At 40.8% G+C, this 72,089-nt stretch overlaps 1 pseudogene; it reads left to right on the top strand.

Moving 5' to 3' along the window:
* Positions 1-17,625: 17,625 nt before the first annotated feature.
* On the top strand, positions 17,626-50,939 carry LOC132101764 (NACHT, LRR and PYD domains-containing protein 3-like; annotated as a pseudogene).
* The last annotated feature ends 21,150 nt before the right edge of the window (positions 50,940-72,089 follow it).

The following is a 72,089-nucleotide window of genomic DNA, read 5'->3' as shown; positions in this document are numbered from 1 at the left end:
TGGGTAACTTTTCAGTGACATATACAGCTCAGTTGCTACATTTACACCTCAGATGATATTTATAAGCACATTTCGTACACAGTGGTAATTCAAAGTGCTTTACATAAAAATAAAACAAGCAATTTTAAAACTCTGAAAATGATTTAAAAGTTGACTTATTGTAATGATGAGACAGAGAGGTTCGGATCCATGTGCAGAACTTTAATGATGAGAATGGTCAGACAGGCAATGATCAGTAATGGCGTCAGGTATGTAGGGATAACCAGGAATCGATAACAGAAACAGGCAGATGTCGGGGGCAAGCAGCAGAGAATCAGAGTCGGTATAAACAATCCAAAGGTCAGGTACAGAAGGAAAACACAAGGAAAATGCTTGGAAATGTCAGACTGGCTAAACAAGATTTCGCAGAGAGTGGGAGTGAGTGTGCTGCTTTTATGTGTGTAAATGAGGTGCAGGTGTGACAAGGAAATTGGCTGATGAATGATGTGCAGGTGTGGCAGGGTGATTGTGATGCAGTGACTCATGGGGAATGTAGGGGGATGTGGTGCAACAGATGAGAGGTAATAATAATAATACATTTTATTTATATTGCACTTTACACATGAAGAACACATCTCAAAGTGCTACAGGTGCACAGATAAAATAACTGAACATAAAAACAGTCAAAAACAGAATTAAAACAGAATTATATTAAGAAAATGCAATACAAAATAAGTGAGTCTTTAAATTATTTTTAAAAACCTCAATAGATTGTGGCGTCCTTAGGTGGTTGGGGAGGGTATTCAACAGTCGAGGTGCAGCCACCTGGAAGGCCCTATCTCCCATAGTGCGGAGTTTGGACTTGGGGACCTGGAGTTGGTGGCTATCAGAGGAACGGAGATGTCGGGTTGGGTTATGCCTATTGATGAGGTCTTGGAGGTACACTGGTGCGCTACCGTAGACACACTGATAGGTCAGGAGACATATCTTGTACTCAATCCTGAACCTAACAGGAAGCCAGTGAAGTTTATGGAGGATGGGTGTGATGTGCTCAGATTTACGCACCCTCATCAGAACCCTGGCAGCACAGTTCTGAATGTACTGCAGGCTCCTGCCAGGGATCCCGATGAGGAGTGCATTGCAGTAGTCGAGCCTGGAGGAGACAAAGGCATGAACCAGCTTCTCTGAATCAGAAAAGGAGAGGGAGGGGCGGAGTTTGGAGATGTTCTGGAGATGAAAGAATGCAGGTCTTACAGATATGTTGGATGTGGGTGTTAAATGATAGGTGGGGGTCAAACCGAACCCCCAGGTTTGTTATAGAGGATGTGAGAGAAATGTCATGGCCAGCAAATGAGTAAATGGTCAGGGTGGAGGATCGGAGTTGGTGTGGGGTCCCAATGAGGAGACCTTCAGTTTTGGAGCTGTTTAGCTGAAGGAAGTTGTCAGTCATCCATGACTTTGTCTCCTCCAGGCAAGCAGTTAGAGTGGGGAGTGATGATGTAGGGGATATGGGGTCCAACCTGACATAGAGCTGAGTATTATCAGCATAGCAGTGGAAGGCAACTCCATGCTTGCTTATGATGTGGCCCAGGGGAAGCATATAAATGGAGAAAAGGGTGGGGCCGAGGACCGAACCCTGAGGCACTCCACATGTGACTGTGTGGGGCCTCGACCTGGCTCCCCCCAGGGCCACATACTCAACTCTATCAGTCAGGTAGGACTGAAACCACTGAAATGCTATGTGTGAAATGCCAATGAAGTGTTGCAGATGGTGGAGGAGGATGGCGTGGTCAACAGTGTCGAAGGCGGCTGAGAGGTCCAAGAGCAGGAGAAGGGATGGAGAGCCCTGGTCAGCGGCCACAAGCAGATCGTTTGTGACCCTGACCAGGGCTGTCTCTGTACTATGGGCGGAGCGGAAACCAGACTGGAATTTTTCATAGAGACTGTGTGAGTGAAGGTGATTGTGGATTTGGGTGGCAATTACTTTTTCAATGACTTTGGAGAGAAATGGGAGGTTAGAAATAGGCCGGTAATTTGATAAAACATCAGGATCGAGGGAGGGTTTCTTAAGCCGAGGGTTGATAAGTGCAGTTCTCAGAGAGATTGGAAAAGGGCCAGATTGCAGGGAAGAGTTTATAATGATGGTGATGAGAGGGCTTAGGAAAGTCATATTTTGACTTTTGAGGTGCTAGAGTCCGAGTGACATCTGGTGGTTGATGTGGAATGGTCCTGATTGGAGTGCCCTCTACTGAAGTTCATGGGCACTCCATCTAATCGTCACATAGCCCCGCCCCAAAGGAGCGGCTTCCAGACGCTCAAAACAATCTAGGAGCGTGGTGGAGCAGAGGCGGAACAGGGGGAGGGACGGAGGGCCAGGTCCATGAGGAAGTGCAGTGGTCGAGGACCGGGGCAGAGCAGGCAGAACTGGGCCTAACACTGAGATCAGGAGCCTCTCCTGGACCTGACATGGGAAACAAGGGCCCTTCCTGGGCCTGATAGGGGAAACAGGAACCCACCATGGGCTTAACTCGGGAACAGGAACCCGCCATGGGCCTAACTCGGGAACAGGAACCCGCCATGGGCCTAACTCGGGAACAGGGGTCCACCAAGGCAGAGCGGGTGGCGTGGGAGCCCACCAGAGCGGAGCAGGTGGAGCTGGAGCCCTACAGGGTGGGGCAGACGACCACCACAGCTGAGAAGAGAAGACAAAAGCCCTCCAGGGCGGAGCAGACGACCACCACAGCTGAGAAGAGGGGACAGAAGCCCACCAGGGCGGAGCAGAGGACCACCACAGTGGAGTTGATGGCACAGGAAAGCAAGTCTGGTCAGGTGGGACTGAAACAGGGAACATAAACAGGTTAATAGCGGCCTCCGTGGCCGTGATGGGATGGTAGCTGGCCTCCATGGCCGTGACAGGGAAGGCGGAGAGTTCATGGAGGACCTCCATAGCCATGACCGGAACAAATGATAGCTCATAGACGGCCTCCATGGCCGTGACAGAATAGGACAAGAACTCTGGAAGTGCGGCTGAGATGTGAATAGGCTCTGGTAGATCAGTGGCGATTTGACTGGATTCCTGAAGATTGACTGTGACTTGACTTAGTTCACGGAGGTTAATGGTGACTTGCCTTGGTTCCTGAAGATCAACTGTGACTTGCCTTGGTTCCTGAAGATCAACTGTGACTTGCCTTGGTTCCTGAAGATCTACTGTGACTTGACTTGGCTCAAGAAGATCATTGGGGAATTTACTGTGCTCTTGGGGATCGACTGTGACTCGACTCTGTCCTTGAAGATCACCAGTGACTCGACTCTGTCCTTGAAGATCACCAGTGACTCGACTCTGTCCTTGAAGATCACCAGTGACTAGCCTCGACTCTGAAAGGTCCACAGGAACTAGCCCTGACTCTGGAGGGTCAACGGCGACTAACCCTGACTCTTGAAGGTCGACGGCGACTAACCCTGACTCTGGAGGGTCCACAAGCACCTGACTCGACTCTGGAGGTTCCACCGGAACCTGACTCAACTCTGAAAATTCAACGGTCAGCTGATTCGACTCTGGAAAGTCCACAGGAACTAGCCCTGACTCTGGAGGGTCGACGGTGACTAACCCTGACTCTGGAGGGTCCACGAGCACCTGACTTGACTCTGGAGGGTCAACCAGAACCTGACTTGATTCTGGGGAATCAACTGGAACGTGACTTGACTTTGGAAGGTCAACACGAACTAGCTCTGACTCTGGAAGGTCAAAGGTGACTAACCCCGACTATGGAAGGTCGATGGTGACTAACCCTGACACTGGAAGATCGACGGTGACTAACCCTGATACTGGAGAGTCCATGAGCACCTGACTCGACTTTGGAGGGTCAACCGCAACCTGACTCAACTCCGGGAAATCAACAGGAACATGATCAACGGTGAGCTGACTAGACTCATGAAGTTTAACTGTGGTTTTACTTGACTCTTGTGTGTTAGTGGTGACTTGACCTGACTCTGGAAAGTCGACGGGGACCTGACCTGACTCTGGAAAGTCGACGGGGACCTGACTTGACTCTGGAAAGTCGACGGGGACCTGACTTGACTCTGGAAAGTCGACGGGGACCTGACTTGACTCTGGAAAGTCGACGGGGACCTGACTTGACTCTGGAAAGTCGACCGTAGCTGCCATCTTGCGCAACGGCGCTGGGCTGGTGGCCATCTTGTGCAGCGGCGCTGGGCTGGCGGCCATCTTGTGCAGAAGCTCAGGTACAGGAACCACCGAACGGATAGGAGCTGGATACCTTGGAGAAGTGACCTCCTCAAGTGTAAAGGGAGAGCCACAAAACTGCAATACAAAGTCAATAAACTGTCCCAGGGTCCAGCTAGTGTCTTCTTCTGGTAAACTTAAGCTTATCTTAGCGTCAAGACCACTCTAGAAACAGTCCTTTTAACAGATCCTCATCCCCAGGCAAAAGGTGACTATACTGAATGAATTCCTCCACAAAGAGCTCAATTGGTCGGCCATCTTGAAAAATGGAGCAAAGCACACCTACAGGGTTAAATGAACTTTTAGCTGGCTCCATACCTGGTCTGGGGTAAGTCTTCTGTAATGATGAGACAGAGACGTTCGGATCCATGTGCAGAACTTTAATGATGAGAATGGTCAGACAGGCAATGATCAGTAACGGCGTCAGGTATGTAGGGATAACCAGAATCGATAACAGAAACAGGCAGATGTCGGGGGCAAGCAGCAGAGAATCAGAGTCGGTATAAACAATCCGAAGGTCAGGTACAGAAGGAAAACACAAGGAAAATGCTTGGAAATGTCAGGCTGGCTAAACAAGACTTCGCAGAGAGTGGGAGTGAGTGTGCTGCTTTTATGTGTGTGTAAATGAGGTGCAGGTGTGACAAGAAAATTGGCTGATTAATGATGTGCAGGTGTGGCAGGGTGATTGTGATGCAGTGACTCATGGGGAATGTAGTTCGGGTGTGGTGCAACAGATGAGAGGTGCTAGAGTCCGAGTGACATCTGGTGGTTGATGTGGAATGGTCCTGATTGGAGTGCCCTCTAATGAAGTTCATGGGCACTCCATCTAATGATTGTGACACTTATTTAAAAGGAATTAAAAACAGTTAGAAATAGAAAATTATACAAAAAAAAAACAGTGAAAATGTAAAATACAGTGCAATCAGTTCGGACATCGCACAGTGCTCATTCAATAAATAGACCAATGGCCGGGTGTAACACAATCAAAACATTTATACGAGAGCAGATATTGGCAAAGTTATATTCAGAAACAAAAGCATACTTTCTATGCCTGTTCAACAATACAAAAACATTTTATCTATGGGAAACTATAGTTCTAAACATATACATATTTGTGAACAGAGTGCATCACAGTAAAGTTTTGTCTAATCATTCTTACTCTAAAATTAGGCTATTAACATTCTAACTCATTACTTTTATATCGTATTGCTTTCTATTTTATATAACATTTACAAAAAAATCCTGCCATTAGACATTAAGATGCAGTGAATAAAACTTCGTAATGTTTCACTTGATTATACATTTAGTTAGGAATTATAGTTTGGAAAAAGTCTAACTAGTAAAACGTGTACACGTTATGTGACAATTTATGCAAGTAATGCCTAGCTCCTTGCCAAAGCAGCAAGTTCAATTTGCTCCAGCAATGTTAAGGATGGCGTTAATATAGCCATATACAGACCCTGAGAATATTGTACTGTAATATAATAGGCATCCATTGGCAAACGTTATTTGTTTTCAGTTTCTTTCTGAATTCACGCTTTGCCCCACCCCATTCCCCAACCATTCAAATTTCCATAGGCGGGAATTATTTTATGCTGTAGTCCAAACCAGCCATTGTATTCTTAAAGGTATTTTTTTAAACTATATATCTCCCTTTGTAGTGGACTTTGAAGTTTGTAATTCTGTAGATCTTTTGTATGCCCTAAAATATACACTACACACCGACTATAATTCAAACTGTGAAAAGCATTAGAGTTGAGCCGGATACTCGGCTGAAACGAGTATCCGGTACGGATAAAGCACTTTTGCCGAGTACAAGTATTATACGAGTAATACTAGTCAATATCTGTGCTCGGATTAAGTAAAAATTCTCATTGGGTTGCTGACCGTGTCTGCGTGTTATTGTGTTGTTGTGTCACGCTCTGCTTACTCACACACAGAACACTGAGAAGAGAACAGTGCTCTCTCTCTCTCTGTCTCTCCCTCAGTCACTCAGGTTCACGGGTCTTTTCCGTTAACATTTTGGTGTTCTTCATCTTCAGGTTTGTTTTTTACTAGTACTTACTTATTAACCAGTAGAGTTTGATAACTCTAGGGGTTTGTTTAGACGTGGCGCTTGGTAGAATGCGACTCGCGCTGCGTCTCTGCCTGTCGGAGATTTTTTTTTCTTTTTTAAACGTCAGCTGGCTCTAACCAGTTTTTTGACTACACGCACAGAGTGACACTTATTTTTTGTTGTATTTCATAAAAAATAAATAAAGGTAGTTGCGGTATATAAAACTATATTACAAATTAATTAGCTACACACACGCACACACACACACACACACAGTCTCTTTCTCCCTCTCATCAGAGTTTTTTTTTTTTAAACTGTCTGCTGGCTCTAACCAGTTTCTTGACTTCATGCACTGTGACACTTTCTTGCTCTATTTCATAAAAAAATAAAGGTAGTAAAAAAATTCACACTGATTATAAAAAAATTAAAAGTTAAAAAAAGAAAGTTATGTTGAGATGAAAACTCTTGTTTATTACATTTAACTTCATAATTGCAACCGCATGTGTTTCATATTCATTGTTGCAAAACTTGTTCTGTATTTAGTTTGTTATCGTGATCAAAACCATTGCTCTGCAGCTCAATGCTGATGCTGCCATGTAAATAGTTTTCTAATCAGCAATAAATATAACAATTTCTGATCAACCCCTATCAATTGCATGCTTAAAATAACATACCGGTTAAAGCCCCGCCCATTTCAAGTCAACCAGACCTAGACTTTCGGGCTAGGCCCCGCCCAGTCCGAGTACGGATACAGATACAGATAATTCATATGGTTAACAGATACAGATAATGCTGAACTCGCTCATCCCTAAAAAGCATAATAGGACCCCTTTAATCCTGTGTCCTGTTTTCTGAGTTACTCCCAGAAAAGATTTCAGTAATTACAAAAAACAGTTTATGTCCATTACACCACTATATTAGACTTTCATTTAGAGCAAATAATCTACTGAACCTTTCATTTCCTTGTCGGTAAATCGGAAGCAGTTCAGACATGATGATCCTTGTCTCAATCAGGCTCCTGAACTTCTGCTTATGAACCTCCATCTGCCACAGCCTGATGTTGGAGTTATTACAGAGTTGTGTGAGAAAAACACAGACGTGGCAGATTTGGATGGGATTAAAACCATCAAGTAAGTCTGTGAAACACAAATTTATCTAACGACCCCCTGTAAAACTAGTCCTGTCTGAATAGGGCTTTAGAGTAGCAAATAATAAATTCTTGTTTCATTTTAAGGAAGCAGTTTTGTGTTTATAAAGCTAAATTAATGCCCAAAACTTGTTATCCTGCTATCTTGTGTCTGCATTTTACAAACTGCAAATCTATTGTTTTGCCAGTACTTATGAGTATTTATGCAAATTGTGTGTTTAGAGTTGGAAGCCGTGGAGAAGCAGATACACAATCTACTGGAGAAACAGTCCAAGCTACAAGAGTGGAGAACAGTGCTTGAGACACCCTGCACTGACACCCCTAAATCTGCTGTAGGGACTTTGTTCTGTGAGCCCTGCTTTATGTATTTCTTGAGAAGATAACACAGAGTGGGACAAGAACGTTTCCGGTTACTTGACTGTAACCTTGTTCCATGAGAAAGCGGAACGACATGCTGCACTGCTCAGCACATTGGGAAACGTCTTATTTGTGACCAGCTGTGAATAATGTGTGTAACACGTCGATAGAATTGACCCGGTGGTAATATAGCCTCGGTTGATGACGTCATCGGGGCGCGTCCGCAACACGGGGCTATAAATAGATAAGCCACAGTTGCATCAACAGGACATTTTGTCTGAAGAGCAGTCCTGGGACATATTCAGCACGGCAACGATGCTGCGCTGCTCAGCGCATTGGGAACGAGAATACCAACGCCGCCGTGCTTGAAAAATGTTGTGCAGGTGTGCTACCAAACGACAAGAAGGCCTCAGACATTAGCTTGTGTTGTTGACTCAAGGACATGAGAGCCAGGAGTAGCATGGAAATCCAAACTAGAAAATCTTATGAATGTGTGCGGTGAGGACCAACCTGCCGCATCACAAACCTGTTGTAAGGGGACACCCCTTGCTAAAGCACTAGAGGAGGCGACCCCCATTGTGGAGTGAGCACTAAAACCTATAGGCGAAGCTTGACCGCGCGCCTCATAAGCCAAAGCTATAGCATCCCTGACCCAGTGAGACATGGTCTGCGTGGTGGCAGCTGCTCCTCTGTTAAAACACAAAAACAGACGACCAGTTGCTCTGACTTAAACCACTGGCCAGTGCGGTGGGCGTAAGTCTGAAGAGCACGGACTGGACACAGTATATAAGATTTATCCTGCTCCGACTTCCGATTGCTGCATCCTGAAACACCGAAAGGGTTGGCAGAACAATCTCCTGAGGGCACTGAGAAGAGACGGGCACCGTGTAATGCTGTGCCGATGGCCCGTCCCCTTGTGTGCGACGACAGAGGAACTGACGAATGCCTCTTCAATGGCCGTCAAATTAAGCCACAGATGCCTCCCCGTGCTGACTAAAGCTGTTACATAGAACGGCTTAGTCGCACAGGGAGACAAATCTGTGGCTCGACAAAGGTCAGTGCGCCTAGAGCCACTAGCTCAGTGCCATGAAGCGGCGGACTGGCAGGGGACGACCGTACTAGCCGCTCTAAAGACCTCCGTAGAGGTAGCGAACCTCCTAGCACCGCTATGTTTCCGGGTGGTAACTGAGAGAAGCGCTTTGCCGGAAGACATCCCCATATATACTTTTTAGATTCTTCTGGAATGTGGTGATTCTGCAGGATATTGGGTCTCACAGAACAAAGTCCCTACAGCATATTTGTGGGTGTCATTGCGGGATGTCTCAAGCACTGTTCTCCGCTCCTGTAGCTGGGACTGCTTCTCCAGTAGATTGAGGATCTGCTTCTCCACGGCCTCCAACTCCAACCACAATAAATACTGGTAAAACAATAGATTTGTTGTTTGTAAAATGCACACCCAAGATAGCACAGGTATTTCTTCAAGAAGTCTGTTAAAGATCTCTTCATCTGGAAAGCATCTGCTGTTTGCAAACATTTGATAGACATTTATAAGATGCCAGTTTTACATACATTCTAAATCATATAAATATTTACATCTTCTACTGAAGCTTAGTAGGGTTGAGCTGGTCAGTACCTGGATGGGAGACCTCCTGGAAAACTAGGTTCTTGCTGGAAGAGGTGTTATTGAGGCCAGCAGGGGGTCTGTGTGGGTCCTAATGCCCCAGTGTAGTGTCGGGGTAACTATGCTGACAAAAAGCACCATCATATGGATGAGACGTTAGACCGATGTCCTGACTCTCTGTAGACATTAAAAACCCCATGATTTCTTTTGAAAAAGAGTAGGGGTATAACCTCAAATTTGGCCAGTATAATCCTGGCCAAATTTGCCTATTGCTCTCTGAGCATCATGGCCTCTTAACCCTCTACTGCACGCATTATTATGCAATCATGGAAAAAAATGTTACAGTGTTTTTTTATATATAAAATAGACTCAAATTAACATATTTATATATTTTTTATTTTTTTTTATTTTTCGTGGGGTACTTTTGGGTGCGTTGCCATATGGCAACATTGTGCGACAATGGAACAGCCTGATGTGTTTTCTCCCGAAATTACATGAAATTCATAGATGATTACAGACCTGTCTTTTAGAAATGAAATAGTTTTTATTATTTAAAATGTTTTAAAGAACTTTGTGTAAAAAATATGAAACTCATTTTCAAAGTATTATTTCAACATTTACAAAACATCTGCCGCAAACTCATAAGAACTGTTCAAGTGAAACTACTCAATGTGAAACGATTATTTCAACAATATTTACAAAACATCTGACGCAAACTCATAAGAACTGTTCAAGTGAAACTACTCAATGTGAAACGATTATTTCAACAATATTTACAAAACATCTGACGCAAACTCATAAGAACTGTTCAAGTGAAACTACTCAATGTGAAATGATTATTTCAACAATATTTACAAAACATCTGACGCAAACTCATAAGAACTGTTCAAGTGAAACTACTCAATGTGAAACACCTTAAAGCAGTTGTTCTCTCCATTAAGGCAGAGGTGCACCTTGCACTTAGAGCAAACCACTCTGACGATTCCCTTGCAGCCAGGACTCTTGCACCTTCCTTTTGGTGCACCCATCTCTGGCCAGTGATCAAAGCGGTCAAGACGGATGCTGCTTGGTGGAAGGGGGGCAGTGGGTCCTTTGTGCCGCTTCTCTTCTATACGGACCTCCAAACTCTGTGAGGGTCTACCTTTTCGTTTGGTGGTGCCCTTGTTGACCTTTGTAAGGCAGAGTGCCACATTGACCTTGAAGTCCAGTAAGCTCAATTGTGTCTTCTGTGAAATTCCCATGGCCTTTACGTGTGTGCGCGTGTGTGTGCGCGCGCGCGTGTGTGTGTGTGCACATGTGCATGGGGACTGCACAGCGACTTGTGTATGTGGTTATTTTTTGTTCACCATACAGATTTTGTAATTCCAAAAACCTCGAATTCTTGATCTACTTTACACCTTTAGCTCAACAGTGCAAAGGAAGACATGTAACCTGAATGCTCAACATACCGGAATAGATACATACCTGTCTCTTCGTCCTCTGAGTCTACTATGCCTAATTCTGCCTGCCTCTCATACTCCTCGTCACTGATCCCTAGCTCATCCTCACTTTCATGTGATGGTATAACCACTTGTACCCTGTACATTTCAGCCCTCCTCTCAGCCTTGCCATAGAACACTGACGGCTTCATTTTCTGAACAAAATAACCATTTATATATTATACTTTTATACTTTACTTTTACTTTTATAAATATATACAAATATATATAAATATATGAGTAGAATACAACCATCCAACTATATCAGTGCATCCATACATTGTCATTCATACAAAGCTACTCTGCATTAGCATGGGCAAAATATTGTTCCATTACCGCACAATGTTGCCATATGGCAACATACCTATTTTATTGAATAAAAAGGTAATAGTAGTATCAAAACAATGTGACAATGATTGAAAAAAGATTAGAACTTACCCCAGATGCTTGATGTAATTTTTAAATTCTGAAGAAGTATGACAAATTGAGGAAAATCTTCACATATTCACGAGCACTTTTTCAGCAACTGGAGTCATCAAAAGTGTGTGAAAAGAATGACAGTGCAAGGGTGTGTAGTGTCATGTGATGTCATCAAAGCATATCATTGGTTACCACCAGGTTCTACCATGAATTTAAGACCAATCAGAGCTCATGTTTATTTTCAAATTTCAAGAAATGTCCAAAAAAAGGGTATGTTGCCATATGGCAACACCGTGCAGTAGAGGGTTAAAAAAAACCATATCTGCTGATTGTCTCCTCTCCACCAGTAAGCTGGTGGGCATTCTGGTACAATATGGTTGCCGTCACATCATCCCTTCTATGTAATTCACTTTGAGTGCCCAAAAAAGCATTATATAAATGTAAGGAATTATTATTATTAATGTGCTAATTAGCAAGTATCTCTCTGAGAGCAGCTCGGAAGAGAGGGGCGGGGTCAATAGATCTCATTAACATTTAAATGAAAATGCTACAAAACGGCTTGCTCTTAAAATAGCTGTTTTTTGACAGGGTTAAAATATGTGTGTGTGTGTGTGTGTGGGGGGGGGGGGTACCTGGTCACTACCAGTGAGAATATTTAAACTGGAGGGGGGGGTCACTAACAGTGAAAATGTTTAAATGGAAACCACATTTTGAGAATCAGTGATAGTTAACACGTTTGTGAATATTTTTAATAAAGGAAAAACAAAGAAAGTGATACATGCGTCATACAGTGCTATTGTGGCTGTGTTGTGTTATGTGACAAGCATGATGCGTCTCCATGGAAACAGTAGTGCATCAAATCTTTCTCCGTTTTAAATTTTTTTTATGTCGATAAGGTGGTTGCACTTTGATAAAACTAATCTTGGTACTGATATTTTTGTAAGACTCTATAGAACAGTGGCAAGTGAAACTGAGTTTGGTCTTTTTGTATCACTATATCAATTCATTGAGCTGAATGAAGCGTTTTTATTTATAACGGATTTCTGAGGGAAATGCTTGAATCCTTGCACACTATGTTCATAATCCCATCTCCCCTCATTCAGAATGGTAAATAGCATAATATAATGTTCTACATGAATGCAAGTGATATTCATACAATCATGTTTGGTATCATTTAAGGTAATACAGATCCTAAGAGAGATAATTTATTCACCGTAGAGGCTACAACATTTCCCAGTGTCTTTCATACAAATTGCCATCTGTCCCCAAAAGGTGTAAACTCTACTTGATTAATGCAAATTCCAATTTTTTGTTTCTGTCTCTGTTTGAAGGATGTTTGCCTTGGTCTGAGTACTTAAAAATCTTGACATTTGTCAAGTATGGTAACCAATACTCGGAATTAGTGCTTTGCATTTAACCCATCCAAGTGCACACACACAGCAGTGAGAAGTGAACACACCAAACCAAAGATCAGGTTGTTCTGTAGTCAGATGAGCCGTAGTGTGGAGTGTGTTTGTACAGTCCATACCAGCTAACTGGTGGAGAGGAGACAGAGTGATGAAGTCAGGTATGCATCATTTACTCTTAGATTTATCGTTGAGATGTCTTTTATTGAAATTAACTATGTAATTGGCTAAATACATTTCTGATATGAGTGTTTGAGTATTTGAGTTGGTTTTCCCATATAATCTTTAGGAAATTATGTTTACACTTATTTGGCTTGCTGTCCACTGTTAAAGGTGGGGTATGTAAAACTTTAGAAAACTGAGTTGAGCCACTCCTGAACCACAGACAACGTCAGAGGCATCTTACCTGGGGCTAAGGAGAAGAAGAAGTTTTGTATTTTAATTGTAAACCAAGGTCCTAGAGTCTAGAGGAAGGGTGGAGAAGCTCAAAGCCCAAGTTGCTTGAAGTCCAATGTTAAGTTTCTACAGTCTGTGATGATTTGGGGTGCAATGTCATCTGCTGGTGTTGGTCCATTTTGTTTTTTGAAAACCAACTGCACCCGTTTACCAAGAAATATTGGAGCACTTCATGCTTCCTTCTGCTGACCAGCTTTTTGAAGATGCTGATTGCCCACACCTTCAAAAGCACCAAAGGTTGGTTAAATGACCATGGTATTGGTGTGCTTGACTGGCCAGCAAACTCACCAGACCATACATTTAATTTATATAATACACAAGTTTCACAATTTGACAACTTTTCCACGACACTTACCCCCATGTTGTTCCAAACCCGTAAAAGCTTTGTTCGTCTTTGGAACATAATTTAAGATATTTTGGATGAAAACCGGCAGGCTTGCGACTGTCAAGTCAAGTCACCTTTATTTTTTATAGCGCTTTAAACAAAATACATTGCGTCAAAGCAACTGAACAACATTCATTAGGAAAACAGTGTCAATAATGCAAAATGACAGTTAAAGGCAGTTCATCATTGAATTCAGTGATGTCATCTCTGTTCAGTTTAAATAGTGTCTGTGAATTCATTTGCAATCAAGTCAACGATATCGCTGTAAATGAAGTGACCCCAACTAAGCAAGCCAGAGGCCACGAAGAAATATAGAGATGAGTATCATCAGCATAACAGTGAAAGCTAACACCATGTTTCCTGATGATATCTCCCAAGGGTAACATGTAAAGCGTGAAGAGTAGCGGCCCTAGTAGTGTTGTCACGGTACCAAAATTTCAGTATTCGGTACCGATACCAGTGAAAATCCACGGTTCTCTGTACCAATTTCGGTACCAAAGCAAACCACAAAAATATGCTAATAAAAAAACACTTTTTATCACAAAAAAATAAGACCAATGTCATTCTTTATACCTATTTACAATTGTGTTTAAAGTTTTTCTACAAGTAATATAATAATTCAACTCAACCTTGCCAAGACTGAGTTGCTTGTGAACCCATCATTTCATCACAATTTTACAATCAAGTTAGGCACATCAACCATCAACCATAACTCCTTCAAAAACAGCCAGAAGCCTTGGAGTTATGATTGATGATCAGCTGACTTTCTAAGACCACATTGCTAAAACTGTCCAATCCTGCAGATTTGCTTTATTCAACATCAAGAAGATCAAGCCCTTTCTTTGGGAACATTCTGCACAACTCCTTGTTCAAGCTCTTGTTCTGTCCAGGCTGGACTATTGCAATGCTCTCTTGACAGGTCTTCCAGCCAATTCTATCAAACCTTTACAATTAATTCAGAACGTGGCAGCAAGATTAATTTTTAATTAGCCAAAAATAATACACGTCACACCTCTGTTTATCAATTTGCACTGGCTACCAATAGCTGCTCGCATCAAATTCAAGGCATTGATGTTTGCCTACAAAACTTGAAACTTTAAATTTGTTACTTCAGACTTATGTGCCCTCTAGAAGCTTGCGTTCTGCAAGTGAACATCGCTTGATTGTGCCATCCCAAAGAAGCACAATGTCACTTTTACGGACTTTTAAATTAAATGTTCCCTCCTGGTGGTTCCCTCCTTCCTATTCTATCTGTTTTCTTTTTATTTATTATATTATTTAAAAGCCTATGCTACGTGTACTGTTAACCTAACTGAATCTTGTATAGCACTTATATATCATTGCTCTTTTTGTTGTTTTTGATTGCTTCCACTGTCCTCATTAGTAAGTCGCTTTGCATAAAAGCGTCTGCTAAATGAATAAATGTAAATGTAATGTAAATGTAACTGTATTTAAAATGATAGAAAAGAGAGAGTCCATAGTTTTTGTTACATCATCAAGTTGTTGTGAGGTTTTGGATATGCTAAGGAGTTCAGATACATCAGGAAGGTAACTTACAAAGCAGTCTTTTGTGGTAGAAGTGATGTTTCTACCAAACTTGTAACAAGAAGTAGAATTTACAATTTTGGCTATATGAAGTTTGCACAAAACTAAATAATGGTCTGATATATTATCACTTGGCTGCATAATTTCAACACTATCAACATCAATTCCATGTGACAGTATTATATCTAGAGTATGATTTACACAATGACTAGGTCCTGAAAGTTCAGAATGTCTATAAATGCTGATCCCAATGCATCTTTTTCATTATCAACATGGATATTAAAATCTCCAACTATTAAAACTTTATCTGCAGCCAGAACTAACTCGGATGTTCCTAGCATCGTTTTGGGAGTCTTCTACAATACATGCATGCTAGGTCAAACAACCCTTTCTTTTTCTCAGAATATGCATTTAATATCACCTCATATTCCAATGATTCTCAAATGATTCATTTGAATCAGGTCTAAGATTCAGTCTCTCTAAACCCTTCCTATAGTTGAGCCTCATTGATTATAACAGATTTTTGAGATTGCGTCAAACGGAAATGAATGACAGCTTTATAATTATTATAGGGAGCACAGAGCGCGCTTTCATGGCCAGTTCATTCAGAATTTCAATACATTTTGTTTTTCATGATGCTGTTGGACCAGTGACAGGTGCACGCTGCAAACATCCACATATAAAAGACCACTTCATAAACCAGAGAAGGTGAACATGTTGATATCCATGTGGAAAAACAAACAAACATGCAAGTCCTGTCAGTGACAGCCAGTTTAGTTTCACTTTCTTTTTGTTTTCAAAAAGCTTGTTAACTTTGCTGTTTCCCCTGAGTTATGCTTTATGTATTATTATCATTTGCTGTTATTTATTTATTTGATTCCTCACTGTTGGCTAAACATTCTGTAATTATTACTCTGTTTATTTTGTTTTAGTCTTAAAAAGTGAAAAGTGTATAGATATAAACAAAACAGAAAATTATCTTTTCTTGTAAAACGTGACACCAAGATTGCAAATTCGAAGTGAAATTGTCCAAAGTCCGGCTTATAACACACTAAAAGTGGAATTCCCATTCACAAAATTAAAACAAATAATACTGATGAAAAAGAATGGGTTGAATGTTGAATTCTCATTGCCATATTACTAAATGATAAAAGTTCATCAGCATGCATTGATTAATGACATGCTGAAGCTAAAGAGAAAAAAAACCTGCATCCAAATGCTGTGCTCCTGCGACCAACTGAGAAAGTCAAAGAATGTGTCTACAGCCCTGTATAGCCTATAAACGCAGCATTATGCAGATGCCACTATCACAGGGCAAAAATGTCAAAATGTATAAGGTATGTGTAGCCTGCATATTGTAGCCTATTGTACGTGCATTGAGTGACCATGCATGGGTCCTCTCCAATAGGGTACCCATTTAGCACACAAAGTTATGACAAAATTATATCCCATTATATAAATTCATGATGATAGATTTCCCAAGATTCTGCCATGTCTATTTAAAAAATAATACTTGTATCAAGTCTTTAAATTGTTTCAAAGACAGCTAGTTCTAGTTCTCATCTGAACGTACGGGAGAAGCATCATTAATTTGGCCAAAGAAAACTTGTTAAAATCTACATTTGTCTATATGAATTTGTGCATTTTACAATATTAATTTGTGCATTTTACAAATGTTCATTATAAGTGCAAAATCATTAACAAAAATCTGAAAAGAAGTCAATATTTTATGTTTTCAGGCAGCATTTTTTGTGTACGGAATTAATTTCAATTTTAGTTTTCAGCATAGCATTTAAAAATACAATAACCATTCTTTTTTCATTTTTTCCATCATGGTTAAACAAAAAAAAAGGAATGGACGCAAAAGTACACAGACTCACCTTGAACCGTGGTATTTTGTTTTCCTTTAAACTTTTCCCTGGACTGAGTGTTGAATTTTCCCTGTTGAACTGGAACTGATCTAAATGAAATCTGGCCATTGAACTTGAAATTTGAATGTTTTTTTGTAGTGTGGATATTTGAACTGTGGAACCTGAGTTTGATTTTTTTTTTTCCTTAATTTCTGTTATCAATTGTAAACACTCCAGTGAGTAGACTTAATATTTTGGTATCTGGTTCTAGATATGAATTTATTACTTGTACCATAGCGATCACGCCCAAAAAAAATAAAAAAATAAAATAAATACCAACCAACACAAAGAAAAAACTGCAGAAAAAAGTAGCGGTAGATTACACCAGCGCATATCAAGTATTATTATATCAGACCATGCTGACCATCTGTGTATTAAATAAAGAGAAATAAGAAACAGTTTGATTTGTATTTTTGTTCACGGGTACTTTTTTTATTATGCTTTAATATTTGTTTCAAATGTGTGAATGGCCCTGAAACACTTGAATCTGAAAAGATCTGATATGATCGCAGCTTTGTTTCATAACATAAATAACCTTTGAGTGCTTTAGTTCACATATTAAGAGTGAAACTACATCAGATATTTTGCTTCTTGCCCTGTAGCTGTGAATTGGTGAAGGACAATGGCGTCTGTCAAAGAGCTGCTTGTGTACATGCTGAAAGAGCTGGAGGAAGCTGAGCTGAAGGAGTTTCAGTGGCACTTAAAGAATCATGAGTATATATCAAAGTCGGAAATGGAAAATGCTGATAGATTTAAAACAGTGGATAAGATGGTGGCATGTTTTGGATCAGAAGAAGCTGTGAAGATCATGGTCAGCATCTTGAGAAAGATGCATCAGAATAATCTGGCTGAGCAGCTGGAAAACAAACACAAGCAAGGTAACATTTAATTCACTTTGACTGTAACATGAGTATCTGTTTACCAGTGTGATGATTTGACAAACTCCCTCTCCACTCAACTGATGTGTTTGTGTGATTTATGCTTCCCAGTGGGTGATCCCTCTCCTCTCCTCTCCTCTCCTCTCCTCTCCTCTCTCTCTCTCTCTCTCTCTCTCTCTCTCTCTCTCTCTCTCTCTCTCTCTCACACACACACACACACACACACACACATACAAATTGGTATATGTGGTTTACAAGGGCATCTCCATGGAAATAATGGTCTTTATACTTCACAAACAGTATTACAAGTAGGGATGCAACAATACCATTTTTTCAGAACTGATACCGGAAATTCTGAGTATCTGCCGAGACCGATCCAATTCGATAATAAATTAATGTAAAAACAAATATATACAATTATATAGAAATATAAAATATTTATTTTAAATGTATAGCACAGTAATAAATGCAGAAACATATCACAGATAGGACAGAACAATATTATATAATATAATATTAATAATCTTTGAGTGAGCAAAAAAGGTATTAGAATACTAAAAGCACCCCTATATAGCGGCACAGAGCGCGTATGTGCATCCCGAGCACAGAATGATGATCTTAAAACAAAACAGAGTCTGCTGCGCAGCCCTCTGAGTCCACATAGAAAAGTTAGTAGTACAACACACAGGGGCGCCCCCAAGGGGTGGCCAGGGGTGGCCACGGCCACCACTGAATAAACTCTGGCCACCCCTGTGGCCACCCCTAGGATGATTTTCAGTGTGTAACCTACTATAAATTTAAAGGCAGAATGTAAATTCGTAATAGTTTAAGAAGTGGGGGAAAAAATAAATAAAAATGCAGCACATGCTGCAGTCACCAAAAAAAATCGCAGATTGGCAGCACCGGAGTAGTCCTCCCCCCGCCCTCGCCCTCCCCTGTCCAAACAAATCACAGAGTGTGCACATACGTCTAGATGGTCTAGACTGGTTCGCATACGCATTTGTAGTGCGTTCTTTCACTGGAAATTTAGAATTATCACATTTTTCAAGATATGGGGCAGAAAATTTATAGATCTATATAGTTTATATAATTTCATATAGTTATTATCACACGAAGAGTTACATTTTTCTCTAAAAGTCAGCATAATTACAAGTGTGACATTGCTTTTATACAACAGTTCAAACAAAAATCATTCCAAACACAGCCACTGTTTTGCGTCTCTGAGCAACATGACAGTGATTCGTTCCTGAATAAATCAACCGTTTAAATGGTTCGGTTCAATCGCAATGACTCACTTATTAACAGTGACTCACTGCCACCTACTGCTGGTTTTAATTTCATATTTACGGTACCTTTTTATTTTTTAAATAATTTCGCACATCAGTTTTCAATGTTTTATTTTTAAAATGTCAGAACATTATTTATTAATTTATAACTGCAGGCTAAAGTTACCATGTCCCACAGAGCTGCATTAAACAGTGTGTAAAACATCTCAATGGCACTTCAGATGCAGCTTCTGTTTTCTCTGCATTGCAAAGATCATTTTTGTTGATACTGATTGCATTTGCTTGGTAACAGCCCAAAGGCAAGTGTTTGACCTAAAAGATGGTGCACACTTCTAGAAAAAATGGCGTAAAGGTAAAAATAAAAAATTCAGGAGTCATCTGTCAGCACAATTAGAAATAAGATATCAGCACAATTAAAGTGACATTATTGTCTATTTATCGTTATCGATAAAATCCCAGAAATACCAGGGATACCATTTTTTTGTCAATATTGGAAACCCTTAATTATTTTCTCTTTATTTTGGTGTGCCACCCCAAGATTTACTGTGGCCTCATCTGGCCACCCCTGTTAAAATTTTCTGGGGGCGCCACTGACAACACACAAGCTGCTCTTTGAGTAAATGAATTAATCTGGGATATTGGTTTATTTCGACTGAGATTTTCAGCCACATTAAAAAAGCAAATAATTTAAGTAATTTGGGGATTAATGCTTACTGGAGATGTGAACTATTTCAAAAGAACTTGTTCACTATGAAGAACTGGTTAAATCCAGCGATTCGTTCACGAACAAGACATCACTGGTGCAAAGGGAGGAGATATTGATACGTAGTGTATTAAATATGTGCGTAAGTTAAATGAGACTCTTCTTTGAACAGTTTTAAACCTCAGCTACTATTCGCTCTTGAAGAGAGTTTTATCTTTTTGACTGTAGCAGCGCCGGCGCTATGGTGGGGCATTCGAGGGCCGTGCCCCCCCTAGCGGTTATTGATGCCCCTCCTACAGGCCATGGCGTGGCCAAAAAAAATAATCCCTTTTAGTTATTATTTTAATATTAAATGTTCAAACTGTAACTTGAATTAAATAAAATAAAAAGAATGGGAAAATGAATTATTTTGGTTGTTCATGGCACGTTACAGGCTTCTCATGGTGAATGCTTGTTGGTCGCCGTCTCGCTGAGTAAACTTGTTACATTTGATTGGAAAGCGCGCGCGCAAAATCCATTTCAAGTTGAAGAACAGTTTGTCCGTCTATATTATAGACATTTGTTAGCAGCTAATTAAAAAAAATTTAAAAAAGAAAATTACTTTTTAAATTTATTTATGGATTTACAAAAATGGATTAGACCTCCGCAGCCTCGTCAATCAGCAGACTTGGATACTCCGGCCACGACCACCAGTACCACGGTCTGAGAGCCGAGCTGGCCCTTCTTTTGCGAATGCTAGCAAATGCACAAGCAAATGGAAGTACACAGTACTTAGATGGTTCAGTAGCAACACTCGTCGCCTGCAACTCTTCTGAGGGTAACTCATTTGTTCAATTCACTTATTGAAGCCAGCCCTGGCTTTCATAAGGCCTACTAAGCAGGTGAATTGTTGATGAATGTTTGTGGGTTATAACCAGGTCCGGCGCAAGCTCAAATGCCGCTCTAGGCAGGGCACGATCATACCGCCCCCACCTCACATTCGCAATTAGGGATCCTTAAGATGCATGTAAATAATTTTTTTTAATCTATGAAATTACACTAAAATAAAAACGTGCAAGCATGTTTTCAGAGGGGTTTTTTTTATTCTGCAAAAACGTGAAAAGGGTACACAATGCAACAGCTGCATATAATTTCTGTTTTATAGGCTAATAGATAGTGTACAGAATAAAACTAAACATGTGCACTCAACTTTTTAGCTCACAAAACTGGAGATTTTGATTTTTTCTTGACTGATACACACATTTCAGAAGCGTGCGCCTCAGGCTTTCGCAGCGGCAAACGCTTTGATTGCGTCCTCGATTTTAACTTGTACTTCTGAGATAATATTTATCAGTTTAAGCTCTGAGAAACTGCGTTCTGCTCACAGTGACGGGGAGAGTGAGAAGCACTCTCAATGCTACAAAATTTTTTTTCGAAAAATCGGGAATTTTTATTCGAAATGTAAAGTTTTTTTATTTTATTTATAAAAAAAAAACCTGTTGATATAAGTGCGATAATTGTAACCTAATGTGATACAAACAAATTAATTAATATTTCTCTCTCTCTCTCTCTCTCTCTCTATAAAAAATCAGTTAAAAATGTTGTGCCATCCTTATTCTCTGCAGGCAAATTTTAGTCTTCTGATTTAACTGGTCCATACGCAGACATTTGTGTGATGATGTCCAACTCGTTTTATGAAGAAAAAAGCCTTAAGTTTTCAGAAACATCTATACGAAAAAACTTCTGATGGGGACATTTTTTTGACGTTTTTTCTAAGCTTCAAACTGATTCAGTGTTTTATTTTTGTCGTCGTAATTTGTTAATTATTTAAGTATAAAAAATATATAGCTATTTATATTAGGCCTATTTTATGTTTTTTTTATTTATTTTTTTTATTTAGCCTATATTATATTTATATTATTATTTTCTGTCCTGTTCTGTTGTTTAGGCTATCTGTTCTGGTCCGTGTTTTCTGATAACGATGTAGCCTAGCCTATCTTAGCTCTTAAAACATTCTCTACGTGCAAGGTTATGAACGTTAGCCGCAATTGCTCGTGCGTTTCCCAAAAATTTACATTTTCACAAAAATGTAGGGCAGGCTACTGAACTCGTAGAACGCTACGTGCTACTTGAGTCACTGTCCATTCGCAAAGTGCTGAACTAGGCTATACTACCTTATATGGAATAGTATTCTGAACGTTTAGCCTAACAATCGTCATCTGTTGTGTATTAGGAATCAATACAGGTAAAAATAAAATAAAAAATATATTATGACATTCTATATAGATAGATCATTGGAGCTAACTGATTGGAGCAAATTTCAGCGCTGTCTTCTGTTCCTCTTTTAGATAAAAACCCAAGTCCAAATCGTTCATTGTCATTCTAAATGATCTTTCAGATTTAGGTCTGGATTTCCATGCTACTATGATGTTGCCAATGCGTCAAAAAATAAAATATTTATCAAACGACAGTGCCCCTCCGTTGATGATCCAATGCCCCTCCAGTAGATATGCTCTGACGCCGACTCTGGACTGTAGTAACCGAACGCGACATGCAGTTTGATTGCTAAATGGAGGATGAAAGACAGCCGCAGCGGAGAAAAGAGTTTATGTGAACTTGAATTTAATGTCTTCAATATTAATCTGTACCTCACTTTGAACTATGGAACAGCTTCAGAACACTAAATATAGTGCACAAAAACATTTTGGTACTTTATAATGTTTTTGTGCCTTTCATTGAGCTCAACAATAACACAGAATAGTATACACAGGATTGGATTGGGTCAGTCTCGTCTGTCCGATCCGCAGAAAATGCCAAGATCAGAGCCGATACAGATCCCGAGTATCGGATCGATGCATCCCTACTTACAATAACCATACCCCTAAACCTACCCCTCAAAGAAAAAAAAAACTGTTTAGTATTATATCAGCAAGATGGTTAATGAGGACGTCTCAATAAACCACCTTTTTGTTGTAATACCCAAGTCATTATACAGATTTGGGTCCGCATAAACCACCATATGCCAGATCTCTCTCTCTCTCTCACACACACACACACACACACACACACACAGAGAGAGATCAGGCTAAAGGAAATATAATTAAATCCGTTCCTACTATAGCTAATTCAATAGAGATATGAAATAAAATAACAATTACTGCCTGAAGGTCTACTTGGAACAAGAGAAAATATAATATAATAAATATAAGCAACAATTACAGGGCCAAGCAGAACTTGAAAGTGAAAGAAGGAAAGGAGTCACACACTTGGAAGATAGTGAGTGTAGTGGTACAGGCCAGGTACACACAACAACAGAAAGATGGGGGAGCTGGATTTAAAAAAGAAGCTCCACTTCACATTTGAAGAGTGGAAAGAGAGTTTTATAATGACGAGACACACATTTATACAAGAGCCGCTCGTTCCGTGCATCATATGTCATTAGCCTACGTTATTTCTGCGTCATTGCTCATGTGCATTTCTTTCAGTTTTATGGTTCAATCCGATCGAATGTTTACATGCACTCTCAATCGTATTAGAGGAGCAATAAAGCACACCCTTCAATCCAATCAAATTTCATTTGGATCGAACTCAATCAGATCGATTAAGGTGTTTATATTAACATTTTTCAATCCAATTGAGCCGTCAATCCAATTACAAATGGATTATTTGGGTGCATGTAAACATAACCATTGATATTGAAGACTGCAAAGCTGAGTGCAGAATTTGTAAAACTAAAAAATCTGTCAAAGCAGGGTCAACAACAAAGCTGCACAGACATCTAAGAACCGCCCACCCATCCGTGCAGGTGGAGGAGAGAGAGAAAGCTAGCTTGCCATCCACTGACACTGAGCCAAGGACTTCTGCTGCAGCATCCACTGTCTTGTTGAAAACTCCAGGTATTCTATGTTCTTCTGCAAGTCAAACTAAGATGAGCACATTTATTCTAAAACAAATGACCTCAGCCAAACGGATAGGTGTTGATGAGGAGCTGGCTAAAATGATAGTGGTGTTCTGTGTTCAATTAAAGTTTTATTAAAATAAATAATAGTAACTGTATTTTTTGTAAAGAAGAAAAATACATAAAAATAAGGCTTTTATGAAAACACTGATTAAAAATATAGCTTAACAACACATAAACCATTCAAAATTGCTAAATTGGGCAAAATAAGATCAGAGAGATACTAAATGAAGAGCCATTTGGGAGGCTTAAGACCCGAATCTTTGAAAAGAGCCAGACTTCTCATCACTAGACAATATACTAGGGCTGCACAATTAATCGAATTTCTAATCGCGATAACAATTATAGATGCCAGAATTACATATTCGTTCAAGCGGCAATTAATCGTTCAAAGTCCATGTTACGGTTTCTGGGAGAAAAAGGGACCCAAGAGCAGATTCGCAGTTTGCCAAATTTATTGAACAAAAACAGGCAAGTCCAAAACAAAGACAATAGTCCAAAACAAACGCTGACAATCAGAAACCAGGTAAGGAATCCAAAACTGAACTGTGTACGGGAACTGGGTACACCAAAATGACAAAAAACAAGACTAAATAAACAAACAGGGCATGAAAAACTAGGCACAACTAGAGCAAAATAGTTTTAAGGGCAGTAGTGAAACGGATGGTAGCCAAGACACACTGACAGAGAAGCACAGAAAGAGAAAAGCATAAGTATAGAAGAAAATCAATGAGAAATTGAGAGACAGGTGTGTGTGAGCTGGAACACTAATTAGGATAAGATGCAGCTGTGAAGGCAGAGTGAGTGGAATTAACCACTTAAGACATAACACAACAGAAGGCCTGATGATCAAACCAGTGTCCTGACAGGACCCCCCGCCCCAGGAATGCCACCAGGCTTTCCAGGGTGAGGGGCAGATCGTTGGTAATCCTCAATAAGAGAGCGGTCCAGAATGTCCCGAGTCGGAACCCAACATCTCTCTTCTGGACCGTACCCCTCCCAATCAACCAGGTACTGGTATCCCCTGCCCTGCCACCTGGAATCAAGAATCCTCCTAACGGTAAAAGCGGGAGCACCTTCAACCATAAGGGAGGGAGGGGGTAGGGGTTTAGGGGAAGATGATGAAGAGAGAGAATGAATAAAAGGCTTGACACAAGACACGTGAAACACTGGATGCACTCGACGAGGAGGATGCCGAAGCCGAACCGCCACCAGACTGAGCACCTTAACAATGGGGTATGGCCCAATGAACCGCGGTGCCAATTTCTTGGAGGACACCTTAAGAGGCAGGTTCTTGGTGGAGAGCCATACCTTTTGCCCACAGATGTATCTGGGTGCCTCAGCCCGACGACGATCCGCTAATCTCTTGGTGCGTTCCCTAGTTCTCAGAAGTGCTTCCCTGGCCCTCCTCCAGGTTCGCCGGCATCGACTGATAAATGCCTGAACTGAGGGAACCGCAGCTTCGGAACTCTGTGAAGGAAACAGAGGGGGTTGATATCCGAGACAGCAAAAGAAAGGAGATAATCCAGTAGACGACACCGGCAATGTATTGTGCGCATACTCAACCCACGTAAGCTGCTGGCACCAGGATGAGGGATTATGTGAAGCCAGAGAACGAAGGGTCCTCCCAAGGTCCTGGTTCGCACGCTCAGTCTGGCCATTGGTCTGTGGGTGGAATCCTGACCACAGGCTAGTGGTAGAACAAATCTGTCGACAGAACTCCCTCCATAAGTGGGAGACGAACTGGGGTCCCCGGTCAGAAACCACGTCCTCTGGAAGACCATGGATCCGAAAGATGTGGTCCACGACCGCCCCAGCAGTCTCCCTGGCAGAAGGAAGTTTAGGGAGAGGGATAAAGTGAACAGCCTTAGAAAAGCGGTCCACTACAGTGAGGACAACCGTATTGCCACTGGACTCTGGTAAACCAGACACAAAGTCCAGCGCAATATGAGACCAGGGGCGAGATGGGAAGAGGTTGGAGCAAACCAACGGGTACAGAACTAGAGGACTTGTTTTGGGCACAGACCGAGCAGGCGACCACAAAATCACAAACCTCCCCCCATGCCTTGCCACCAAAAACCCCACTCCAGAACCTCTGGCCGAACCAACTCCGGAACAAACAGCCGACCCACCGGGCCCCCCTCCGGCACCTCTGCCTCCGACTGAGCCAGCCTGACACGCTCCTCGATACCCCAGGTGACGGACCCTACCACACAACCAGGTGAAATAATGGTGTCTGGTGGAGTTGCGTCCTCCGGGACCATGAATTGACGGGAGAGCGCATCAGGCTTAATGTTTTTGGAGCCTGGTCGGTAAGACAGGGTAAAATTAAAGCAACTAAAGAAGAGTGCCCAGCGAGCCTGCCTGGAATTTAATCGTTTGGCTGTTTGGATATATTCCAAGTTCCGGTGGTCGGTCCAGACCAGAAACGGCTCCGCCGAGCCCTCCAAGCAGTGGACAATCGGTGTGAAAGATAAGCGCAAGGATGTATTTTATTGTCAAGAGGGGATCGTTGAGATAAAACCGCTCCAACACCTACCTCTGACGCATCAACCTCCACAATAAACTGCCGGGAAGGGTCCGGAGTTATTAAAATAGGTGCAGATGAAAACCGCCTCTAAAGTTCTTCAAAGGCTGCCTGAGCAGCTAAGGACCAGTAAAACGGTTTCTTTGTGGAGGTTAATGCTGTCAGAGGAGCCGCCACCTGGCCGAAATTACGGATAAACCGCCTGTAGAAATTAGCAAATCCAATAAAACTTTGCAGAGATTTATGGTTGCCAGGTGTGGGCCAGTCAGAGACGGCCTTTACCTTCGTAGGGTCCATGCAGATCCCCTCCACCGAGAGGATGTGGCCCAAGAACGGAACTGACTGGTTGTGGAAGGAACACTTCTCCACCTTAGCAAACAATTGGTTCTCTAGCAACCGCTGCAGCACTCGTCTGACGTGCTGAATGTGTATCTGAAGTGAACGAGAAAAAAATCAGGATGTCATCCAGATACACAAAGACAAATTTGTTGATCATGTCTCTCAGCACGTCATTGACGAGCGCCTGGAAGACGGCTTGGGCATTAGTCAAACCGAAGGGAAGGACCCTGTACTCAAAATGCCCCGTGGGCGTATTAAAAGCAGTCTTCCATTCATCCCCCTCCCTGATCTGAACCAGATGATAGGCATTGCGAAGGTCCAACTTTGTGAAGTACCTTGCCCCCTGCAGGATCTCGAAGGCTGATGACATCAAAGGTAGGGGATACCTATTCTTAATGGTGATGTCATTCAGCCCTCGGTAATCAATGCAAGGAACCATCCTTCTTCACGAAAAAGAACCCCGCCCCCGCCGGAGAAGAGGAGGGACGAATAACACCGGCCGCCAGAGGCTCAGACAGATACCTCTCCATGGCCGCCCTTTCAGGACCGGACAAGGAGAACAATCGCCCCCTGGGAGGAGAAGTGCCAGGGAGAAGATTGATGGCACAATCATAGGGACGGTGTGGAGAGAGAGATGCAGCCCGGGAATGACTGAAAACCGCCCGCAAATCATGGTAGACCTCGGGAACACTGGAAAGATCAATCGGCTCCTCCTGCAACACAGGAAAAGAAGAGACAGAAGACAAAGCAGACACAAGACAATGGGCATGACAATAGGGACTCCATGATAGGATGGTGCTTTCAGACCAATTAATGTGTGGATTGTGAGTGGTTAACCAGGAATGACCTAAGACCACCGGAGTGAGGGGTGAGCGAGTGACAAAGAATACTATTTCCTCTCTATGATTACCAGACGTGATTAATTGTAATGGAACTGTGGCCTGAGAAATGGTGGTAAGTGCGCGGCCATCTAAAGCATGAGCAGTAAGGACAGGAGAGAGAGATTGAAAAGAAATGCCCTCCTTCAAAGCCCAAGAAAAATCTATAAAATTCCCCTCAGCTCCTGAATCGATGAGAGCAGAGAGTTGATGAACTGCACCTTCATAAGTGACTGAGACTGGAATCATAGAGCGCAAACCAGTAGACGGGGTGGTGGAAGTAGCGCTCACCAGTACCCCTTGCTTACTAGCGAGCGTTGACTTTTGCCGGACAGGAAGAAGCAAAATGTCCATGACGGCCGCAGTAGAGGCATAATCCTTTTGAAAGACGTTTCTGTTTCTCCTCTGCAGACAACCGGTACCTGCCCAACTGCATAGGTTCCGGAGCAGATGAGGGAACGGGAGTTTCGGACCCCGAAAAGGCAGACACAGGGTTTATAAAAGGCAAGAATGTAGAAGCCCGAGCTCTCCGACGAAGATCCCGTCGATTATCCAAACGGATAGCCAGGTCAACAAGTTCATCTAGATGTTCAGGAAGATCGTGAGCATACATCTCATCGCTTATCTCATCTTCCAGGCCTTCCGTGAACCTGGCTGCCAGTGCTGCATCATTCCGCTTACTAGACGCAGCAAGAGTGCGAAACTCGATAGCCAAGTCCGCCACCTAACGCCTCCCATGAGGAAGTGCTGCCAACAGCCGCGATTCCTTTTTACCGAGTGCTGAGCGGTCGAATATCTTGACAAACTCCACTTTAAAGCTGGCGAACTCCATACAACATGCTGCCTTAGCAGCCCATACAGCAGTGGCCCATTCCCGAGCCAGACCGGTAAGAAGGGAGATGACAAACGCCACCTTGGCTGAATCTGAGGCATAAGTGAGGGGTTGCAGAGAGAAAATCACCTCACATTGGATACTAAAAGATCGACATTCCGTAGGCTCACCGGAGTAATTGGGAGGATTGTTGATGCGTGGTTCAGGGGTGACTGAAGAACGTCCGGTGGCTGTTGACAGTAGGTAACGTTCAGTCTCCATCCGGCGAATGGTTTCAGTTAGCTCAGAAACTTGACTGGCTAATGTGTCCATGGCATGATGAGCCGCCGCTAGCTTCCCCTGATGCTGTCCGAGCAGCACACCCTGCGCTTCCAAAGCTGAGCGAAACTGCGATTGATCTGCTGGATCCATCCTGGTCAGTGTGTACTGTTGCTGGGAGAAAAAGGGACCCAAGAGCAGATTTGCAGTTTGCCAAATTTATTGAACAAAAACAGGCAATAGTCCAAAACAAAGACAATAGTCCAAAACAAAGGCAATAGTCCAAAACAAAGGCAATAGTCCAAAACAAACGCTGACAATCAGCAACCAGGTAAGGAATCCAAAACTGAACTGTGTACAGGAACTGGGTACACCAAAAAGACAAAAAACAAGATTAAATAAACAAACAGGGCATGAAAAACTAGGCACAACTAGAGCAAAATAGTTTTAAGGGCAGTAGTGAAACGGATGGTAGCCAAGACACACTGACAGAGAAGCACAGAAAGAGAGAAGCATAAGTATAGAAGAAAATCAATGAGAAATTGAGAGACAGGTGTGTGTGAGCTGGAACACTAATTAGAATAAGATGCAGCTGTGAAGGCAGAGTGAGTGGAATGAACCACTTAAGACATAACACAACAGAAGGCCTGATGATCAAACCAGTGTCCTGACAGTCCACTTATGTTATTCTGAATGCTTAAGATATGTTTTTTTTCTTTTTACATTATATTTTAAGGGTTTTTCCATTGTTTTAGTTTAACATTATAATACTATACATATATTATAATTTAAGGACAAAAAACACTGATGTATATTTGGCATTTGAGGCTTAATACTATAGAAAAGCACTAAAGGTTTTTCAGTTAGAGTGTTTTCAGCTTTATTATTTTCAATATAAAATACGGCATGCAGTTGCATCAAACAATGGTATAAACATCATTCAATGAAAACTGGGATAATCATAATTAATAATCGCAATTACAATTTCAGGGAAATAATCGACCATTATGATTTTGGTTATAATCGTGTAGCCCTACAATATACATATTTTTTTCCATTTCCATTAACTCTAAAACAATGCAATGCAGTGTAAAATACAGGTATACATACGATAGCTTTGTGGGCAGCATGTCAACATGTAGTGCCATTGCACTTTGGGCGGCTCATTTTCGAGTCCCGGCTCGCAGACTTTCCCCGATCCTGTCCCCCCAATCTCTCTCTCACTTTGCTTCCTGTCTAACTACTGTCCTATCAAAATTAAAAAATAATAAATACAGGTAAAGCACTAGGTAAAAATATAAATACAGAAAATTAGTTCAAATCAGTACAGTACATTGTGCCCTATTTTATTTTATTTCTTAGTCTAATGCAGTCTTGTTTGGTGTCCTAGATGTCAATGGTTTGATAAAAAAAAAAAAAATTTTTTACAATTTTGGCCAGTCCAGTCCAGTAGTGACATTTTATTGCCTCATACTGATTGACCATATTTTAAATCCCCTAATCCTATCCCACAGCTAAACTTATCAACTACCTTACCAGGCCCAGCTTGGCTAACCGGGAGCACCAGGAGAATTCCAGGTGTCGTCATGCCGCTGGGTTGAAATTTGGATGCCGCCCCTAGGCTGCCTGCACGTCTGTTTTTAGATATATGCAAGCAAAAAAAAAAAAAAGGAGATGAAAAATGTATAATACAAAGCACAGAAGCAGCACTGAAAAGGCCAGAATAATAGAAAAAAAAGTTTTAGAAACTGACGCAGCCAAATTTACTGAGTAGATTTTCCCTTAAAACTAGCGAGATTTCAACAAATGAAGACAATGAGACGGTAGTTAAGCTTAGTTAGGAGCAGTGCAAGATGCTAACGGCCGTGCAAAATGACATTCTGCTAACCACTGTTAATTCTGATGCATTTTCTTGTAGCTCTTCAGCAGCAGCAGCCTCTAGTCCAGTTTGACACTAACAGTGAAGAGCCAGGCCCAGTAATGTTACCAAGCACCAGTCATGAGCCCAAACCACCAGAATTAGCAGGTAAGATTGTCAATGAGTGAATATAAGAATTAGAAGAATTCATATTAATGAAAAGCATTGGGTTCAATGAAAAATGCCCTGTGATAATTGATGATGCCATTATTGATGATTCAGCTGTTGTACCACAGTGTGGGAATAAGTAAACATGATGAAAGCGACGTGACATTCAGCCAAGTATGGTGACCCATACTCAGAATTTGTGCTCTGCATTTAACCCATCCGAAGTGCACACACACAGAGCAGTGAACACACACACACACTGTGAGCACACACCCGGAGCAGTGGGCAGCCATTTATGCTGCGGCGCCCGGGGAGCAGTTGGGGGTTCGATGCCTTGCTCAAGGGCACCTAAGTCGTGGTATTGAAGGTGGAGAGAGAACTGTACATGCACTCCCCCCACCCACAATTCCTGCCGGCCCGGGACTCGAACTCACAACCTTTCGATTGGGAGTCCGACTCTCTAACCATTAGGCCACGACTTCCCGCTAGTTCACACTAGATCACACTAGTTACAATATAACTTTCTATGCCCAATTGTTGTTGTTGTTTACACACACACAAGTCACTTTATTAGGTACACCTAATCAATTGCTTGGTAAAACAAATGGCTAATCAGCCAATCACATAGCAGAAGCTCAATGCATTTCTGCATCTAGATGTGGTGAAGATGACTTGCTGAAGTTCAAACCGAGCATCAGAATGCGAATTGTAAAACATTTCATGTTTTAAGCTGACAGGAGTAGCACCCAGTGTGGTCTTCTGCTGCTGTAGCCCATCTGCTACAGAGTTCAACATGTTGTGTGTTCAGAGATGGTATTCTGCATACCTTGGTTGTAACGAGTGGTTATTTGAATTACTGTTGCCTTTCTATCATCTCTAACCAATCTGCCCATTCTCCTTTGACATCAACAAGACATTTTCATCCACACAACTGCCGCTCACTGGATTTTTTCCCTTTTTGGACCCATTCTCTGTAAACCGTAGAGAGAGTTGTGCGTGAAAATCCCAGTAGATCAGCAGTTTATGAAATACTCAGACCAGCCTGTCTGGTGCCAACAACCATTCCACGTTCAAAATCACTTAAATCCACCTTCTTCTCCATGTTAATGCTCGGTTTGAACAGCAAGTCATCTTCACCACGTCTAGATGCCTAAATGAATAGAGTTGCTGCCATGTGATTGGCTGATTATATATATATATATATATATATATATATATATATATATGTGTGTGTGTGTGTGTGTGTGTGTGTGTTTGAGACCCTGGACCACAAAACCAGTCTTATGTCGCTGGGGTATATTTGTAGCAATAGCCAAAAAAAATTATGTATGGGTCAGAATTATTTCTTCAGACTGTGCCAGCTTCAGCCGAGTATTCAGGCACAATTATTCCTTGTCTGTTATTCATTTTTGAAGCCATTATCCGTGCCATTCGGAATACGGTATTCGGCTTCAGGCACACCCCTATTTACATATTTTAATTTTACATGCAACATAGATAAGGTCATAGAAAGTAACAGCTACACGCAATATTGTAATCCTAAAACCCACGTCGTACTTGCAAACTCTTTGTACGCATTATGGTTAATGCATGCTCGAGTAGTCGATTGTTTCCCTCAGTGCCGACTAGTAGTCGAAGTAGTCGATCACTCAACTACTCAACAAGTCTATGCAAGCCCTAGGAGACACACACTTGGAAGACAGTGAGTGTCGTGGTACAGGCCCAGGTACACACAACAACAGAGAGATGGGGGAGCTGGATTTAAAAAAGAAGCTCCACTTCACATTTGAAGAGTGGAAAAAGAGTTTTATAATGACGAGACACACATTTATACAACGCTTTATTCAAAAGGAAGAGCCGCTCGTTCCGTGCATCATATGTCATTAGCCTACGTTATTTCTGCGTCATTGCTCATGTGCATTTCTTTCAGTTTTGTGGTTCAATCTGATCGAATGTTTACATGCACTCTCAATCGTATTAGAGGAGCAATAAAGCACCCCCTTCAATCCAATTGAAATTTCATTTGGATCGAACTCAATCAGATCGATTAAGGTGTTTATATTAACATTTTTCAATCCAATTGAGCCGTCAATCCAATTACAAATGGATTATTTGGGTGCATGTAAACATAGCCATTGATATTGAAGACTGCAAAGCTGAGTGCAGAATTTGTAAAATTAAAATATCTGTCAAAGCAGGGTCAACAACAAAGCTGCACAGACATCTAAGAACCGCCCACCCATCCGTGCAGGTGGAGGAGAGAGAGAAAGCTAGCTTGCCATCCACTGACCCTGAGCCAAGGACTTCTGCTGCAGCATCCACTGTCTTGCTGAAAACTCCAGGTATTCTATGTTCTTCTGCAAGTCAAACTAAGATGAGCACATTTATTCTAAAACAAATGACCTCAGCCAAACGGATAGGTGTTGATGAGGAGCTGGCTAAAATGATAGTGGTGTTCTGTGTTCAATTAAAGTTTTATTAAAATAAATAATAGTAACTGTATTTTTTGTAAAGAAGAAAAATACATAAAAATAAGGCTTTTATGAAAACACTGAATAAAAATATATCTTAACAACACATAAACCATTCAAAATTGCTAAATTGGGCAAAATAAGATCAGAGAGATACTAAATGAAGAGCCATTTGGGAGGCTTAAGAGCCGAATCTTTGAAAAGAGCCAGACTTCTCATCACTAGATAATATACTAGGGCTGCACAATTAATCGAATTTCTAATCGCGATAACAATTATAGATGCCAGAATTACATATTCGTTCAAGCGGCAATTAATCGTTCAAAGTCCACTTATGTTATTCTGAATGCTAAAGATATGTTTTTTTTCTTTTTACATTATATTTTAAGGGGTTTTCCATTGTTTTAGTTTTAGTTTAACATTATTAAACTATCCATATATTATAATTTAAAGATAAAAAACACTGATGTATATTTGGCATTTGAGGCTTAATACTATAGAAAAGCACTAAAGGTTTTTCAGTTAGAGTGTTTTCAGCTTTTTTATTTTCATCTAAAAATACGGCATGCAGTTGCATCAAACAATGGTATAAACATCATTCAATGAAAACTGGGATAATCATAATTAATAATCGCAATTACAATTTCAAGGAAATAATCGACAACTATGATTTTGGTCATAATCGTGTAGCCCTACAATATACATATTTTTTTCCATGTCCATTAACAATGCAATGCAGTGTAAAATACAGGTATACATACGATAGCTTTGTGGGCAGCATGTCAACATGTAGTGCCATTGCACTTTGGGCGGCTCATTTTCGAGTCCCGGCTCGCAGACTTTCCCCGATCCTGTCCCCCCAATCTCTCTCTCACTTTGCTTCCTGTCTAACTACTGTCCTATCAAATTAAAAAAATAATGAATACAGGTAAAGCACTAGGTAAAAATATAAATACAGAAAATTAATTCAAATCAGTACAGTACATTGTGCCCTATTTTATTTTATTTCTTAGTCTTAGTCTTGTTTGGTGTCCTAGATGTCAATGGTTTGATAAAAAAATTTTTAACAGTTTTGGTCAGTCAAGTCCAGTAGTGACATTTTATTGCCTCATACTGATTGACCATATTTTAAATCCCCTAATCCTATCCCACAGCTAAACTTAACAACTACCTTACCAGGCCCAGCTTGGCTAACCGGGAGCACCAGGAGAATTCCAGGTGTCGTCATGCCGCTGGGTTGAAATTTGGATGCCGCCCCTAGGCTGCCTGCACGTCTGTTTTTAGATATATGCAAGCAAAAAAAAAAAAAGGAGATGAAAAATGGATAATACAAAGCACAGAAGCAGCACTGAAAAGGCCAGAATAATAGAAAAAAAAACATTTAGAAACTGACGCAGCCAAATTTACTGAGTAGATTTTCCCTTAAAACTAGCGAGATTTCAACAAATGAAGACAATGAGACGGTAGTTAAGCTTAGTTAGGAGCTGTGCAAGATGCTAACGGCCGTGCAAAATGACATTCTGCTAACCACTGTTAATTCTGATGCATTTTCTTGTAGCTCTTCAGCAGCAGCAGCCTCTAGTCCAGTTTGACACTAACAGTGAAGAGCCAGGCCCAGTAATGTTACCAAGCACCAGTCATGAGCCCAAACCACCAGAATTAGCAGGTAAGATTGTCAATAAGTGAATATAAGAATTAGAAGAATTTATATTAATGAAAAGTGTGTGTGTGTGTGTGTGTGTGTGTGTGTGTGTGTGTGTGTGTGTGTGAGAGAGACCCAAAACCACAAAACCAAAACCGTCTTATGTCACTGGGGTATATTTGTAGCAATAGCCAAAAAAATAATGTATGGGTCAGAATTATTTCTTATTCTTTTATGAAAAAATAATTAGAATATTAAGTAAAGATATTCTGTAAATTTCCTACCATAAATATATCAAAACCTAATTTTTGATTGGTAATATGCATTGCTTGGAACTTAAATAGGAGAACTTTAAAAGTGATTTTCTCAGTATTTAATTTTTTTTTACGCTCAGATTTCAGATTTTCAAATAGTTGTGTCTCGGCCAAATATTGTCCTATCATAACAAACCATACATACATCAATGGAAAACTTATTTATTCAGCTCATTTATACATCTCAATTTCAAAATAATAAAAAAAAGATCCTTATGACTGGACTTGTGGACCAGGCTCATATATATTATTAGGTTTTGGATATTTATAAACAGGAAATATCCTAACACTGTTTAACATTACACTGAGTTGTTGTAAAGAATATTGTTATTAACTGTTCTAATCTCCACTGTAAAGCAACACTTAGGGGACTGTATTTGCACTGAATTGGAAATTATATTTTTGAAAAATACAATGAAGTACAAAATTACAATGCACTATAGCAGACTTATACACTGAGGTTTTAATTACATTATTTTAATAAAAGCAGTATTGAACTAATGTGGTCCAGTCCAAAGCATGAAACTACAAGGCTGAAAATGAGTCCCACTCTGGCCCTGTACATTACTTATCAGAATCAGAAATGCTTTATTTTCAAGTATGTTTACACACAAGGAATTTTACTTGATGACAGGAGCTTCCAGTTTAGAAGAAAGTACAACATAGTGCAGACATTCATAGGAATAACAGTAGGGATGCAATATATCACTAATATAAAAAAGAAAAACAAAACATTAAACAATGTTGATAATGTAAATAATATGCAGCAAATTTATTGTTTATTGAGGAAAAAAACGTTAATTAATAATTAATAGTAAATATGTGTTTCCTATTCTAAAGTTTTAACCCTTATGCGTTGTTAGGGACGTTTTCGTCCACTAGGGGGTAAGTTTGAGTCTAATTTTGGCCACAACTTTTTCTGTGTTGCAGCTAATGGAATGAATGAAATTTTTCAAAAACTTAACAATACACTGTGGGCAAATACACTACCCTTTCATTATGTTCGTGGATGAAAACATCCACTAAATTAAACTGCTGTAAAAATGTATCAGATAAATATATTAATTGCAGCAGTTTAATTGAGTGGATGTTTTCATCCCGAACATAACGAAAGGGTAGTGAATTTGAACAATGCACAAGGGTTAACAAATTTATATTTAGTTTTATTATGAATTTAGGAACAGTTCAGTCACTTAGTTGTTGCTGTATTTTTCATTTTCTGAAAGGCTCAACTGCAGATAAAAGTCAAGCTGCTCTTCATGATTACATGAAAACCAGCCACAGACTGAAGAACAAATTAAGTCAGGACTATAAGCGGATATTAGTTGGTAATTCTCAAACAGGTCACCGGGAATGCCTGCATGATATTTACACTGATTTATATGTGGAGGATAATGAGAATGGAGGAGGAGTGAACAACCACGAAGTGATACAGATGGAATCAAATAACAACCATTTGGCTGTCAAGGAGACGGCAATCAAGTTTAATGATATGTTTAAAGCTCTGTGTGACAAACAAAACAAAATAGTGTTGACAATGGGGATCGCAGGAGTGGGAAAAACAGTATCTGTCAATAAATTCATCCTTGACTGGGCTGAAGGAAAAGAAAATCAGGACATAGTGAGTGAAGTGACATTCAGCCAAGTATGGTGACCCATACTCAGAATTCGTGCTCTGCATTTAACCCATCCGAAATGCACACACACACACACTGTGAGCACACACCCAGAGCAGTGGGCAGCCATTTATGCTGCGGCGCCCGGGGAGCAGTTGGGGGTTCGATGCCTTGCTCAAGGGCACCTAAGTCGTGGTATTGAAGGTGGAGAGAGAACTGTACATGCACTCCCCCCACCAACAATTCCTGCCGGCCCGGGACTCGAACTCACAACCTTTCGATTGGGAGTCCGACTCTTTAACCATTAGGCCACGACTTCCCCCCAGCCACGACTTCCCAGAAGAGTAGAAGAGTACAGAAGAGTACAGTCTCATGGATCTGCTTAACAAATACTTCTTTAGTGATACTGAAGTATTGCCCTCTCTTCCTGAAGGTGATGGTAAGGTTATGTTTATCTTCGATGGCCTGGATGAATGTCGCGTCCCATTGAGCTTTAAAGAGAATGAAAGCTTTACAGAAGTGCATGAAAAAACAACAGTGACTAAGATAGTATCCAACCTGATCAAGAAACATCTGGTTCCCTCTGCTCTCATCTGGATCACTTGCAGACCTGCAGCAGCCAGTCTGATACCCTGTGTCTACATTGATCAAATGACAGAGGTGCGAGGATTCAATGATGAGCAGAAAGAGCAGTACTTCATAAAAAACAGCAGTCCTGAGGTTGCTGGAAACATTATCAGTCACATCAAGAAATACAGAAACCTGTACATAATGTGCCACATCCCCGTCTTCTGCTGGATCTCTCTCACTGTACTTCAGCCTCTACTGGCTCAAGAGAGCAATGACAAATCACCCACAACTCTCACAGGGATGTACATTAACTTCTTACTTACTCAGCATAAACAGATCAAAACAAAATACAGTGATGACCCTAAATTGATTGCCAATGAATGGGCCTTTGATCAGATTCTTTTGAAGCTTGGGAAATTGGCATTTCAACAACTGGAGAAAGGTAATTTGATTTTCTACAAAGAAGATCTCGAGGAGTGTGGTCTAGATGTTAGTGAAGGGTCTGTGTTCTCTGGGTTATGCACACAGATATTTCAGATGGAAAAAGCTATTTCAGAGAGAATGATTTACAGCTTTGTACATCTCAGCATCCAGGAATTCATTGCTGCTCTTTATGTGCATTTGATCAGCAAAGATGGGAAAACAAGCCCATTTCTTCAGTCCTGTAGAAGAAAAGTAACATGGAAACTGTTCAAAAAGCCACTGTTTCAGCTTCATAAGACTGTAGTCAAGAAGGCTTTACAAAGTGAGAACGGACACCTGGACCTTTTCCTCCGGTTCCTCCTGGGTCTTTCACTAGAGTCAAACCAGAGTGACCTGAAGGAACTACTGCCAGGACTGGAACTCAAGACAGAAAACATCATACAGACTGCTAACTATATCAAAAATAAAATAAAGAAAGAAGAATCAGTAGAGAGAACCATAAATCTCTTCTACTGTCTGGCTGAACTGAAAGATGACTTTGAGGAGGAAATCCAGAATAATCTGTGCTCAAGAAAACTCTCAGCACAAAATCTCTCCTCTGCTCAGTGGTCTGGTCTGGTCTGGTGTTTCTGCTTCAGATGTCAGAAGAGACTCAAGAGAACTTTGAACTGCAGAAATACAGTAGATCTAATGAAGCACTTATGGGACTGATGCCAGTAATCAAAAACACAAAAAGAGCACTGTAAGAATCTTATTTACATTAATTTATGCATACTATTAATTATTTTAATTGGACCTTAACTTAACACAAGTAACTTGTTGTTCAGGACTGTTCAGAAAAATGAATAAATGTGCCTGATGAAATTTTATGCAAATGTTTCCCCACCATTGGGCACGTTTGAAGCATTTTACTATTCTCAACTGTATCATAAACTAAAGAAACCTAAAATATTGATTTGATGTTATATGGAGAGTTTATTTAAAGAACATACATTTAAAATATTAACTAATGGTGCTTTTCCACTGCAGTTTTCAAACAAAATAATGGCTGTTTTGTGTTCTGTTGAGGAACGGTCTGTACAGACGTTCCTCTCGTTGATAGCCGAGTAAAGCCGTACCATGCAGTGGAAAAGCACCATAAGGAAGCATTTTACATTTATTTTGATTCTCTTTTAAATTCAGTAATCAGCCAGTACTTTTGATGGTTTTACATTTGCTTTAACTACATCCCTATATTCAAAGGTTTTTCCAAGTCATCTCTGCTCCAGTTTATAAACCTTACAAGATAAACAAAAATATATCACTGTTTGCTTTCTCCACATAGGCTCCTAAACTGTAATCTCACTGCTCAGTCTTGTGAGAGGTTGTCATTAGTTTTACAATCCTCAAACTGTGTACTGAGAGAACTGAACCTGAGTAACAATGACCTGCAGGATTCAGGAGTGAAGCTTCTTTCTGGTGGACTGAAGAATCCAAACTGTCAGCTGGAGATACTGAGGTAAAATACTTTTTTAAACCAGCATTTTATGGAAAACCAGAGTATAGCACGTTGATTTTCGTCAATTTAAAGTAAAACTGAGTGCCCACATAGCTACAATAAACTTTACAACCTGTAAATTGATGAAAACATAATTTGATGCACTTAAACCATTAGGTGTGTCTGATTTAATGATGGACAAAACACGTATGTCTGACATTCACTGGTTAAAAACTCCTGGAGCTTGATTTTTGTTGAATGTTAATAAAATAATGACACATGCAAGTGTCTGACAATATAAAGCTACAATATCGAATTTGACAACACAAAGTTTAGTTAAAAAAGAATACAGTTTTTTTTATTTGCTGAAAAAAGGCAATTTTGGACATTGGAGCTTTCTGCCCAACAGCAACAATATATAGTTTAGTATGTAAGTTTCCGGCTGGGGGGTAAAAATGTATTTTGCCTATTTCACATTATCTCACACTTTTGACACATGGTGTTTATTTTATACCCTGTCTAGAGATGCAATTTTTTTAACATTTCTGTTGTTTCCAATGCCAATGTTTCTCCACTATTGGGCAAGTCTGAACCATTTTACTATTCCCAACTGTATCATCCAATTAATACTTTGTTTCTTTAATTTATGTTACATCGAAAGTTTAATTAAAGGAACATACATTTAAAATATAAACTAATGGTGCTTTTCCACTGTGTTTTTTAAACAAAATAATGTCTGTTTCATGTTCTGTTGAGGAACGGTCTGTACAGACATTCCTTTCATTGATAGCCGAGCAATGGATCAAGCTAGACCTTGATGGGATGACACAGAATCAAAAGGGCAGCACAACTATCATGACATGTCTATAATCCCACCCACTCTAAAGCAGTACTAAACTGCAGTGGAAACACAAACCGAGCCGAACCATAACGTGCCTGCTATCCCTGCTGAGTCGAGCCGTACCATGCAGTGGAGAAGCACCATAAAGGAGGCCTTTAAAAAAAATCTATTCTCTCTTAAATTCAGTAATCAGTCAGTACATTGGATTGTTTTACATTTGCTTTAACTAGATCCCTATGTTCAAAGGTTTTTCCAAGTCATCTGTCCTCCAGATTATAAACATTACAAAATAAACACAAATATATCACTGTTTGCTTTGTTCTCCACGCAGGCTCCTAAACTGTAATCTCACTGCTCAGTCATGCGAGAGTTTGTCATTGGTTTTACAATCCTTGAACTGTGTCCTGAGAGAGCTGAACCTGAGTAAAAATGACCTGCAGGATTTAGGAGTGAAGCTTCTTTCTGGTGGACTGAACAATCCAAACTGTCAGCTGGAGATACTGAGGTAAATGGTTTTCCAAAATAAATTAACAAAATGCTACCAGAGTTAATGGCAGTTAAATATTGTCACTAAATTTGGCATCTGCTTTGAATGGAATTCCAGAACAAGACACAAAACAACATTAAATGTATTGAAAAGTACCGAAATGCATTAAATATTGGATTCCCAAACTATCAGTCAAAGCTCATAACTCCACCTGCCTCCATTGTGAATTAAGTGCCGCACACAGTTTAGGCCATCTCTACTTGTTTGCCAGTATAATTACTTATCTGGTTGTTTGAAAGCATACAGAATTTACTCAAGAAACTCCCTAAATTTAAAATCTAAAGTTTTATGTATTTGAGGAACATAACATTTGTCATCGAGTCAGAGCCAATGCCGTTTTAAAAAGCCTGTGAATAGCACTTCAATGTTCATCAATTTAAAGAAAAACTGAGCTCCCACATAGCTACAATAAACTTTATAACCTGTAAATTGATGAAAACATAATTTGATGCACTTAACACTAGAACTACCGTAATTCTATAACTACTAGAATGGCCATAGCGGTCATTCTGACCGTTCATACCAGACTGAGCTGAATGCTATTTTTGTCATACATTTACATTCAAAGGTTCTTTTGAGGTTTTACAATGAAACTTTGAATGCCTGTTGTCGTATTTTATGATGTCTTCGCCCTAAAAAACTATATTTTATGTAATATTTAATTGTGTAAGGATCTCAAATGTGTGTGTCTCGTTTTGTGTCCAGCAAGAAATGTTTGGATCAGAGGAACTGGAAACAATTTTATGCAGCTACCCCTGGATTTGTGATCCATGAATAAAAGGATCGGTTATGACAGTAATAGTAACTTAATAAACATTGCCCACGGTCACTAAATAAAAGTCTTAGTAGGTTTTATTTCAGAATTTCAGTCTTGGAGCTAAAATTATCCTTCAGTATATGCATTAGCTATTACACTAGCATAAAAAAATTGCCATTATTGTTATTAAGGCTATTTTATCATAACATTGAAGTAGGCTATTATTGATAACAGATGGACTATAGTCTTCCAGCCTAGCATAGCCTACCTGGAACCTTGCAAACAGTCAATTTGATAGCTTTGGCCATTCAAGGTAGAAATACTTAGAACTCTTTTGTGTTTTGTCATTTTTAATAAAACAACAATGTTATAACAAAATATACACATTGCAATGGTTAGTCCACTGAAGGTGAGGGTAGATTAACCCTTTCGAGTCGATTAACGCGGATACGCGTTTTGAGTCATTTTCTCCTGATAACCCCGAAAAGACCTTAAATTACACTTTCAGTTTTAATCGTACAGATAAGAGCAATACATCAATCGAATCTGTAAAGGGTCTACTTTTTTTTGGATACAGACATAATAACAACAAAACTTTGTGCACTTATAAAATAAAGATAACAAACAAGGTGTGCTGTCTGCAGCCTTTGTCTGCGCTTATCTTCATTTACAAACAAGTCATTAAAATGAACTGTAACTCCGTGAATACTCAACGAAAATACATGGGGGAGATATCTATAGAAAGCTTGACATGTCTATTTTTAAACTAAACAAGTGCCGCCGAAAACAGATATTCTGTGATAAAGTAATCCATATGAAAACAACGCGATGTCTGTTTTTCAAGTCTCCCTTCATTATATCTAATGTGACCACGCCCCCGCGCTGAACGCGCTATTCAGATTCAAACTGAAGCGCGCGGCTTGAATACGCCCATAACAGAAGAAAAAGCAGCGAGCCTGTTCTTCAAGTGTTTATTTTACTGTTTGCTTCGCGATGAGAGGAATAAGACATAATTCACCCCAAAAAGATGTCATGTGGTTGAGGATTTGAGAAATGGATTTCCTCAGAAAAAAAGAATGCAGCACTTTATTCAGCAGAGATCATAAACATGAGTAAGTCTCTTTTTATTTATTTATATACTTGTACTAGTTTTCACATAACGTGTAAACATTTTACTAGTTAGACTTTTTCCAAATACTTTTTCCAAACTATAATTCCTGACTAAATGTATAGTAATCAAGTGAAACATTATGAAGTTTCAATAACAATATACAATACTATACCATTCAAAAGCTTGATGTAAATAATATAAATGTAACAAATAGATAACTGTCACAAATGTAAAAACATGCTTTTCTTTCAATTTATTCCCCCTAAAACCCCAGAAAAATATTCTCAGCTCTTTTCAACATTAATAATAATGATAATAATAATAACAATAAATGTTTTTTTTTTTGTAGAAAATAAGATTGTTAAAAGGATTCTGAAGGATTGTGTGACTGGAGTAAGGATGCCAAACAATTTGTTTGAAAGTCAGCTTTGATTGTTTCTAATAAACTGTTTAACTGCACCTCCAAGTGGATATTAAATTATGTTGTTGGATAATTAAATATATTCTAAATAAACTACAAACATAAAATTATATAGATTTATTTTGTTCTTGCATTCTTTCTTGTAACTCCTTCCTCTCAGTGGCACAGATGACTGAATGGCTCATTATGCAGCTCATTATGCAGGCCTTTGTCTTCTCAGGTGTAAATCACAATGATATTCATGGTAGTTGACGCCTGCTCGCATATGACTTTTACCAACAAAAAGTGTCTTAGAAAATTTAAATCAATATATTGTTCTCTGTGAGTGAGTAAACAAGATGATTTTCACATCATTTAGAAAGAAAAATTCTAGGCTACAAGCTCCAGTTCTCAAAAATCCCGGGAACCATTGTTCTTTATGTGTTTTTTTGCCTTATTCAAGTGTTTTAACATTTTTAGTTTTTCACTAACCACGCATAATATTTTTTTTCTCAAAAACACAATCATGTACATACATGCATTTCTTATATTATTATAGCCCAGTTTGTGCTGATTACAGTGAGATTAGACTTTACCCATTTAGATATTTATAAGAAACTGAAAAAAGCACAAATGTCAGGGCTTGACAAACCTTCTCCAGGCCCCAAAAATACCCTTAGACTCCAGAGGGTTAACCCAAGTGCAGTTTATTTAAAGAAGTGATAATTCAAACAATAAATAAAAACTCGACCAAACTTGACATGAAACAGACATGACTCACCAACAGCATGTACATACATTAATACACGTCAAGGCACAAATGGCAAAAACATGACTACTTATACAATGAGGGTCACATGACAAGAACAAACCAATGGGAAACAAGACACCCAATCGGAACATGACACAATGAAAAAGAGGAACCAATAGCAAGACAACAAGAGGGCAAGGGAAGCATGACACAAACTGCATAAAAATCAAACTACAAAATAAAAAGACATGAAAACAAGAACATGAAACAAATCCCCAAAACAGACATTACATATCCCCCCTCTAAGGGTGGCTCCTGACACCCAAACAAAAAACACAAAAAGTTCAAGAGGGTGGTGGAGTGGAGGTGGAACAGGGGGAGGGATGGAGGGTCAGGCCTGTGAAAATGAATAGGACCTGGAGGATGCAGCAATGGCAGACCATGGAACAGAGGGGTACCTGGGCCATGAAGCAGAGACAGACCATGAAGCAGAGGGGGACCTGGGCCGTGGAGCAGTGACAGCAGTATGGAGCCATGGTGGAGCAGGGGGCCATGGCAAAGCAGGCCTAGCGGGGGGCCAAGCCAGAGCAGGCAGAGCATGGAAGCCATGGTCCAGCAGAGACATGGACAGACCACTTGGCCATGACAGGTAGTGAGTTCTTGAGCGGCCTCCGTGGCTGTTACAGGACAGGCAGTGAGTTCGTGGATGGCCTCCTTTGCCATGGCAGGACAGGCCACTGGAGCGCAGTCTGCAGCCCACACGCTCAAAATTGTGACTGCCATTAATGGAAATACTGAGGCGACGGGAACAGTCGCAGTAACTGCCAAGACTTGACGAGACTCGGGCTTGGAGGCCATCTTGGCCAGGGACTCGGGCGTGGCGGCCATCTTGGCCGGGGACTCGGGCGTGGCGGCCATGTCGTGACGAGACCCTGGAGTGGCGGCCATGTCGTGACGAGGCTCTGGAAGTTCAGCTGAGGCGTGACGAGGCTCTGGAAGTTAAGCTGAGGCGTGACGAGGCTCTGGAAGGGCGGCCATTTTCTGAAGAGACTCTTGAGTGGCAACCATCTTCCGACAAAGCTCTTCAATGGCAGCTATGTTGTGGAGAATCTCTTGCGTGACCGCCGTGATGCAAGCAGGCTCTGGCTTGGCAGACGTAACATGAGGACTTGACATAGCAGGCATGACGTGAGCAAACATGGCGTGAATAGGCTGTGGCTTGGCAGGCATGGTGGCTACTGCAGGATTGCAGTGTTCCTCATCAGCAATCCCCACAGTAAATGATGAACCAGCCAGCAAAAGAGTATGTCAATATATTCCGCGAGGGACCAGTGAACTTTTCCCCCAGGAAGCTGAAAACAAATGGGCTAATTAAGACCCACCCGAAAGATGTCCTTCAATGCCACATCATTAAAGTCCACCCGGTTAGAAAGTTCACAAAATTTCTGGACATAATCGTCAATGGATCGGTTACCTTGACGTAGACCAAGGAGGGCAACCACTGGGTTCATGTTTGTGGTCGTGTATTCTGTAACGGTTAGTCCACTGAAGGTGAGTGTAGATGAACCCAAGTGCAGTTTATTTACAGAAGTGATAATCCAAACATCCAAACAAAAATCCAAACACTAAACAAAGTCTTGACTTGAAGTGCCATGAACAGACTTGACTTAGCATGGAACAGACAGGACTCACCAACAGCAGGTACATACGTCAATACACAACAAGGCACAAATGGCAAAAACATGACTACTTATGCGAACAATGAGAGTCACATGACAAGAACAAACCAATGGGAAACAAGACACATGACTAAGACAACCAATCGGAACATGACAAAAGGAACAAGAGGAACCAATATCAAGACAACAAGAGGGCGAGGGAAGCATGACACAAACAGCATGAATAAAACTACAAAATAAAAGACATGAAAACAAGAACATGAAACAAAACCCCAAATCAGACATTACACACATTTAGGAAACGTCAAGCTATTATAGCTATATGGGTATTATTTCGACAAAGTTATTGCATTTTAAAATTTAGAAACGGTAATGGTGGACAAAACATGTTTTTTTTTATATATAGCACAATAAAGCATCAGTCACTGACCAATATGCTTTACAGAAAAAAAACATTACACAAGCTCAAATATTGTAGGCCTTCTCTAAAAAATAAGATTTAAGTTTTGCTTTAAACAATGAGGTATTTCCATAAAAACTACACTGCACTGCATTTTTCAAACAAAATAATGGCTGTTTCGTGTTCTATTAATAACCGGTCTGTACAGACGTTCCTCTCGTTGATAGCCAAGGAGTCGATCCAGCTAGAGCTTGATGGGACGACACAGAATGAAAAAAGCAGTGCAACTATCGTGACAGGTCTATAATCCCATCCACTCTAAAGCAGTACTAAACTGCAGTGGAAACGCAAACCAAGCCGATCCATACCAGTCTGTTCCCTGCTGAGTCGAGCTGTACCATGCAGTGGAAAAGCATCAAAAAGGAAGCCTTTTTGCATTTATTTTGATTCTCTCTTAAATTCAGTAATCAGTCAGTACATCTGATGGTTTCGCAATTGCTTTAACTACATCCCTATATTCAAAGGTTTTCGAAGTCATCTGTGCTCCAGATTATAAACCTTACAAGATAAACACAAATATATCACTGTTTTTCTCCACGCAGGCTCCTAAACTGTAATCTCACTGCTCAGTCATGTGAGAGTTTGTCATTAGTTTTGCAATCCTCAAACTGTGTCCTGAGAGAGCTGAACCTGAGTAACAATGACCTGCAGGATTCAGGAGTGAAGCTTCTTTTTGGTGGACTGAAGAGTCCAAACTGTCAGCTGGAGATACTGAGGTAAATGGTTTTACATAAAATTATTAACAAAATGCTACCACAATATACGACCATTAAATTTTGTCACTAAGTTTGGCATATGCTTTGGAATGCCAGAAAAAGCGAAAAAAAAAATGTATTAAAAAGAGCTTTAATAAAACATTGTATCTTCATTGGATCAGTCAAAGCTCTTAACTCCATCTGCTTCTATTGTGAATTAAGTGCTGCACACAGTTTGGGCCATGCTCTACTTTATTGCAAGGGTAAATACTGAACTGATTGTTTGAAAACGTACTTTATTTACTTTACTCAAGAAACTCCCTATATGTAAAATCTTAAGTTTTATGTATTTGAGGAACATTAACCTTCTGGTGTCCGAGGGTGTTTTGGGGCCCTGGAGAAGTTTTGACATTCCCTGACTTTTGTGCTTTTTTCAGTAGCTTTTAAACATTTTAATGGCTAAAGTTCAGTAGCACTATAATCAGCACAAACTGGGCTACAATAGTATGTGAGCAGCATGTATGTACGTGATTGTGTTTTTGAGAAAACAATGTTTAATGTGTGCTTAGTGAAAAACTAGAATGTTAAAATCACTGAAATAAGGTCCTAAAACACTAAGGCTGCATCCCTTATAGTCGATGAGAAAAGGCTTAGTCAACCATGTTTTTTTAGTCATAGTAAAACAAATCTACAGGAAGTGACGAAATCATGCATTCTGCGATGAAAGATCGTTAACAACTGCTCTATGTAGTAAATTAGCCAGGACATCCAAACGCTCGCCTTTCATTCATCGACCTCAAATGAGGATTATCATCTGAAACACGTAAGGAGTAGCAACTTCACATGGCCGGTCGCACTAATGGTAACCTATAAAAATGTGTGCTATTTCAGTGTTTGTGCAGAATGAGGAAGCATGTGCCGGTTTGATCATTTGCACTTAACATTTTTTGGTCATACAATGGAATTCATCACAATATTCCATACAGAGCACAAAATATACCAAAATAGTTTTTAGACAAACTTTTCTTAATTTGCTAAAAATGGAAACATAAGAAACATAACACCTCTTACACCTTAACAAAATATAAAATAAAAAAGAACGGCAAACATTTAGGCCAAAGTGAGCAAAGATAAAAAAAGTCGTTCTCTTTTATTTTTTGCTATTAGAAAATAAGAACTAAGATATACATTACAAATACACATAATATACATATAAAATAAGCAGTGCTTTATTTTCAGGTACAGTATTTACATTTACATTTATTCATTTAGCAGACGCTTTTATCCAAAGCGACTTACAAATGAGGACAGTGGAAGCAATCAAAAACCACAAAAAGAGCAATGATATAAAAGTGCTATAACAAGTCTCAGTTAGCTTAACACAGTACACGTAGCATGGGCTTTTAAATAATATAATAAATAAAAAGAAAACCGATAGAATAGAAAAAGAATAGAGCAAGCTAGTGTTAGAGGTCTTGAAGTAATGAATTTAGGTAAATGGTAGTGATGGGCATTTTGGCTCTTTTTCGTGAGCCGGCTCGTTTGACTCAGCTCACTGGAAAGAGCCGGCTCTTTTGGCTCACAAATGGCTCTTTAAAAAACAATAATGCTTTGACTATGATAGGTTTGAAAACAATTCTAATTAAACTATTAAATTAAATCATACTCACAATTTCTTTAAAATGCATTGATTTGTTATGAAAAAAGAATACTATTAAACATTTGCATTTAAATCACTTTTGAATGTATAGAAACAACAACATTACAAAACAAATACAATCTGAATCTGAAAAACATAATAGAACCCATATTAAAGAAAAATAATAACTGAAAGGATTAAACTGGTCCCTCTTTTTTGGCATGTTATATAGTCAGCATGAACTATCTCACTAGTTATGTTTTGTATAACTAGCATGAACACATACACACAATGCTGATCATATTTTTATTTAATGAAAGATTTGCATTCAGAAATGCAAGCTGCCTTACTTTCGAGGGGCTGATGATCATTAAAATGATTCCAAATGCTGCTGTGCTTCCGACTCATTTTACTGCTTTTGTTTTGTTTTCAAAAGCTGTGTTTTTCCTCTCCTCCTAGTTTGACACCGTGTGTTTGGTGTGTGTGTGTGATGGCTCGGCCCCTCCCTCATGCCGTATAATTGGTTGACACCTCGTGTATGATTGACAGGAATAGAATGTGAGGCTGATCAGACAGTCCAAACGAAATATGTGCACCTTTAGGCCTATATATAATTTTTTAATTCTTTGAATTAGTCAATTATTTTAAATAAAATAAAATGCATTTTTTTTAATAGAGTCGGCTCTTCTGATATGCGAGCCAGCTCCCGTCGTTCACCTACAAGAGCCGGCTCTTAGAGTCGGCTCATTCGCGAACGACCCATCACTGGTAAATGGGTGCAGAGCCAGTGGTAGTTTTGTAGGCAAACATCAAAATCCCTTGAATTTTATGCGAGCACCTATTGGTAGCCAGTGCAAATAGATAAACAGAGGTGTGGCGTGTATTCTTTTCAGCTCATTAAAAATTAATCTTGCTGCTGCGTTCTGGATTAAATGTAAAGGTTTGATAGAACTGGCTGAAAGACCTGCCAAGAGGGCATTGCAATAGTCCAGCCTGGACAGAACAAGAGCTTGAACAAGGAGTTGTGCAGAATGTTCCGAAAGAAAGGGCCTGATCTTCTTGATGTTGAATAAAGCAAATCTGCAGGATTGGACAGTTTTAGCAATGTGGTCTTAGAAAGTCAGCTGATCATCAATTATATATAGAAATAGTATATAGTAGATATAGATTTAATATAGATAAACTTTCAGAATGTTAGCAATTTTTAGCACTTTGCTAGCATGTTTCTAGCATGCCTTAGAATATCGCTAGTATGTTAATTTCATCTTGATTTCATAATCATTGGAAGCCATATTTGTAATTCAAAATGACAATTAACTTATTAATTTGATGCACTGCTCTGTGTGTGTGTATAGTACTGATTAATTGTAACATTGTGTGTTTTTTATAGTGTGGATCATGGAGGAGAGTTCAGGATTACAGAAGGATTACACAAACGTATGTCTAACACACACACCACACATTATTAAAGAGTATTGATTTATTAACAATACACAATTGAACACATCTGGACCAGTGTGTTTTAAGAGTGCTTTAATTACAATTTCAAACAACATAAATATGGCTTTTTTCTCTCAATTTTTAACCAAGTAATACATGCATGTAATGCCATTTTAAGAGGAAAAGTTACATCTACATACACACACACACCACATAGTGGGGGGGGGGGGGGGGCTTTGTTCTCTCATCAAAATGTGAATGATCGTATATTCCTCTCACAGGAGAAATAATTTATACCATGTGGCCAAAGCCACAATGGAATAACAACTCTTTACATGCATTCACACAAAATGGACACAACATTTATTAAACCTTCTTCATATCCATTTATAGAATTGTATACACTTAATAGATTGTTACAACAATGTATGCCACCTTACCTATTAAGTTATATACTTTAAATATGAATGCATTCAGCATTACCCATTAGTGTTTCATATTTTCAGCACAGTGTGTAGGTGTCAGGGTTCTGGACTTTGTCATGTTTTGCTAGATTAGTTCATCAAAATAAAAAATGTTATAACTGTCTCTTTTCTTGTGTTCAGATGCTTGCTTTCTCACACTGGATAAAAACACAACAAACAATAATCTCAGACTGTCTGAGGAAAAAAGAGAGGTGGCATGGGTGGGAAAGAAACAGCGGTATCCTGATCATCCGGACAGATTTGATGACGTCCATCAGGTGTTGTGTAGAGAGAGTGTGTGTGGACGCTGTTACTGGGAGATTGAGTGGAAAGGAAATGACGATTTATTTAGTACTGGTGTGTTTATATCATTGTCATATAAGAGCATCAGCAGGAAGGGACGGGATAATGAGTGCTTGTTTGGATGTAATAATAAGTCCTGGAGTTTGTACTGTTCCTACCTCCGATGCTCATTCATACACAATAACATTGAGACTGATCTCTCTGTGAAGTTTAGTCACAGAATAGGAGTGTTTGTGGATCACAGTGCAGGAACTCTGTCCTTCTACAGCATCTCTGACACAGTGAGCCTCATCCACACAGTCCAGACCACATTCACTCAGCCGCTCTATCCTGGGTTTCTTGTTTCTGTTGAATCATCAGTGAAGCTGTTGATCTGTTGATGTATCAGAACAGACTGACAAGAGCTTCATCCAATAATGCTTTCAGCTGTATGATCAATCAAGTAACGGTTATAGATTGTTATAGCTTCTTCTCTTCATGACATCAATTCTGCAGTTGATCTTCTGTCAGTATAGATATGTTGAAATAGATGTGTATAAATCATCATATAGACGTAAGATCAGTGTGTGAGTGACGATCTGTGTATCTGTGGTTTTCACAACCTGTATTTGTGCTGGTGGAAATCAGTTATTATTGTAGTTTCACATCAGTCATTTGTATCATTATCGTATCGAAATCACCTTTCAGTTGAAAAGGACCTTTCACAAACCTAATTCATTGAGAACATATCATTCTGATCTCTTATAATACATGTGATTTGTCTCTGTTTGTGCACAAATAATAAAAAACTATTTCAAATTAACTAGTGGTCAGATTGTAATTGATGATGAATATGTGAAATGTCTGAATGCTGTATGAATAATGATCTGCACTTTGAAATATAATAGATTCCTCACAAAATTACCTTCAGGAGAGTTTCTGATATGATATAAAATATTATTCACTGCATAGACATAAATACCTAGACGCTTCATTGGCAGCTTTAAGTCATTGCTGCGACACAGTTGCTTAAATTATTTCTATGGACTAAAGTAGCCTAACTTAAAAATATGTTTTCATGACTTTTTCATCATATAATTTTTTCACAGTGTGATAACGACCTGTATTCATTGTCCATTTCGGAAACCAAGCCCCAACTTTTTTATTTTTTAAATCTATTATTCGCTCACATAACTCCTCCAATTGAGGTGTTTACTTTTGCTTTTTTTAAAAAGGTGCCAATGAAGTGACGAGAATACTTTTTGTACACGAAGAAAATGACTTGACCTTATTCAACAATTCCTCTCCTCTGTGTCTCTCCAAATCAGCATAGTGCCATTTTGAAAAAATCTGAGCTGTACACAGACAGCATACGCTCTTCTATATCAGCTGCACCGCAACGATAAGTTTTTTACACTGGTTTGAATTGTTGTCGTTGTTTTTGTTTTCTTCATGTACAAAAAGTATTTTCGTTGCTTCATAACATTACGGTTGAGCCACTGATGGCAGATGGACTATTCTGACGATGCTTTTCATACTTTCCTGGACCTAAACACTGTTATTTATTTGGCCAATGTCTCAGGCCAACATCTAGTCATGTTAACAACATGCTAGCAACATGCTAACAGCATGTTAGAAACATGGTAGTGAAATGCTAACAACATGTTAATCATGATAGAAACATGCTAGCAACATGCTAGTCATGTTAACAACATGCTAGTAACTTGTTAATCATGCTAGAAACATGCTAGCAACATGCTAATCATGCTAGAAACATGCTAGCGACATGCTAGTCATGATAACAACATGCTAGTAACTTGATAATCATGCTAGCAACATGCTAGCGACATGCTAGTCATGCTAACAACATGCTAATAACTTGATAATCATGCTAGAAACATGCTAGCAACATGCTAATCATGCTAGCAACATACTAGCGACATGCTAATCATGGAGGGCCAGGTCCATAGAGGGAAACCGAGACAGGAAGTGCAAAAAACAAAAACATAACAACAACAAGGGGACCAGGAGGGTGGTGGACCGGCGGAGGACCAGGGGGACGGACGGAGGGCCAGGTCCATAGAGAAAAAAAAAAAAAGAAGCCCACCACATCCGTGAGTTCGAGACAGAAGCCCACTAGGATGGCGCAGAAGACCACCACAGCCACGCGATCGAGACAGAAGCCCACCAGGGCAGCGCAGAAGACCACCACAGCCATGCGGTCGGGACAGGAGCCCACCAGGGCAGTGCCGAAGACCACCACAGTGGGATCGATGGCACAGGAGAGCATGTCTGGTTAGGTAAGTCTGAAATAGAGAACATGAACAGGTTAAGGGTGGCCTCCGTGGCCCTGAGGAGATGGTAGATGGTCTCCATAGCCATGACAGGGCAGGCGAAGAGTTCCTGGATGGCCTCCGTGGCCACGACAGGATAAGTCAAGCGCTCAGGGAGTTCGGCTGAGACGTGACGAGGCTCTGGAAGTTCTGCAGAGACATGGAGAGGCTCTGGTAGTTCAGCAAAGACGTGGAGAAGCTCTGGTAGTTCAGCAGAGAGGTGGAGAGGCTCTGGTGGTTCAGCAGAGACATGGAGAGACTCTGGTAAATTCGTGGTGTTTTGACTGGATTCAGGAAGATCAACGGTGACTTGACTTTGCTCATGAAGATCATTGGTGACTTGACTTTGCTCATGAAGATCGTTGGTGACTTGACTTTGCTCATGAAGATCATTGGTGACTTGACTTTGCTCATGAAGATCATTGGTGACTTGACTTTGCTCATGAAGTTCAATTGTGACTTGCCTTTGCTCATGAAGATCAACGGTGACTTGCCTTTGCTCATGAAGATCAATGGTGACTTGCCCTTGCTCATGAAGATAGTCGGTGACTTGACTTGACTCCTGAGGTCTAACTGTGTTAGTGCTTAACTCATGAGTGTTAATGGTGACATGACCTGACTCTGGAGTGTAAACGGTGACCTGAACCGACTCTGGAGGGTCAACGGGAACCTGACCCGACTCTGGAGCGTCAACGGGAACCTGACTCAACTCTGGAGGGTCAACGGGAACCTGACTCGCCTCTGGAGGGTCACCTGTGGCTGTCATTTTGTGCAGAGGCGCTGGGTTGGCGGCCATCTTGTGCAGAGGTGCTGAATCGGTGGCCATCTTGTGCAGTGGCACTGGGCCGGTGGCCATCTTGCACTGTGGCACTGGGCAGGCGGCCACCTTGCCCTGTGGCACTGGGCTGGCGGCCACCTTGCTCTGTGGCACTGGGTTGGCGGCCATCTTGCGCAGTGGCATTGGGCTGGCGGCCATATTGTGCAGTGGTGCTGGGCTGGTGGCCATCTTGTGCAGAGGTGCTGGTCTGGCAGTCCTCCTGTCTGTAGACCCCGGTCTAGAGTCGGCCATCCCACCTGGAGAGACAGGTGTGGCTGGGGTATCCCACTGAGACCGATGTTGTAGGTACAGTATGAACCCCCAAAAATCAAAGACCTCCAGCTCATTCATTTCACTCTCCTGCACAGGGTTGTCTAGAGAAACGTTGAAAAAGTCTTTCAAGGCCGCATCATTATACCCCAGCCCTACCGCCAGGGTCAAGAACACTTGTGCAACACCACCCATCTCATTCCCCTTTTGATGGAGGGGGGTTAATCTGAGGAATCTTCTCCTCCGCTCCGCCATGCTGGCTGGGGAACGGACACTAAATCCCACACCGCTGGATCTGATCTGGATGGAGTCCTTTTGTTACGATAGGACACAGGAGATGAGAGATCCAAGAGCAGTGTGTTTATTGGGTAATCCAAAAATCAGAATCCAAACAAGCAGTGGGTCAAAACCAAGAAATCAGTCAGGAAACAAAACAAACATGAAACAAGAAACTAGAACTAGAAATCACAAGGGAACGCGAGGAAACTGGGTGACGGAAAATAAGGACTCCATGACACAGACAGAAAACAGACCAGTTTACAGGATAGGACAGACAGGATAACAAAGGAAGTGGAGACAGCTGAGTGCAATAGCAGGTGTGCAATTAACTGTGATGAAGGGATAAAGCTATGTGGGAAATGTAGTGCCTGCGGTGAGGTGCCTATGGGGAAGTGAGACCACTAGTGGACACCCAGGGAAACACAGACCAGACACTGTGACATGCTTCTCCTGTACCAACTGGGACCTTTTTCAAAGTTTGGATTTGGAGGAGGCTGCAGAGACTATCACAGACTACATACATTTCTGTGAAGACATTGTGATAGAACAAAAAACAATAACTATATATCCAAACAATAAATCTTATATCTCTAATAAAATTAAAGAGTGTATAGTACGGAAGAAAAGAGCATTCAGGAGAGGGGAATTGGTATCTATGAAAGATGTACAAAAGGAACTTAACCATACACTAAGCGCATCTAGGAGGAAGGAGAGAGAGAAATTTGAAGGGCACTGTTTGAATATGAATATTAGGAAAATATGGGACTCTATGAAAACTATGACAAATATGGCTCCAGCAAAAAGGTTGATCAATGTCATGGATGAGAGTGTAAAGACAAATGAGTTGAACACTTTTTATTGTAGGTTTGAAGGAAAAGATTTTACACGGGAACAGGGAAATGCACTGGAAGTTTTATCTGGACTGGACACTTCTAAAATAGTTATTGATCAACATACAGTGGAGAGACTATTCTCACATGTTTATTCTGGCAAGGCTTCTGGGCCTGATGGTATTTCTGGACGGCTACTGCAATCGTGTAGTAAAGAACTAGCAGAAGCCTGGTGTCCCATCTACCAGAAGTCTGTAGACACACACACAGTCCCCTCTATCTGGCAGAGTTCTGTTATTTTCCCTGTCCCCAAAAAGGCTAGTTGTAAGGAGAATAATGATTATCATCCAGTGGCATTGACCTCGATAGTGATGAAGTGTTTGGAGAAAATTATGATTAATCATGTAAAAACTCAGGTTAGTAGTGTTTTGGATCCATTTCAGTTTGCATATAGGAGCAATAGAAGTACTGATGATGCTGCTATAACCAACACACATTTAATAAATAGACATCTAGAGGATACTAGCTCATATGAATGTCTTGTGTTTTTAGATCTTAGTTCAGCTTTCAACATGCTGCAGCCGCATCTTTTAAATAAGAGGTTAATGGATTTTAAAGTTCACCCTCTTATTATTAAATGGTATCACTCTTTTTTAACCAACCATAGGCAGCAGGTTAGTGTCAATGGAACACTCTTTGAAGTTAGAACTCTGAGTACTGGAGCCCCTCAGGGTTGTGTTAGTTTACTCTGTATACGGATGAGTGCCGAAGGTGCTACCCCAATAATTATATTATTAAATTCTCAGATGATACTGCAATTTTAGGAAGTTAAAAAAGGATGGAGACCTGTCCGAATATTTTTCACAGATTAGAAGATTTGAAAACTGGTGTGATAACAACCACCTAGCTCTAAACGTAGGTAAGACAAAGGAAATGGTGTTTGATCCTAGAGGAGTGGGTGATCACAGGCCACTGAGCATCCACAAACAAAATGTAGCACAGGTCTCATCATAGAAATATCTTGGTGTCTTTTTTGATGATTCATTAACATGGCATATACATGAAGATAATCTCTGTAGTAAGATTCAACAAAGATTGCATTTTTTTTTACATCGTCTGAGAGTTCATGGGGTTGATAAAAACATTATGGTAATTTTTTACCAGACAGTAATTGAGAGTTTAATCAGATACTGTATAACAGTATGGTTTGGGAACCTATCTGTGCAATCGAGATCAAAGCTGATACGAATGATACATACTGCTTGGAAAATTATAGGAGTGAATGAATGGACACCACTGCAAACTATGTACGAACATGCCACTGTAAGACATGCTGAGAGGATTGTTTGTGATTTTTCCCATGTTTTGGATACAGAGTATGAGTTGTTGCCTTCTGTCAGGAGGTTCAGGGTTCCTCGCTGCAGATTAAATAGATTTAAAAACTCTTTTATCCCAGTGTCTGTTAAGTTGTTAAATAGAGGAAGTATGGAGCTGTAATTTTATGTATTAATATTCTGTGTATTTTGAGAATTGTATTTGTCTAATATGTGTACTGTATGGTTGCAGCATGGGTGATGGCCCACGACAAATTTCCCTACTGGGGAAAATAAAGGTTTACCTTACTTAACCTTACCTTATGAACATGTTAATTATGCTAGAAACATACTAACGACATGCTAGCAACATGCTAATCATGTTAGAAACATGCTATCAACATGCTAATCATGCTAGCAACATGCTAATCATACTTGAAACATGCTTCTAACTTCTATCTATTTATCTACCTCTTTCTAAGTACTCTCTAATTAATCTATCATTCTTTCTTTCAAACTAATCCATCTATCATTATTTATTTTGAACTAATCTATCTATCATTCTTTCTTTTGAACTCATCTATCTATCATTCTTTCTAACTAATCTATCATTCTTTTTTCAAACTAATATATCATTCTTTCTTTTGAACTAATCTATCTATCATTCTTTCTTTTGAACTCATCTATTTATCTTTCTTTCTAACTAATCTATCTTACTTTCAACTAATCTATCAATCTAACTTTAAACTACTTTAAACTTCTAACTACTTTAAACTTCTAACTTCTTTAAACTTCTTCAAACTTTCTGGTCAGGCTTTCTCAAGCCAATTTAAAGTTTTTCTCAACAAACTTTTTTCTAGTTTGCCATTGCTTTGAACACAGACGCTTGTGATTGGCTACAACAAGCAAGACTGCAAAAACTTTTGGTTTTTAATTCCAAACCAGAGCACACGCACAATAAAAATGGTGGACTTTGAGTCGGAACATAATTGAGTTGGTACTTTAAAAAGACACACAAACACACACACAAAGCTCATTGGACCTGCATGTACTCACAAAAGACCCCTTTTCAATTCAAGATGGCTAATTTTGCCAAAAACTTTGCAATCATGAAATAGTCAGATTCAATGGTTTAAACTGCCAAAATGTTCCTCTTAATCAAATTAAGACCATCCCTTTCAATCAGATCAAAATTTAATTCGGATTGAGCCGAAATGGAATTGACTGAAGAGATTTAATTCCCATGGAGCAGTCAATCCAATTATAAACAGATTATTTGGTCACTTGGAAATGTATAAATTGTGGTATTATAAAGGGTGTGGTAATGAATCAGATGCCAATAAGCAATGGAGTAATTGAGTGAGTCAAACACAATTTTTGACCACTTCATACATTTAGTTTGTGGAAAAATGTACATTTATTTTTGTATAATTTGTATCTTAAATTGTCCAATATAGGACTATAAAGTCAACGTCCGAGCATAGCCATTAATGAGCTTTCTTTACAAAGGTAAATTAAGATAGTATATTTACTAAATATTCACAATAACATCTGTTCATTGGATAGTTATTGATAAGTGTTCATCATCGTGTCCTGACATAATGCACTCTTTTTTTTTCTTTTTCACTCTGGTCTATGTAGGTCTGTGGTCTATGTAGATATAAATGGTTCATTATAAGGTAATAAAAACATAAAGGTTCATTATGTAAAGTCTTAATACTCTGAAAACAGTTATTTATATTATATTGCATTTATGTCAACAGATCCTCCTACATATTACACACTGCACCTTTAAACTCAATCAAATGTATGAGAAATGCCTTGGAATGATCTAAAATGAGAGGATGTTTACTGCAGCCTCTCTATATTTGAAAGAATGCACATCTTAACACCTTTGGCCACTTCTGACCATGACAAAAGAAAAAAGCCTCAAGGCAAAATGTAAAGAAGGATGCACATAAACCACGTGGTGCAGTGCTCTGTTTAGGTGATCATCTGACACAGAACAAGGTCATGTGAACCGTCTCACACACACAAATAGCCTCTCGTCACTCTGAGGAACACTGGGTTTGTAAATGCTGTTTCAGGTCTCTTATATACAGGAACCTCATCTCACACTGAGACTACGAGTACGGCTTCTCTCTAGTGTGAATCCTCATGTGAATCTTAAGGTTTCCTTTAAAAGTGAAACCCTTTCCGCAGTGGGAACAGAAGAACGGCTTCTCTCCAGTGTGAAATCTTGTGTAATTCTTCAGATTTGCTCTCTGTGGGAAGCCCTTCCCGCACAGTTGGCAGGTGAAGGGCATCTCTCCAGCGTGACGCATCACGTGTATTTCAAAAGACCCTTTGTGTTTAAATCTCTCGTCACACTGACTGCGTTTACATGCAGCCAATAACCCGTTCAAAACCGGGATATTAGCAATTACCCGGTCGTGCACGGCCATGTAAACACAGGCAAAAACCCGGATATGCTCATATCCCGGTTTTTAAAAACCGGGATATTATACCTGGGGTACCCCTTTTCTAACCCGAATATTTGGTCTTGTAAACGCGTTTCGGCATATCCCCATCAAAATGTGTGTTCTGCGCATTTTCTATTTGCAAGGAATCTTGGTCTTTTGAGTAGAGACGGCGCATAAAAAAACCCCGCGTGCAGTATAGAGGCACAGTAGTGTCAAGTGCTGCTGGTGGATCAGTACCAGCGCCAAAGCGCAAACAAAGACTATCGCTATCTGCCCCAAACTATTCATTATCCGCCTGCTGCTGCTGTTGTTGTTGTTGTCTTTGGATACAGGAAGAAGAATCAGAAATGACGCATATTGCGTCTTGTTGTCCGTACGTCCAGACGCTAACCGTGCGTCGCCGTTTACATCGGGATTGGTAACTCTCTCTGCTCACGCATGTAAACGGGTTATCCCGAATGTTTCAGAAACCCAAATAGTGACCTTAACCCGACCATAACCCAAATTTTAACAGCATGTAAACGTAGTCATTGTTGGCATGTGTAGGGCTTCTCTCCGGTGTGAATCCTCAAGTGATCATTGAGGCTGTTTTTGTGACCAAATTTATTTTTGCAGTGAGGGCAGATGTAGCGTTTCTCTCCGTTCACGAATCAAGAACCGTTTCTATCAGATGCGTCCGATTCGAGAACCGAGGAGCTGATGATACTGCGTGTGTGTGATTCAGCATGAAGCAGACTAACACACAGAGTGTCTGAACCGAACTGATTCTTTTTTGATGAATGATTCTGAACTGATTCTGTGCTAATGTTATGAGCCCAGGTAAACCGAAGGCTTGAATCAAGGGCAATCATCGCCAATGACGCCATTACGTCGAGCGCAAAAGAACCGGTGAACCGTTTTCTTCAACCGGTTTATTGAATCGAACTGTCCGTAAGAAATACTAGTGATCCGAAAACCGATGCAACCAATTCTTGACTCGTGAACGAGTCATTATCTGGCTCTGCTCGGTGTTCATCTCTCTCTTCACAGCAGTTCAGTCAGTGTACTGTTTAAGTAAATAAATTACTCCGGGATATTGGTTTGTTTTAACTCAGAGGGAGTGTCAGCCACATTTAAAAAGTTAACAGCTCAAGTCATTTGTGGATTAATGCGTATTGGAGATGTGAACCATTTAAAATGATTCAGTTCGATTTGGTGAACTGGTTCAAAAAGATCCGGTTACATCGAATGATTCGTTCGTGAACCGTATATGAAAAACTGCTTTGATTTGAACCCTCTCTCACAACAGACACGGAAGAGAAGACAATGCTGAATAAAGTCGTACGTTTTGCTATTTTTGGACCGAAATGTATTTTCGATGCTTCAAAAATTCTAACTGACCCTCTGATGTCACATGGACTACTTTGATGATGTTTTTCTTACCTTTCTGGACATGGACAGTAGACCGTACACACAGTTTCAATGGAGGGACTGAGAGCTCTCGGACTAAATCTAAAATATCTTAAACTGTGTTCAGAAGATGAATAGAGGTCTCATGGGTTTGGAATGACATGAGGGTAAGTTAGTAATGACATAATTTTCCTTTTTGGGTGAACTATCCCTTTAAAGTTTGAGCATATTGTTTGCAAACTGCAATTGTTTAATTAATTAAAAACAAAGTTAGTCTTACTGGTTTGGAACGAAATGATTTTTGGGTGAACTATCCCTTTAAGGCTCTTATGCATGCTATTGTTATGAAACAGTCAGGTCCGGTGACTGTGGAGGCCAGGTCATCTGGCGCAGCACCCCATCACTCTCCTTCTTGGTCAAATAGCCCTTGATGCCTTCAGTGTGACTGTACAATTTTCATAGTCATTAAAATAAAGAAAACTCTTTGAATGAGAAGGTGTGTCCAAACTTTTGGTCTGTATTGTATATATTTATGACCAAGAATTTATATATGGGGTGGTGTTGGCGCAGTGGATAAGACGCATGCCTTTGGTGTGAGAGACCTGGGTTCAAATCCACTGTGCGACACCAATGTGTCCCTGAGCAAGACACTTAACCTCTAGTTGCTCCAGAGGCGTGCGACCTCTGACATGTATAGCAATTGTAAGACGCTTTGGATAAAAGCGTCAGCTAAATGAATAAATGCAAAAAAAAATAATAATAAATGCAAATATATATATATATATATATATATATATATATATATTTGCATTTATTTTTTATTTTTTTTGCATTTATTGCATTTATATATATATATATATATATATACCTTGGTTAAAAAAAATCTTCAGGCTCCATATGCAGAGCAAAACGACAACGGTCCAGCATTTACAAATAATTCTTATCAACTCAATTCAATTGATTTTTCATACTGTTAACACTTTGCATGTTTTTACTATGCCTTTACTGTGTGACCAAAAATTGTGAATTGTGACTTTGATCGTGCTGGTGCCTCAAGTACACATATTCTTTGGAAGCAGCCACCATTCACTGAGCGATTTGGCAGCAAGCAGCTGCCCATTATGATTTTTTTTCCATCACACAACATCACGAATATGGAAACATTAGGATTTCTCCCGAATGAAAGAGATAAGCCCAACCTTACCTTATGTTTCGCTTTAAATATTTTTTTAACTGTTGATTATTTTTTATACGCCTATTATATACTGAAATTATATTAATCCACTAGAATTATATATTTTTAATTCTTGTTCTGTTCTGATAAATATGTTCAATTTAAAGGATTTGTTGTAAAGTGAACGAAAAATATCCTGTTGGCACATTATAACAATATTAGGCCTGTGTTATAATTTCTGAATGTAATAAAATGCAACTCTCACAAACTTAATTTATTTTGTAGCGTTTATAAAAAATAAATAAATAAAAAACATGCAGCAAATGAAAATAGCGATTAATCAGTTAAAATGTGTTATTGTGGGTTAACAAATTTACATTATATACTTAGGAACAGACTATGGGCCTAATCTAGGCTATGTTGTTAACTGTTTACAAGTTTCAAACCAGCTTTTTTTCCCCATTGCAACTGAATATGTCTTCACTTCGCGTGCTCAACCTGGCTCTCGCTATGCTCAGCTGTGGACGATTTCAGAATGTTTGATATAAAGGTTGCTGTCACATTTTATACAGGAATTGTTCATTTAAAAATATATATAAATCAAAATATATTGTTATTTTTATGCTAACATGCAATCAAGGTCTTCGGATACTGTACAAGATACAAGCTAATTTAAGCTATTTAACATTCACTGACATTTTACCGTTTCAACTTATAAAATCCTTGAGCTTTTAAAGTCAGTTTAGTATTTCAGTATTGAAATTCAAGTTTGATAAAGTATTAAAAAAGGATTTAATTGCTTTAATTATTTGTACGAATTAATAATATGTAATCATGACTTTTTCATCATATCATTTTTATGAGCTGTATTCGTTTTCAATTTCGGAAACCAAGTACCCATTATTTTTTTTTGAGGAACACTGTCAGGGGAGTTACATCATCATTAGAGTTGCAAATTAACTCAGAAATGGAAAATAAGGGCTGCTTGAGATTCTTTATTTATAATGTTTATTCTTTAGAAAATAAGTGTTTATTCTTTAAGAAAATAAGGGAAAGAATAAGGGACGATTCAGTTAGCGGAGTCCCGCGTGCTGTGAGGCGGGAGCAGCTGACTGAGGATTCCGCTTGGTCTTAAGGCCTTCCGCAAACACCCACGATCACAAATAACAATGATTTTCATAAAATAATGATTAGTTATCAATTGATAATTTGTTATTATTTTGATCTAGTGAAAATAATAATATGGGCTGTGAGAAAATAATGAATAATTTAACTTTTTTTTTTAAAGTGATAAAATATAACTTAATTCACAACATACTTCTGATATTATCGATCAATCTTATCAGATTAATTTTGATCGTTCACTTTTGTTTTATGTCCGTGAGTGCAGTACACCTGCAAAACGTTAGCACTCGTTAGCTTGTCATTAGCATTTTCATTCGAACCTATCGCTGTTTTCTTTTCTCCTCTCCTCTCTCTCGCTCCAGTTTTTCACAAGTTCATCAAAAAACTGTGGTAAGAATATTTCATCAAGCACGGTGAGTAACGGCTTCTCCTGCTATTGTTATTTGCACCTCTTGTCACATGTACAGTTTATCTATCTCTGTCGCAGATGATGGATTTACATGTGATAAATGCAGGGAAATAGTTAGGCTGACAGAGAAGATTTCAGAATTAGAGACACGCATCCAAACTTTAATTGAGGACAGTAAGAATGTTAGGGCTCTAGATATGGCTTTGGATGTGTCTAGCTCAGGGATTCCTGTACATTGTTCGGTTCCGGCAACAGAGCCCCTGCAGCAGGGCAACTGGGTGATGGTGAGGCAGCGTAGTCGTGGGTCAAAACACCGCTCTTCTGTTCCGACCAAAACATTAAACAGGTTCTCCCCACTCAGTGATGCACCCACTGAGAAACCTGATGAAAGTGCTCTAGTTATTGGTGATTCTATTGTATGGAACGTGAATATAGACACACCAGCCACCATAGTCAAATGTTTACCGGGAGCCAGAGCGCCTGACATCTTGGCAAATTTAAAGACTGTGTATGTTCCCCGAACTAGAAAATACAAAAAAACGTCCAAACCAAGTTAAGATTAACAATTTAATTGATATTCAATAAATAAAACACAGATGCAATACGTATAAACAAATGATAAAGCTTGGCTTATTGAGTATCAGATGCCTTTCTACGAAAACACTTTTTGTAAATAATATGATCACTGATCATAATATAGATGTACTCTGTTTGTCAGAAACCTGGCTAAAACCTGATGATTACATTATTTTAAATGAGTCCACCCCCCAAGATTACTGTTATAAACATGAGCCGCATCTAAAAGGCAAAGGGGGAGGTGTTGCTTCAATTTATAACAACATTTTCAGGATTTCTCAGAGGGCAGGCTTCAAGTATAACTCGTTATAATCATTATAATCTCGAATTTCCCTTTTCTGTCCAAGATACTAGAAAAGGTGTTATCCTCACAATTATATTCCTTCTTAGAGAAAAATGGTATATGTGAGGATTTCCAGTCAGGATTTAGACCGTATCATAGTACTGAGACTGCTCTCCTTAGAGTTACAAATGACCTGCTCTTATCATCTGATCGTGGTTGTATCTCTCTATTAGTTTTATTGGATCTTAGTGCTGCGTTTGACACAATTGACCACAACATTCTTTTGCATAGACTTGAACACTTTGTTGACATTAATGGAAGTGCATTAGCATGGTTTAAATCGTACTTATATGACCGCCATTAGTTTGTAGCAGTAATATCGATCACCAGTGCAGTATGGAGTACCTCAAGGCTCAGTACTAGGGCCGCTACTCTTCACGCTTTATATGATACCCTTGGGAGATATCATCAGGAAACATGGTGTTAGCTTTCACTGTTATGCTGATGATACTCAGCTCTATATTTCTTCGCGGCCCGGTGAAACACACCAAATTGAAAAACTAATGGAATGCATAGTCGATATAAAAATCTGGATGATGAGTAATTTCTTACTGCTTAATTCTGAAAAAACAGAGGTGTTAATTATAGGACCTAAAGAACTCTGCATGTAATAACCTAGAACACCGTCTAAGAATTGATGGTTGCTCTGTCAATTCTTCGTTATCTGTTAGGAACCTAGGTGTTGTTACGGATCACTCGGGAAGCTGAGGAGTAACAGATGAAGATGTTTATTGATAACAGACACAAGCAGAGGAGCAGGTAGTGAGGGATGAGTGAATGGATCCGTGCAGGCTGGGTGAAGACGTCTTGGAGTGAAGAGGGACCACACACACGCACACTGGGGATCTGGGTCTTAGGAGAATCGCTGGAGAGAGGTAAGTAGAATAGGAGTTAGTCCTTAGAGTAAGCATACAGGAATGACCTTGTCGCGAACGTGACCGGACAATGATTGAGTGCGTGTGTGTGGCTTTTATGGTGCTGAGGTGATAGGATAGTGATGCGGATCAGGTGGGTGTGATTAGAACTCCGGTGAGGGTGTGCGTCGTGATTGAGTGGAGGTGGAACCTGGGGTGTTTGTAACAGTACCCCCCTCCCCAGATACCCCGACGACGTGGTGGGCGTCCTCTTCCCCTGGGAGCTGGTCGGTTGGGATGATTGGAGTGGAAGGTATCGAGTAAGGGAGGATCCAGGATGTCATTGCGTGGGACCCAGGAACTTTCCTCTGGACCGTATCCTTCCCAGTCCACTAGGTATTCCAGCTGCCCACCACACCACCGGGAGTCCAGGTTGTCTTTGACTGTGTAGGCTGCGCCGTCATCTAGGAGGAGAGGGGGGGGGGGCTTCGGCTTCGCCAGGTTCAATGAATCTGGGTCTGAACTTGCGGCAGGGTAGGCGCAGGCGGATGTCCGGGGGGGCAGCCAGACCTTCTGACTGGGTTGGTAATTCGGGGCCTCTGATCGGTGAAGGTCGGCTGTCGTTCTCTGTCTGCGCAGTGCCCGTTGGAGTTGGTGATGTGCCGCGTCCCAGACCCTCTCGCTCTCCCGGAACCAGTAGTCGATGGCGGGGACATCCGAGGGTTCACCTGACCAGGGGAATAGAGGTGGCTGGTAGCCGAGTACGCACTGGAAAGGAGTAAGTCTGGTGGTGGGTTGACGGAGGGAGTTTTGTGCCTACTTGGCCCACCCCAGGAATTGGTTCCAGGAGTTCTGGTGGCCGTGACAGAAGGTACGGAGGAAGCGTCCAATCTCCTGAACCTTCCTTTCCGTCTGCCCGTTTGACTGAGGATGGTACCCGGAAGATAGGCTGATGGCCACACCTAGGAGGGAGTGGAAGGCCTTCCATACCCTGGAGATGAACTGGGGGCCTCGATCTGATACGATATCTTCTGGGATGCCGAAGTACCTGAAGACATGGTTTAATAGTAGTTCAGCCATTTCCATGGCTGTGGGTAGGCCCTTTAAAGGAAGATGACGACAGGATTTAGAAAATCTATCCACTATAACTAGAATACAGGTATTGTTATCTGAAGGCGGGAGATCCGTAATGAAATCCAAACCTAGGTGTGACCACGGGCGATTGGGAAGGGGCAGAGGATGGAGCTTGCCTGATGGAAGATGGCGAGGGCTTTTGGATATGGCACAGCTGGTACATCCATTCTTGTACCTCCTGACATCCGAGGCCATGTTGGGCCACCAGAAGCGTTCCTTCAGCAATGAGAGGGTTTCATTGACCCCCGGGTGACCAGTGCTAAGTGATGTATGAGTGGAGTGAATGAGTGGACTGCGCCGTGTCCTGGGGATATATTGGTGTCCCGGTGGGCAACCCGGCGGGGTGTTGGTAGGAGGCTCGGTTGGAGGAAGAGTTTCAGAGGACCAGGTAATGGAAGAGACAATGATACTTTCAGGAAGAACGGTTTCCGGAGTCTCAAACTTTTCTTCGAGAGCGTAGCATCTGGATAGGGCATCGGCTTTTACGTTTTCACCCCTGGGCAGTACGAGATGGGGAATTGGAAGCGGGTGAAGAATAACACCCAGCGGGCTTGTCTAGGGTTGAGTCTTTTGGCTACTCGAAGATACTCTAGGTTCTTATGGTCAGTGAGGACCAGAAAGGGGTGTCTGGCTCCCTCTAGCCAGTGCCTCCATTCCTCCAAAGCTAGTTTGATGGCCAACAGCTCCTGATTGCCTATGTCGTGGTTAACCTCCGCCGGGTTGAGTTTCCGGGAGAAGAAGGAGCATGAATGGAGGCGGCTGGGATTCCCCTGCTGCTGAGACAGGACCGCTCCCACTCCGGTGGTTGAGGCATCAACTTCCACTACGAAGGGTCGATAGGGATCGGGATGGACCAGGAGTGGGGCGGTCGTAAAGGCCTTCTTCAGGGTTTGGAAGGCTTCAGTGGCGGCAGGAGTCCAAGAGAGGGACTTGGGTTTATCGCGGATGAGACTGGTGAGAGGACTGGTGATGGTACTGAAGTTGCGTATAAACCGTCTGTAGAAGTTGGCAAAGCCTAGGAAACGCTGTAACTCCTTGATGGTGGTTGGAGTGGGCCAATCGTTGACGGCGTTAACCTTCCCCTTGTCCATCCGGATGCCACTGCTACTGATGTTATAGCCAAGGAACTGCACTGAAGGCTGATGGAAGGAGCATTTTTCGGCCTTGAGGTAGAGCTGGTAGGCCCTCAGGCGTTGCAGGACCTCCGCAACGTGGCGTTGATGTTCTGCCAGGCTCCGGGAGTAGATGAGGATGTCATCGATATAGACTAAGACGAACTTATGGAGGAACTCCCGGAGCACCTTGTAGATGAAATCCTGGAATACGGAGAGGGCGTTAACAAGTCCATACAGCGTTACACAATATTCGTAGTGGCCAGTAGGGGTGATGAAGGCGGTCTTCCACTCGTCCCCCTCACGTATCTTGATGAGGTTGTAGGCGCTGCAGAGGTCCAACTTGGTAAATACAGTGGCACCACGGAGATGTTCCAAAGCAGCGGGGACGAGGGGAAGTGGATATCTGAACTTCACAGTAATGTTATTGAGAGCCCGGTAATCTATACATGGTCTCAGACCTCCGTCCTTCTTCTCCACGAAGAAAAAGCTTGAAGCAGCAGGGGAGGTCGATGGACGAATATAACCCTGGGCCAGCGCCTCCTTTATGTAATCCTCCATGGCCTTCTCCTCGGGAATGGATAGGGGATATATCCTTCCCTTTGGCACTGGTTCACCCAGCAGCAGATCTATTGCACAGTCCCACAGCCGGTGTAGAGGCAGCTTGGAGGCCCGTTTGGGGCAGAAGACTTCACTGAAGGGGGCGTAGCAGTGAGAGATTGCGAGTTTTCCACTGGGCTCTCAATGGATGTGGAATAGAGTGGAAGAGGTTCAGGGGAAAGTGTGACTGGAACTGGACAACCGGAGATACATGACTTGATCTCGCCTGTTTTCCAGGACATAAGGGGGTTGTGCTGCTCCAGCCACGGACGCCCTAGAATCACGTCAGCGGTGGATTCCTCCAGAACCAGCAGATGGATTTCCTCGTGGTGGAATAGTCCGGTTTGGAGGGATATGGGACCCACACTATGGCGCACGCACCTCCTGCTTAGCGGCTTGCCGGTGATAGTGTGGACTAGATGCTGACATTTTTTCGGGAATCCCACGGGTCACAGGATTCCCGTGGGATTCCTGCAGGATGGGAGTCATCTTTGCTATTAATCATGGGATTTGGACGGTACAGGATAAATGGTTAACGGGAGCAGACGGGAGCGGGAATCAACCAATAGCAAAGACGACAAAAAAAGAAAAAAGTAAATGCACCATTTTGTAGTTTCCTTTTAATACGCCTACAATGTAACTCAATTAAAAAATAACTACACGACCCAGCAGTCCCAGAAGCCATCAGTGCTTTTTGTCACGGCTTCCCGCCGGAATTCAAAGAGCAGTGATGGAGGGAGCTAAAAGAAGTCGATGTGGCAAAAAATTATTTACAGCGCAAAGTCAGAAGTAATGACATGTCTATTAAGTTCACAGAACTGGTAAGAAAGTCTGAAATATTAATTAAGTTTATGAGAGTAGAATGTGACGGTGATAGCACGATGTACGCTGCTTGTAAGACATGCTTAGTCTTAGTCAAGTACGCAAGTGATTCAGGGACGAGCGGTCTGAAGAGGCACACTTGCAAGGGAAATTTGGGAAAGAATCAGCCAAGCATCACTTCGTTCATCAAGCGAAAATTGCCGTCAGGTGTCAAGTCTCGTCTGACCGACAAAATTGCTCGCATGTGCAGCCAAGATCTGCTGTGCTGTCCTCCTGTGCTGATATGCATTAAGCATATGTGTAAACACTGTAAGTTCTCTGTTCAGTTACAGGACCGTAAGTCATTCTGTTTTGATGCTCTTATATCTGGGCTTCTTTTTACAAAGCTTTTGTGTTGGTCTTTTTTTAATCATTTTCTTTTTTTTTACCTCACACAGGAATTTGGCATCCTGAGCAACGACACCGCTTTTGTAACGGATAATGGCTCAAATGTTGTTGCAGCATTCAAGGATTATGTCCGACTCCCCTGTGCTGGCCATAATATTAACTTAATCTTATAAAATGTATTTGACCACTTGGACGAGGACAACCCAGTGCACTGCAACATCATAAAGCTGTTTAAGGACACAAAGACCCTTGTCACACACTTCAAAAGAGCAGGGTAAAATAGCATACAATTTTATGTCTTCCTGATAAAGCTGCTTATATAATTTGAAAGAAATTAAAGTGAAATAAATAAAAAGAAGCTACTGTAATTTATACCTGCATAAGCACAGTGCAACAGTGAAACATAAGCACAGTGCAATGATGTTGCATGTATCGTCATGCTCCTCCTCCCCTAGCTGAAAGGGAAGTTAGCCCAGGCAGTGAAGATGAAATTCAAAGTCCACCTGTACCATAAGGTAGCCACAGCTCTCTCTCCTAGCCTGAGGAGTTTCTTAAGGAAAACTCTCAACGGTCAGGAGTATGAGGAGGTCATCAGCACCCTGACAGCACTCACAGAAATGGCAGGGACAGAGGAGAGAGTGAGAGGCCTTGTGGAGAAAGAGGGTGAATAACACTAGCATCAACAGCATTTGCAGAGCAAATGACAAAATGTATTTTCATTTATTTAGAGTGACACACACATACAGGACAGGTGTGAGGATTACCTTATAGGTAATGTTTAATATAGGTGTTTTAGACAATTGAGCATGTTAGACTACAAATAACTAGATTGTAAATGACAATGTTCTATAAGAATCTGTCTTTTCTCCTGAAGATCCACCCCCAGAGCAAGGAACTACGGAGGTGCATAACTTCTTTGCAAGTTGTGTAGAAGAGGAGGAGAGGAAGGAGGACAGTGGTGATATGGAGTCACATGGTCGCCAGTTGGTGCTGCAATACATGAGTGACACTAAGTTGACATGTTTCCAGTGTCTTCTTGACTTCTGGCGGGAGATGTCAGGTGGGCTCGTACCAGTTGCCAAGAGGCTGCTAGCTATCCCCGCAACAAGTACTCCTTCTGAGCGTAGCTTCAGTGTTGCGGGAAGACTGATAGAGGAGAGGCGTTCTACCCTCAATCCAGAAAATGTAGATGCACTTTTGTTCCTACACAGCATCATATAACTAAGATGGACTCATTATGCAAGAGCATAATTGATGAAAATCATTAACATGTAGTTAAAAAAACTATAAATGTAAACTATAAATGTATTGTTTACTCAACAATAAATGAGTAAAATGCAGCTTTTATGTGCTGTTTGGGTTTATTAAACTATTGTAGACATGGTATGAACTATGTACTGTTTTTCTTTTATTTGCTGTCTTCCATTTTCTGGAGAAAATCTTGAAACAGGGGCTCAGCAGCTGGTCTAAAACAGGATGGAGAGCAGATTAAATCAAATTTTATGTATTAACTAAACACTAATTGAAGAAAAAAATATATGGGAGCGGTACAGGAGCGGGAGTCAGTTTAAACAGAAGCGGGATGGGAGTGGGAGTCAATTTACCAGGAGCGGGATGGGATTATTTTTTAAACTTTGGTCTGGGAGTGGGATGGGACAAGATTTCTTTCTGTGGGAGTGGGACTGGACAGGAGTGAAAATCCACTCCCGTGTCATCCTCTAGTGTGGACCTGGTAGGCGGACGACGTTGCCATGGTAGGGAGCTTGAGCTGAGGGCAGAGGGCGCCGGAGATGAAGTTGCCGGCTGACCCAGAATCGAGGAGGGCGGAAACTGGAAGAGACATGTCAGCGGCAGTAAGTGTCACAACAATGATGAGTGGTTTCATTTGGTATCTTGAAGGGAGAATGGCACTCACCATGGGACGAGGAGGACGGACGGGGCATACAGCAATGGCATGCCCCGGGGCTGCACAGTAGAGGCACAGATTCTGGGCCAGCAGTCTCTGTCGCTCCGCCATAGTAAGGCTGATAGGAGTCGAGAATCATGGGTTCGCTGGCTGGTTCTGGGGAGCTGACGGCCTCTGGTCGGCAGAGTGGTGTGGAAGAATACGCTTGGCCCTGGTGCTCTAAGCACGACTGCATACGAGTGGCGAAGCGGATGGACAGCTGGATGAATCGTTCAAGCCCGATGGTGTCCTCGTATGCAGCGAGATGCAACCGCACTCTAGGTTCCAATCCCTGATGGTAGGTAGTCAGCAAAGCCTGTTCGTTCCATCCACTGGAGGCCGCTAGAGTCCTAAACTGAAGGGCATATTCATTGACAGACATTTTTCCCTGTTTTACATTATACAGCTTCTCACCAATGGAAGAGTCCCAAGCTGGTCTGCCGAAAACTTCACGGAAATGGTCGATGAGGCTAGAATAAGACTGGATAACTGGGTTATTTTGAGTCCATATAGAATCTGCCCACAGTAGTGCTTTACCTTGCAGCTGGGAAATAACAAAGGCTACCTTCGATCGCTCAGTGGGGTATAAGTGTGGTTGCATCTCCAGGACCAGCGAACATTGTAAGAGGAAACCGCTGCATTCCTCCGCCGAACCAGAGTAGGGCGCCGGCCTGGCCATGGGACTGCCGTGAACGGAAGGTGAGGAAGTGTTGACATGGTCGGCGGAAGTGCTCGCTGGTGTTGGGGATGCAGGTGTAGCCATGAGTGTTCTTCGGAGTGCATCAACCAGATCTTGAAAGGGGTCCTTGAGGCTGAGGAGTAACAGATGAAGATGTTTATTGATTACAGACACAAGCAGAGGAGCAGGTAGTGAGGGATGAGTGAATGGATCCGTGCAGGCTGGGTGAAGACGTCTTGGAGTGAAGAGGGACCACACACACGCACACTGGGGATCTGGGTCTTCGGAAAATCGCTGGAGAGAGGCAAGTAGAATAGGAGTTACCCCTTAGAGTAAGTATACAGGAATGACCTTGTCGCGAACGTGACCAGACAATGATTGAGTGCGTGTGTGTGGCTTTTATGGTGCTGAGGTAATAGGATAGTGATGCGGATCAGGTGGGTGTGATTAGAACTCCGGTGAGGGTGTGCGTCGTGAGTGCGTGGAGGTGGAACCTGGCATGTTTGTAACAGGTGTGCTATTTGATCGCAATCTTTCCTTAGAAAGCCACGTTTCTAGCATTTGTTAAACTGCATTTTTCATCTCAAAAATCTATCAAAATTACGGCCTATGCTCTCAATGTCAAATGCAGAAATGTTAATCCATGGATTTATGACCTCAAGGTTAGATTATTGTAATGCTTTATTGGGTGGTTGTTCTGCACGCTTAGTAAACAAACTACAGTTAGTCCAAAATGCAGCAGCAAGAGTTCTTACTAGAACCAGGAAGTATGACCATATTAGCCCAGTCTTGTCAACACTGGACTGGCTCCCTATCAAACATCGTATAGATTTTAAAATATTGCTTATAACTTATAAAGCCCTGAATGGTTTAGCACGTTTTTGAATGAGCTCCTTTTACATTATAATCTTCTATGTCCGCTACGTTCTCAAAACTCAGGCAATTTGATAATACCTAGAATAACACAATCAACTGCGGGCGGCAGATCCT

This window comes from Carassius carassius, chromosome 1, assembly GCF_963082965.1.
Source record: "Carassius carassius chromosome 1, fCarCar2.1, whole genome shotgun sequence".
In the NCBI taxonomy this organism is placed as follows: domain Eukaryota; kingdom Metazoa; phylum Chordata; class Actinopteri; order Cypriniformes; family Cyprinidae; genus Carassius; species Carassius carassius.
Note: the sequence above shows the minus strand (reverse complement) of the source record. Positions and strands in the feature narration are given on the sequence as shown.